This window comes from Triticum dicoccoides, chromosome 5A, assembly GCF_002162155.2.
Source record: "Triticum dicoccoides isolate Atlit2015 ecotype Zavitan chromosome 5A, WEW_v2.0, whole genome shotgun sequence".
Classification (NCBI taxonomy): domain Eukaryota; kingdom Viridiplantae; phylum Streptophyta; class Magnoliopsida; order Poales; family Poaceae; genus Triticum; species Triticum dicoccoides.
In genome coordinates this window covers 336,948,149-337,005,305 of record NC_041388.1, presented here as the reverse complement: position 1 = coordinate 337,005,305, position 57,157 = coordinate 336,948,149, and the positions used below count along the sequence as shown (strand labels likewise).

The 57,157-nt window shown below is 41.6% G+C and overlaps 3 protein-coding genes across 4 annotated transcripts; 1 reads left to right on the top strand and 2 right to left on the bottom strand.

The window, feature by feature from the left end:
• Positions 1–18,176: 18,176 nt before the first annotated feature.
• On the bottom strand, positions 18,177–20,611 carry LOC119301354 (endo-1,4-beta-xylanase 4-like). Its single transcript, XM_037578312.1, has 4 exons — positions 20,515–20,611; positions 20,357–20,403; positions 19,924–20,179; positions 18,177–19,825 (listed from the first exon to the last, which is right to left on the bottom strand). Exons 1-4 carry the CDS (start codon positions 20,570–20,572, stop codon positions 18,423–18,425), a joined length of 1,764 nt encoding a protein of 587 aa, XP_037434209.1. The 5' UTR covers positions 20,573–20,611; the 3' UTR covers positions 18,177–18,422.
• A 3,527-nt stretch (positions 20,612–24,138) lies between these two features.
• On the bottom strand, positions 24,139–27,205 carry LOC119301355 (ubiquitin-like). Of its 2 annotated transcripts, XM_037578313.1 has the most exons (5): positions 27,055–27,205; positions 26,076–26,298; positions 25,750–25,816; positions 24,715–24,794; positions 24,139–24,508 (listed from the first exon to the last, which is right to left on the bottom strand). In XM_037578313.1, exons 1-4 carry the CDS (start codon positions 27,155–27,157, stop codon positions 24,726–24,728), a joined length of 462 nt encoding a protein of 153 aa, XP_037434210.1. In that variant the 5' UTR covers positions 27,158–27,205; the 3' UTR covers positions 24,139–24,508; positions 24,715–24,725. The 2 variants fall into 2 exon arrangements, with proteins under 2 accessions (XP_037434210.1, XP_037434211.1); XM_037578314.1 differs by lacking the exon at positions 24,715–24,794.
• An 8,041-nt stretch (positions 27,206–35,246) lies between these two features.
• LOC119301353 lies at positions 35,247–36,360 on the top strand. The gene is made up of 2 exons (XM_037578310.1): positions 35,247–35,637; positions 36,050–36,360. The coding sequence occupies exons 1-2, from the start codon at positions 35,300–35,302 to the stop codon at positions 36,054–36,056; spliced, it is 345 nt and encodes a 114-aa protein (XP_037434207.1). The 5' UTR covers positions 35,247–35,299; the 3' UTR covers positions 36,057–36,360.
• The last annotated feature ends 20,797 nt before the right edge of the window (positions 36,361–57,157 follow it).

Below are 57,157 nucleotides of genomic sequence, written 5' to 3'. Positions count from 1 at the left end.
AGTAGGTCGGTGGAGCTATGAGGGGCCCATGAGGGTGGGGGTGCGCCCAGGGGGCAGGCGCGCCTCCCTGCCTCGTGGCTCCCTCGTTTCTTTCTTGACGTCCACTGCAAGTCTCCTGGATCACGTTTGTTCCAAAAATAACTCTCCCAAAGGTTTCATTCCGTTTGATATTCCTTTTCTGCGAAACACTGAAATAGGCAAAAAAAACAGCAATTTGCACTAGGCCTTGGGTTAGTAGGTTAGTCCCAAAAATAATATAGAAGTGTATAAATAATCCCATTAACATCCAAAACAGATAATATAATAGTATGGGACAATCAAAAATTATAGATACATTGGAGACGTATCAAGCATCCCCAAGCTTAATTCCTACTCGTCCTCGAGTAGGTAAATGATAAAAACAGAATTTTTGATGTGGAATGCTACTTAGCATAATTCTCAATGTGATTTTCTTTATTGTGGCATGAATGTTTAGATCCGAAAGATTCAAGACAAAAGTTTAATATTGACATAAAAAATTAATACTTCAAGCATACTAACTAAGCAATCATGTCTTCTCAAAATAATATGGCAAAAGAAAGTTCATCCCTACAAAATCATATAGTTTGGTCATGCTCCATTTTCATCACACAAGAATGCTCTCATCATGCACAACCCCGATGACAAGCCAAGCAATTGTTTCATAATTTAGTAATCTCAAGCTTTTTTCAACTTTCACGCAATACATGAGCCATGGATATAGCACTATGGGTGGAATAGAATATGATGATGGAGGTTATGTGGAGAAGACAAAAAAGAGAAAGTCTCACATCGACGAGGCTAATCAACGGGCTAGGGAGATGCCCATTAGTTGATGTCAATGCAAGGAGTAGGGGTTGCCATGCAACGGATGCACTAGAGCTATAAATGTATGAAAGCTCAACAAAAGAAACTAAGTGGGTGTGCATCCAACTTGCTTGCTCACGAAGACCTAGGGCGTTTGAGGAAGCCCATTGTTGGAATATACAAGCCAAGTTCTATAATGAAAATTCCCACTAGTATATGAAAGTGACAAAACAAGAGACTCTCTATCATAAAGATCATGGTGCTACTTTGAAGCACAAGTGTGGAAAAAGAGGATAGTAGCATTGTCCCCTTTTTTGGGCCTTTCTTTTTTTATTTGGCCTTTCTCTTTTTTTGGGACAATGCTCTATTAATGATGATCATCACACTTCTATTTATTTACAACTCAATGATTACAACTCGATACTAGAACAAAATATGACTCTATATGAATGCCTCCGGCAGTGTATCAGGAAGGGCAATGAATCAAGAGTGACATGTATGATAGATGATGAAGCGTGTCATAAATGAAACGGTGGAAAGTTGCATGGCAATATATTTCGAAATGGCTATGGAAATGCCATAATAGGTAGGTATGGTGGCTATTTTGAGGAAGGTATAAGGAGGCTTATGTGTGATAGAGTGTATCATATCACGGGGTTTGGATGCACCGATGAAGTTTGCACCAACTCTCAAGGTGAGAAAGGGCAATGCACGGTACCGAAGAGGCTAGCAATGATGGAAGGTGAGAGTGCGTATAATCCATGGACTCAACATTAGTCTTAAAGAATTCACATACTTATTGCAAAAATCTACAAGTCATCAAAAACCAAGCACTAGGTGCATGCTCCTAGAGGGATAGATTGGTAGGAAAAGACCATCGCTCATCCCCGACCGCCACTCATAAGGAAGACAATCAAAGAACACCTCATATTTCAAATTTGTTACACAACGGTTACCATCCGAGCATGCTACGAGACTTGCAATCTTCAACACAAGTATTTCTTAAATTCACAACTACTCAACTAGAACACTCTAATATCACCATATTTATATCTCAAAACAATTATCAAGTATCAAACTTCTCATAGTATTCAATGCACTTTCCATGATAGTTTTTATTATACCCATCTTGGATGCCTATCATATTAGGACTAGTTTCATAACCAAAGAAAATTACCATGATGTTCTAAAGGACTCTCAAAATAATATAAATGAATCATGAGAGATCAATAATTTCTATAAAATAAAACCACCACCGTGCTCTAAAATGATATAAGTGAAGCACCAGAGCAAAATTATCTAGCTCAAAAGATATAAGTGAAGCACATAGAGTATTCTAATAAATTCCAATTCATGTGTGTCTCTCCCAAAAGGTGTGTACAGCAAGTATTATTGTGGCAAACTAAAAAGAAAAGACTCAAATCATACAAGACGCTCCAAGCAAAACACATATCATGTGGTGAATAAAAATATAGCCTCAAGTAAAGTTACCGATAGAAGAAGATGAAAGAGGGGATGCCTTCCAAGGCATCCCCAAGATTAGGCTCTTTTTTGTCCTTTAATTTTACCTTTGGGTGCCTTGGGAATCCCCAATCTTAGGCTCTTGCCACTCCTTATTCCATAATCCATCAAATCTTTACCCAAAACTTGAAAACTTCACAACACAAAACTTAAACAGAAAATCTCATGAGCTCCATTAGTATAAGAAAAAAACCACCACTTAAGGTGTTGTAATGAACTCATTATTTATTTATATTGGTGTTAAACCTACTGTATTCCAATTTCTCTATGGTTCATACCCTCCGATACTAGGCATAGATTCATCAAAATAAGCAAACAACACACGAAAAACAGAATCTGGCAAAAACAGAACAGTCTGTAGTAATCTGTAGGTTTCGAATACTTCTGTAACCCCAAAAATTCTAAAATACATTTCTGGACATGAGTAATTTATCTATTAATCATCTTCAAAAAGAATCAACCTAATCGCACTCTCCAGTAAAAAAATGGAAGCAAATCTCGTGAGCGCTAAAGTTTCTGTTTTTTACAGCAAGATCGCAAAGACTTTCCCCAAGTCTTCCCAAAGGTTCTACTTGGCACAAACACTAATTAAAAGCATAAAACCACATATAAAAAGAGGCTAGATGAATTATTTATTGAAAAATAGCAAGGAAAAATATTGTGTTTTCTCCCAGCAAGCGCTTTTCTTTAAAGCCTTTTAGCTAGGCAAAAGATTTCAACGATGCTCACATTAAAGACAAGAACTGAAGCACAAAGAGAGCATCATAAAACACGTGACAAACACATCTAAGTTTAACATACTTCCTATGCACAGGCATCTTATAGGCAAACAAATTATCAAGGCAAGCAAAAACTAGCATATGCAAGGAAGTGGAAAGAAACAATAGCAATCTCAACATAACGAGAGGTAATTTAGTAACATGAAAATTTCTACAACCATATTTTCCTCTCTCATAATAATTACATGTAGGATCATAAGTAAATTCAACAATATAGCTATCACAAAACATATTCTTAACACGATCCACATGTATGCAAAGTTGACACTCTTCCAAAATAGTGGGATTAGCATTAACTAAATTCATGACCTCTCCAAACCCACTTTTATCAAAAACTTCATAAGATTGAAGATTCTCCAAATATGTGGGATCTAAAGTTGACACTCTTCCAAACCCACTTTTAATATTATTGAAAACATTATAATCAATCTCATATTCATCATGGGGATTAAATAAATTTTCAAGATAATAAGAAGAATCACCCCAATCATGATCATTGCAACAAATAGTAGTCATAGAAAAACTAGCATCCCCAAGCTTGAGGTTTTGCATATCATTAACACAATTGACATTAAGAGAATTTATAATAACATCATTGCAATCATGTTTTTCATCGAAGGAACTATCAAGTATGGGTGTAATAGCAACGATCTCATGTTTAACATAAGGAACTATAGGAAATTCATCTTCATAAATATTGGCATCATGGCCACAAGAATAGCAAGCATCATGTTCATCAAGGGATATTTCAATCAAATCATTGGAATCATAATCATCTATAGATTCATGCATATCATTATTTTCTTCCGAAGCAACGGTCATTCCTTCAATAAATTCTTTGGCATAGACATTATGAGCATAGTTTTCATAGCAATTTTAAGTATGTCAAAATTTTCAGATTCGTAGAGAGTAATATCATACTTTTCAATCAAAGAAGCAACTTTATAATCACCCTTAAAAGCAACAAATTCTTCAATTTGTTCGATATCGTAGTAACTATAAACACCCTTTGCATAAGAAGATAAGATTTCATTATCATTAAACTCACAAAGGTAGGGGAGGTGTTTTTTAGGGTTCTTAGAGCAACAAGTAAAATAAAAAAAATTCACAAAGATTCCAAGAATAACACATCAATCTGTTTATTTGATCCCATAAGAATCTCCCTTTTTCAGACAAACGATGACGCACAAAATGAGAATGCTCATCTAAAGATTTCCCATCAACTAGGCTAGTTGGGGTTTCAGCACGAGCGCATAGGGACCGAAGATTATCCAAGTAGAACACTTTAAGTGGATCCATATCAATAGATTTTTAGCAAGAAAAGATGCAAGCAAATAGAAGGCACGTGGAAACACAAACAAAAATACATACGGGAAGAGGGCGAAGAGAAGGCGAAGGCAAAGGTGGAATGGGGGAGAGGAAAACGAGAGGCAAATGGAAAATAATGTAATGCGAGGGATAAGAGTTTGTGATGGGTACTTGGTATGTCTTGACTTGTTGTCGATCTCCCCGGCAACGGCGCCAGAAATGGCTTGTTGACGGGAGATCAAATCTTGATTTGACTTGGTGCAACCTCCCCGGCAACGGCGCCAGAAATCCTTTTTGCTACCTCTTGAGCATTGGGTCGGTTTTCCTTTGAAGAGGGAAGGGTGATGCAGCAAAGTAGCGTAAGTATTTCCCTTAGTTTTTGAGAACCAAGGTATCAATCCGGTAGGAGACTACACGCAAGTCCCTCATACCTACACAAACAAATAAGAACCTTGCAACCAACGCGATAAAGGGGTTAACAATCCCTTCACGGCCACTTACGAGAGTGAGATCTGATAGAGATAATAATAATAAGATAAATATTTTTGGTATTTTATGATATAGATTGAAAGTAAAGATTGCGAAATAAAATAGATTGGAAACTTATATGATAAAAGAGAGACCCGGGGGCCATAGGTTTCACTAGTGGCTTCTCTCAAGATAGCATAAGTATTACGGTGGGTGAACAAATTGCTGTCAAGCAATTGATAGGAAAGTGCATAATTATGAGAATATCTAGGCATGATCATGTATATAGGCATCACGTCCGCGACAAGTAGACCGAAACAATTCTGCATCTACTACTATTACTCCACACATCAACGACTATCCAGCATGCATCTAGAGTATTAAGTTCATAAGAACAGAGTAACGCATTAGGCAAGATGACATGATGTAGAGGGATAAACTCAAGCAATATGATATAAACCCCATCTTTTTATCCTCGATGGCGACAATAAAATACGTGCCTTGCTGCCCCTGCTGTCACTGGGAAAGGACACCGCAAGATTGAACCCAAAGCTAAGCACTTCTCCCATTGCAAGAAAGATCAATCTAGTAGGCCAAACCAAACTGATAATTCAAAGAGACTTGCAAAGATAACCAATCATACATAAAAGATTTCAGAGAAGAATCAAATATTGTTCATAGATAAACTTGATCATAAACCCACAATTCATCGGATCTCGACAAACACACCGCAAAAAAGAGTTACATCAAATAGACCTCCAAGAAGATCGAGGAGAACATTGTATTAAGATCTAAAGAGAGAGAAGAAGCCATCTAGCTAATAACTATGGACCTGAAGGTCTGAGGTAAACTACTCACACGTCATCGGAGAGGCTATGGTGTTGATGTAGAAGCCCTCCATGATCGATTCCCTCTCCGGTGGAGCTCCGAAAAAGGCCCCAAGATGGGATCTCTTGGGTACAGAAGGTTGCGGCGGTGGAAATACGGTTTTGTGGTGCTCCTTTGTTTTCGGGGTATATGGATATATATATAGGAGGAAGAAGTAGGTCGGTGGAGCTACGAGGGGCCCATGAGGGTGGGGGCGCCCAGGGGGGTAGGCGCGCCGCCCTGCCTCGTGGCTCCCTCGTTTCTTTCTTGACGTCCACTCCAAGTCCCCTGGATCACGTTTGTTCCAAAAATAACTCTCCCGAAGGTTTCATTCCGTTTGGATTCCGTTTGATATTCTTTTTCTGTGAAACACTGAAATAGGCAAAAAAATAGCAATTTGCACTGGGCATTGGGTTAGTAGGTTAGTCCCAAAAATAATATAAAAGTGTATAAATAAGCCCATTAACATCCAAAACAGATAATATAATAGCATGGAACAATCAAAAATTATAGATACGTTGGAGACATATCAGTAGCCCCAAGGGCCGTATCATTACGATGTGATGAGTCGGGTCTTCAATAAGGCAAGTAAAAAATGATTTTGCATTAGCCCCCAAGTGTCATGGTGCATGCTTGCAGCGACATGGGACTTGCATATTTGTTGTAATCTCAATTTTGAACAATGTAGCCCCCAAGTGTCGCGTCGTAAGCGTGCAGCGACTCGGGACTACTCCTTCCATTATAGAATAAATCATATCCATTGATAAAATAATAGCCATTGCGCTGAAGTGACTTTGAAAACCTCAATCATAATACTGCTTATTGATAACCATAACAAAAAATCCAGCCATGTTGGCTATTCAAGATTTTAATAATATAATCCAATGATTTATAAGCGCATGATTCCAATGGCGCAATCCAAAATATACTGGCGACTTAACATCCAAAACCAGGGCAGGGAGTAATATTCCAGAACTTAGAGCATAGCGCTTCCAAGTATATAAGATCATCATACACTAACGACTTATTGTCCAAAGCCATGCCGGGTTAATAAACACTGGATAATTTCATGTATGAACCATAAGGCATCATAGCCCTCATCGGTTTTTAACCATGTATTAATATGTCACAGGAGAGGAACCTCAAAAAATGTTCAAATCAAATAACAAAAAATCAAGGCTTTCATAGGCGGCCAGGCCTAAAAAATCAAGTGCTTTCAAGGGCCGCACATCCACTGAGTTAAACCTTCATACAAACCTTATAAGCCGGACCTCACATAACCAATCGTCGTTTTAACTTTGACAAGTTCAGGGTCTGTATAAGATTGACTTGTCAAAAGTACGGTGGGTCGTTCGAAGATTACCTGGGTGGAGTGGCAGACTTAAAAAGGCAGGATAACCCGGGTTTTTAGGTGAAAAAACCTGGCTTCCAAGCCTGGCTTTCAAGCCTATTACAAGGGTCATAAAAACTCTTGTCCGTTGAACAAAGAGCCCCCAAGTAACATTTTATTTCAGGCATATAAGCCGGATCAACAAGAGTAATCATAGCTATGCTCGATGAGCAGGAAGCCCCCAAGTGATATATTTCTGAGCTGTGCTCGCCGGGTACCTATGTTTGAGTTGTGCTGTCCAATAAACTCTCTTTGGTCCCTAGTGTGAGGACTTACTCGTGAGGCCAACGCATCTATGTGGTAGCTTGAGAGGGGTTGATCGGGATGAGAGACGTGAAGCGTATTAACACACAAGACAAGGGTTTAGACAGCTTCGGGCCCCGGGAAACATCATCCGGTAATAGCCCTATATGTTGTTTGTGGCTAGGTCTCACTATACTCATGAGGGACTCGCCGCATAAGCTGGCTCCCCTTTGTTGTATCTAGCCTTGGCGATTATTTTATGTCCCTCTTGGGGTGCCCTGCCCCTCCTTATATAAGTTGAAAGGGCGGGTTACATGTAGAGTCCTAGTCGGATTAAGACTTAAACTATTCTGACTTATCATCACGGGCTTCTCTCCATGGGCTTCTTAACGTCTTGGGCTTCTTAACATCTCGGGCTTGTTAACCCCAGGCGACTCCGTCTGCCAGGTTATTGTCTGGCTTACCATTATCTGTCGGCTTACCATATGGCTTACCATCTGACTTACCATTATCTGCCGGCTTACCATCTGGCTTATAATCTGGATCTTAATCTGTTCGTCGGCTTACAATCTGGATTATAACTGTCCGTCGGCTTACCATCTGGCTTATAACTGTCCGCCGACTTACCATCTGGCTTACTAATATCTAGCTTATAATCTGTCTTGTCATCAATGAAATACCAAGTCCTGGCCGGGTCATATCTCCGGCCGGGTCATACCGCGGGGTATATCCCCGACAGCCATCATCATCTTGCACCTTTGATCTCCATCTCGAAAGTACCGTCATGATCTCTATCGTCACCAGCATGACACCATGATCTCCATCATCTTGATCTTTATCAATGTGTCGTCACATGGTCATCTCGCCAACTATTACTTTTGCAACTATTGCTATCGCATAGCTATAAAGTAAAGCAAGTATATGGCGCTTGCATCTTATGCAATAAAGAGACAACCATAAGGACCCTGCCAGTTGCCGATAACTTCAACAAAACATGATCATCTCATGCAACAATTTATATCTCATGATATCTTGACCATATCACATCACAACATACCCTGCAAAAACAAGTTAGACGTCCTCTACTTTGTTGTTGCAAGTTTTACGTGGCTGCTACGGGCTTCTAGCAAGAACCGTTCTTACCTACGCATCAAAACCACAACGATTTTTTTGTCAAGTGTGTTGTTTTAACCTTCAACAAGGACCGGGCGTAGTCAAACTCGATTCAACTAAAGTTGGAGAAACAGACACCCACTAGCCACCTGTGTGCGAAGCACGGCGGTAGAACCAGTCTCATGAACGTGGTCATGTAATGTCGATCTGGGCTGCTTCATCCAACAATACCACCGAATCAAAGTATGACATACTGGTAAGCAGTATGACTATTATCGCCCACAACTCTTTGTGTTCTGCAACTGCATATAACATCTACGCATAGACCTGACTCAGATGCCACTTTTGGGGAACGTAGTATTTCAAAAAAATTCCTACGATCACGCAAGATCTATCTAGGAGAAGCATCGCAACGAGCGGGGAGAGTGTGTACACGTACCCTCGTAGACCGAAAGCGGAAGCGTTTAGTAACGCGGTTGATGTACTCGAACGTCTTTGCGATCCAACCGATCCAAGTACCAAACGCACGGCACCTCCGCGATGTGCACACGTTCAACTCGGTGACGTTCCTCGAACTCTTGATCCAGTTGAGGCAGAGCGAGAGTTTTCTCAGCACGACGACATGGTTACGGTGATGATGAAGTTACTGAGGCAAGGCTTCGCCTAAGCACTACGACAATATGACCGAGGTGGAAAACTATGGAGGGGGGCACCACACATGGCTAAGAAAAATCTTGTGTGTCTATGGGGCCCCTCCCCGGTATATAAAGGAGGGGAGGAGGAGGAGGAGGGCCGGCCACGAGGGGCGCGCCCAAAGTGGGGATTCCTACTCCTGGTAGGAGTAGGTTTCCCCCTTTCCTAGTCCAAGTAAGAGAAGAAGGAAAGAGAGGAGAGGGAGAAGGAAAGAGGGGGGCGCTGCCCCCTCCCTAGTCCAATTCGTACCAGCCCATGGGTGGGTGCATGGTCTCCCCTTGTCGCCCTTCTCTTCTTTCCACTAAGGCCCATGAAGGCCCAATACTTCCCCCGGCGAATTTCCGTAACTCTCCAGTACTCCGATCCCTTGGCGAATTTACGGTCTGAATGATGAAGCTATTGTGGTGATCAAGGTGTTTGGACTAGAGTACTTGAGAGAAACAACTTCCAAAGACACCCCACGGCTCATGGAACTTTCAGAAGCAAGAGGTTGGCCAGATATGCTCTGATCTCTGGATTGCATGCACGGGCAATGGAAGAATTGCTTATATGCACTACAATGGCAATATCAGGGCCAATGCAAAGAAGCCCACCATCATTTTTGAAGCACTTGCATCACAAGACTTCTGGATTTGCCACTCTTTCTTTGGGATGTCCGGTCTCACAATGATATCAACATGCTGCAGTGGCATGGGCAGAGCTACATGGTACTTGGGTGTACAAATGTACACCCATCATTTTGCCAAAAAAACATTAAGTATTCACATGTACAAAATAATATGCATCATATAAATTAGAAAACATGAGTAAATCTATAAATTAGGGACTTTGAACACCCATTATATGAATGTTAGCTCCGCCACTGTGCAGCGGTCCCCATTGTTTGCGATGTTCTATGCGAAAGAAACTCCTCTATGCAACTATAACATGAATGGTCATGACTGCAACATGGGCTATTATCTTTGTGATGGTATTTATCCTTCACGGAAGGCCTTTGTCAAGATCATATCTGATCCAAGGGGTGAGAAAAAATCTCACTTTTCCCGGCAAGGAGTTAGAAAGGACCTTGAGACGGCATTTGGAGAGCTCCAAACCATTTTTGTAGTTGTGTTGAGGACCTGTAAAAATATCGGATCCAGAGACATTGTGTGTGCGTGGGAGGGGCCGGGGGGTGATGACAGCCTGTGTGTGATTATGCACAACATGATTGTGGAGGATGAGGGTGATGGAGTTTGTCACGGTATGGAATTTGAGCGCATGAGTGATCCTCTCCGACTTGCAGAACAGAATCTGACAACGTTTGAGGATTTTAGCCAAATGTATCAATAGATTCTCCATGTAGCAACTCATGAGCAACTTCAACAGATCTAGTTGAGCATTTGTGGGCACTTCGAGGGAAGAACTAACAAATGTATCCGCATAAGTTGAATTCAAGTTTAAACTATTTTATCAGAAAACTTCATGTTTAGATATTCCCTCCCTCCCAAAATAAGTAACTCAACTTTGTCCTAACTTTGATACAAACTTAGTACATAGTTGAGTCACTTATTTTAGGACGGAGTGATTAATGTTTATATTTGAATTGTTATTGCATTGGGATCTTTGCACAACATGATTATGGTGAATTTATCTTTAATCTATACCTATACCAATATAAAAAGACACAAAGGGACAAATCCAATAATCGGAACCATCAAACAATGTCAAGCCAACGACCTACATTTCTCCAATGGTGAGCCTTCAACATGTTTCTCATGCAATTAATACCATACCAAAAATCAACGTCTACGCTAATCACACAATAACTGCATAATTGATATCCTACCTATTATCAATGTACGATCAATTTCCTTCCTAATATCAACGTGCATTGCATGTACGTATTTACTAGTTATTTTAAGTGCTCTGGGTATAGGAAAAAAACAGAGACAAATATTTCATGCATAGGGTTGGATGACTGTCACCTATCTGCTGTCCACGAACATGTCCAGACATATCCACGGATATTTGGAGTGTCCATTTCATGGCATTAGAGATGCCCTCAAGAGGCTATTTATGCAAGAATTAAGCTTTCCTATTAACCTTTTTTGTCATCATACAACTATTTTTTTCCGCAAACATAGTTGCGGTAACATTCACGATGAAAATTGTGTGCCAAAATCACCAATTTATCAATAAATGCATTAAGTTTGCGCTATTACTGTCTCCGTTCTAGACAGGTGACACAAATGTGTAATAATTTTTTTCTTACATTGAAAACTTATTAAGGAAAACACTATTTAAACTGGTTAAGGTGAAAAATAGAAGCAGGATCCTGATAAGTGCCGCACGTGTGGGCTGAAGGATGTCAGATCACACGCCCTTCTAGCCACCCATTGTGACACGTCAGCCTTTTTATCTTTTTCACACATGCATATATACAAGCAGAGAAGAAAACCGATGATGTCAACGAGAATCTTTGAGTTTTTCAAACTTAAAAATGTTTTATCTCTTAAATGAAAAATCCGATTGAAAATCCATTTTCAACATTAAATCCGTCGCGGCGAGAACTTCAAAACTAGATCACATATCTATATATTTCGACGATATTTTTTTGGCGATCAAAAGTTCCCATGTCTATTGCACATAAATTGCCATGATGTTTACACTGAAGTTGACATGATATGTTGCAACTACATTTTCTTCAAGTTTAAAGTAAATTTTGACATGTTATGAAAAAAGAAATTAAACTTGCCATGGTGAATACTAAAATTTGACATGATCCAGGAAATAATTTTGACATGGTTCACAATTAAAAAGAAAATCCGTCATCGGTTACTTTAAAAACGCATGGTCAATGACCCAAATTTACCATGAACTAGAAACTAAAATTGCCATGATGAATTACTTAATTTTCCATGATACATGCACAAAAATTTGCCATGGTTCATACAAAAAATAATTTTCATGGTCAAATACTATAATCGCCATGGTCAAAATACTAAAATCACCATGATTTGTAAATTAAAATTGCCATCATGAATTACTAAAAATTGCCATGATCCATGAATTAAATTTGTTGTGGTTAATTAGTAAAAATTTCCATGGTCAATTAATAGAAAAATCGTGAAAAGTAGTTGAAATACAATGGTATTTTCAAATCTAGAAGAAAAAAATAGATGAAACATATCATGGCAACTTTAGTGTAAACACTATGGCAACTTCAGTGTAACATCATGGAAACTTTTGGCCCCAAAAAAGTCGTCGAAACATATCAATATGCAATCTAGTTTTGAAGATCTCGCCGAGACGGATTCAATGATGAAAACGGATTTTTAATTGAATTTTTTATTTAAGAGATAAACCATTTTTAAGTCTAAAAAACCAAAAAGATTTCGCTGATGTCATCTATTTGATGTGGCAAAATGAATGATAATAGGAGTGTTTGGACCATATTGTTTCATGCCACATGCGTGGCAATTATCATTTGGGTAGAAATAATGTTTTCACGAAGTCAACCAAGTGAAACACACCATTAGTTACGAAACTCATCAAAGATGTGTGGATTGGCCACACATCTCAAGTTTGGGTTGCAAAGCACGTATTCCATGTGTTGATTGGCCACACATCTAGTAAAATATGATGTAGTGATTACATAACTTTGTTTTATGAGCATCTTAATCGCTTTCTGACCCCACAGATGAAATGACGCTAATGTGGCGTGTTGACTAGGTAAAGGAGATCATTTTGGCACAGAACATTCTCATGTACAATAATCAGTGAGTATACCGCATTGCTGGAAACGAGTATTTTACAAAAAAGACCCTTACATAATCTATTTAAGATTCTTTTCACACACATTGTGATTCGAGTTAAAATTCCCCAATCCGATATAGGGCACATACAATGATGATATCTTAACGATGCCACATACAATAATTAGTGAGGTAAAAAACATTGCATTCTCTTGCCTAAGAAATGGCCTCTTAATAAGAAAGCTTTAAAAAATAAAGACACCAAAGGGCGTCTGATAAAAAACAAAACAAAAAACAAAAGTCAGTACAATGGACAGACAACTCGGCGCGGATGGACCAGAAAAACTAAATTACATTGAAAATGATACTAGACTTGTTCTTCCTTAGTTGTATGCCGCCCGCTAAAGATTGAAAATTTGACTTAACCAACACTAAAGGAAAGGGACACCTGCTGACGCACTTGTCATACCAGGCTTTCAAGACTGCAATAGCTACTCGCCCCCTGAGACGAGATCTATAAATCACCGAAGCATGCATCACCCCAGATAGTACATGCTTGCAATCGATCACCACCATTCAGAGGGTTGGAGAAACTGAACCATGCCACCGAACAACATGAAAGAAGGTGTCAAAGCCGCCGCACCAATAGACATCCAATAGCTCTCGCTGAAAGACACACCAACTGCCAAGATCGAAAGAGAACCAACAGATGTGGGGAGACAAACTCTCACAAGCATCTTCCTCAATGCCGAATTGGACATTGTCGATGTAGGAAGCTACCAAAGAGACATTAATTCAACACACCATCGCCGTGACCACCTCGTCGATATCACTAGAGAAACAAAAATCTAAGGAAAAGAAAATGAAACGGACGGGTCCCCACTCCCGTCTATGTGGTAGCCGGACAGGAAAGAGGGGGAGGACTGAGGCGCTAGCCTGTGGGGAAGTTGTGACATCACCGACTAGGGTTGCGAGTTATGAGCAGCAACCGGCGAGTTTGTCATGCTTTTCGTAGTCTCTACTACTATTAAACAAGCAAACATATTCTTTTCTAAGCACACCCGAAAACACGTACACAGAACTACCGAGAGAAAATATCACCACACGATCTGGCCCACCTAATTAGATCTAACCGTCAACATAAAACTTAACCCTCACCTGTGTATGTCTAGCAATTCACGAGGGCGGACGAAACTCTGCCATATCTATCGAACGCTTGTAGTCCGCGGCCAAAAAAATAGGCACAATTAACGTGTCCTCCCCTGCCGTGGACGTTGCCGCTGGCGATTGTGACGGCCACGAGAATCCCCTGTGTCGGCGTCCCTGGCGGCTGCACTCGTCGAGCCATCCTCGGGATCATCCGCGGGTCCTCTCCCTTGGGCTCTCCGAGACCTAGCACCCATTCCCTTATTTCACCTCCCGTCGAGGAAGACCGGTAAGAGTAGGCAGGGGGAGATGGGAATGGGAGGTCGGTCCTGTGGTACGCGGTGAGGGACGAGGCACCGCTGCGGCAGGAGAAGAAAGCGCGGGCGGGAGCTGACGCCCGCGGAGCGCCTGCTCGACCTCGTCGAGCTGAAGCGGCTGCGGCGGGCGGGATGGGGGACGGGTCGGTGCGGGCCAAGAAGTCCGGGGTGACGACAAGGTGATGAAGGGCGTGTGCAGGGTGTGATCCGGCTGCCAGGATCTCGCTACCGTCTGGGTCGTCGGGCCGCAATGTGGGGTGACGGAAGCCACGACAAACCCGCAGCAGCCGGTGGTGGCCGCCTCCGGTGGGCGGCACACGAGGCCTCCTAGCCGGCGTCGCAGTCGGCAAGCAAGCCTGAGAAGTGGCGTGGTGGAGCAGCCCCTGGGTTGCAGTCATCAATAATAAAGGTATGTTCTCTGCCCATATCTCTATTGTATGCGCATCCTCAAGAAGTACCCCAACTCTCACCTCGACACCGTGAAACTCAACAAGATGTTCGTGGCCATGCTCCGCAGCAAGTAGCTTCGGTGATTGACTCATATGTCATATCTCCCTCTATATCAGTTGACATGATTCTGCATCTAGTGTAGCATTATTTTCAAGATCTGATTTCTGAACACCTCTTGTTGTAATACAGGGCCTCCCTTAGCTGGTATAATGTGAGGTACAAGGCTGAGGAGATTTTCAAGGATTTGATGGCCAAGACTCCCAAGTTCAATGACCTGCTGCGGTTGCCCAATCACCGAGACAGGCCCCACCGCATTCTCCCCATAGGATCCTGGTATGTTCTTCGTACTTCAAATTCTCACTCATGTTCTGAATCCTTGACAATCTAAGTCATCACACCTTGCTCCATTTCAACAAGTATGTGATTGATCGTCAGTTCCAGTTAGAATTGATGTATCTATACTCTTTATAATTGATGTAATCAAATTGGTTGCTTCAAATTTTGTTCGGGTATGTGCTTTCACTGATTACCTTAATGCCAGTAATTCATGATTTTCGCTTCATATATGAAATGATTTGGCTGCTCTTGTTTAATATCCTTCAGTACACCTGTAAGTTCTATAGCAAATGGTTGTAAGCAGTCTCGGTTCGACTAACAATATTGATAGATACCAAATAGTGCTACCAATCATCAATGTCAACTATCCCAACTCTATATTAGTTCTAGCAAATAATCTGATAGAAAATAATCAATTTCAGAAAAAATCTGCAAAACTTGTAAGTTTACACAATTCTGTTGTTTTAATCTTTGCACTAAGAATTTCCATGCCTATATTTTTATAGGTATTCTTAGCAATTCGGATTGTACAGTGAAATTTAGGTGCTTTTGGAGAGCTTACTGTACAATAAAATTATCTACCTTGCAACATCATTTATACTTCATGTTTGGGGTTCTATTCATGAGCACTAGGCACTTCCCGACACTGCCACAATTATTCTAGAACCTCTTTAAATTTGCAATTGTCATCAGACCATGTCACGTGTCCAGTACAGGTTTTCCAGTCAACTATTCAGATTATTGACTTTGGACGATATTTTCAGTCCTACTGAGTTTGCAAAGGACGCGCCAGGCCAAGATTAATTACAATTTTTGTAAATTACATCGATTTATTCATGTACCTGCTCCTTAAATTATAGTGATTCAATCATAGAAATTTCAGGTCTTTCTTCGAGTGTCCGGAAAAATGATTCAACGCGCGTTTGCCAGAAACTGTAGAAACACGTGTTGAGCATGTCAGTCTATGCATGGGCAGGAGTGAACCTGTAGATTATGCTGGAGACAGTATCCAAAAAAAGTCTTCGAGATGGCGTTGCTGCTGCTGCTGCTCCAGTGCTCCTTCTATGGGCAAAGTGGAGGCTGCAGTTCGAGGACTTCAAGGAGGAAAGGAAGACATGATTGCTTCTTGGAGAGGTGAGTTGTTTCCTTGCAGGAAAAAAAATCTTTAGAGTTGTTTGACTGAACCTTTTCCACTGTCATTGTTATGTTGAAATAAAAAAACTTGCATGAATTGTTATTGGTCACTCAATGCCGGAGCCGTTGTTGGTTAATTAGAAATTGGATTGTACTCCAAGAGTCCATAAGATGTCATTTCCATATGTGGTAGCTAATTTCAGAACTTGACAACATTTTTCTAAATATAGGGCTGGGCAGTATGAGCCAACCACAGGGGAGGATATTTCAAGAGAATAAACTGATTGTAGTTGCCGAATTGGTATTAGTAAGTTGCTGTTCCAACTTCCTAGAGAACCACAGGGGTTCTTTTCTAAAAATGCTTCTAATGCGTAATTCATCTAAGGAGTGTTTTAGTGTTGTGATTCAGCCCTCCTGCAAGCGGTCATTTTGGAGCTTTCCATTGCCTCCGGCGAATGTCATCTCCCAGCTTGTGGCCTTGCCCCCAAGTTTTTTCTTACTGTAGTACGCCGCAAATGATTTTCTATTGGTTATTTTAACTGATCACAACACTCCAAATAGAAAGCGTGATAATAAGATTGCCCCTTTTGTGTTTTCTACAAAAAGTAGCCTCCATGCTTCTCAAATCTGGGTGTTGTTTTCTCCAGAGGCTTTCATTTACAGAGAAGCACATCAATGGAGAAAAAAGGTGTGGTGAAAGGCAATCTGTTTCAGGTACATACTCTGTACTGATTAAAACATACGAGCAAGGTTGCCAAAATGATATTCTATCTCAAAATGTTTTCTAAAACCTGACCTCATAAATTTTGTTGTCTTATTCATATTTGTTCTCCACCGCTTTTTGTCCATAGCTTTTGGTCTCATTCTCTTCATTATGTTGGGATTTTACAAGCATTGAGCAGTCACATGGCAAGTATAAGGGACATCCTCACTGCAACAGAGAGGTTGAAATAAGAAGTTGAGGTGATCAATCAAGGCAATAAATTGTATCATATTCTTCTGAATGAAGAGGTACCTATCCCCACTGTTTCAAAATCGAATATCGGAATGGTGCTTTGGTTTTTTTACTCTTATTTGTTGCAGCGCATCGCGACGATGACGAGCACTTGTGTTTTTTACATGCTGCACGTCTGTTTTTGTCGACCTTTGATTCATGTATATATGTAAATTCTATGGAAATGTATCATATGAAATGTGAATTCATAACTCTATGGTTGATGTAATCTTTATTATGTATATTCTCAGTAATGAAATACATATTAATATGAAATTCTTTTTTCATTCATTTCTTATTTTTCCTAACAGTTATAACATACTAGGATATATCACTCCCTGCGTTGCCAAACCATTTTTTTAGACACTAATTTGCCAAAACTGACACCCACATAACCATTGCTCATGTTTGAACTATGAAGTCATCACTTAAATATCCCACTAAGTTTTTTTGCATGGTTTGACGTGCATTGCACGTGCACAATTACTAGTACTCCCTCCTTCCATCTATATAGGGCCTAATGCGTTTCTTAAGACCGCCTTTGACTATTGAAAAGATTAATAGTACATGACATGCATAATGTGAAAATTATATCATTGAAAGCTCCTTTCACACATGAATTTAATGGTGTGCTTTGTGTAAGTTGCATGTCATATATTATTGCTCTAACATTTGGTCAAAGTTAGCCTTGAAAAATGCATTAGGCCTTATATAGATGAAAGGAGGGAGTAGCAACCAGTCACCGCTCTTAACAAGAAAGATTGACATTTATCTTTGTTGTACGGGATTCTTCCTTGTATTCACAATTTTTTAATTTTTACTTTTATTCTATCACCCCATAATTTCTTTAAGACCTCGTAACATTAAATGCCAGAGATATCAATACTACATTATATAACAAGTTCCCTTTCTATTCCATTCCTAACATGGGGAGGTTCCTTTATTTTACTATTTGTTTCCGTTATCTGATGGTAGTGAAAAAGAAAATATAACAAGTTTTATTGCATTCTCTAGTTGGCGTGGAACTACATAAAAGAAGAATTCCTATGATGGCCTTATTTTACCAACCATTCTACGTGGCTAAATAAGTCTCATAGTATATTCCTACAGCTTCACACTGATGATGTGCTCGGAGGCTGCTGACCCCGCATCCACCGTCATGGTGTGGGACACGGCCGTCGTCTGCGAAGGGTGGTCCACCGTTAACTTGTAATCGCCGTGGGCGAGGTCGAGCTCGAGCATTCCATTCGCGTCGGTGGCGGCGGACGTCTTGTGCGTCTTCCACTCGGCGATGAGCTTGTCGACGAGGTCGCCGACGGGTAGGTTCTTGAAGCTGTTGTCGGTGAGGCACATGACGTAGCATCCGTAGGGGTGCCACGCGGCCCACATGACGATGCCCTGCACGCCCGGGTGGCCGTAGGCTTCCCTTAGCACCTGCTCGAGGAACTTGACCTGGTTGGGGCCCTTGACGACGTCGACCTCGGTCATCCACATGGGCAGCTTGAGCTGCGCGAGCGTGTCGAGGGCGCCCCTGACGTAGGGGAGGTTGGGCGTGGTGAAGTGGCTCTCGAGCCCGACACCGAACTTGAAGCCGGCGTTGCCAGGGTAGCCCTGAATGAGCTTCATCTTGGCGACGTACTTGGTGGGCGTGCCGTTGGGGTCCATGGGCTGCTCCAGCGTGTTGAACTCGTTCATGAAGAGGACGGCGGTGTGGTCGATCTGGCCGACCTGCTGGTAGATCATGGGCGACGCGCTGGGGCCGAGCTTGGTCTCGAAGAAGTTGAAGTGCAGGTTCTCGTTCACCACGTCCCAGTGGATGAGCTTCCCGGCGTAGCGCGACACCACGTTCTTGAGCCGCTTCTGCATGGCCGCCTTGAGCTGGTTCAGGTTCATCGGCATCACCCACTTGAGCTGCGAGCTCTGGTCGTCCCAGAACACGTTGTGCCCGCGCACCTTGACGCCGTACTTCTGGGCCAGCGCCAGCATGGCGTCCGGGGTGCGGTAGTCCTCCTGGTTCTGGACCCACTCCGTGCCGTACCACTTCATCTCGTTCTCCATGGTGGCCACCGTGAAGCGCGAGAAGAACCACTTCTCGTACGCCGGGTTGCCCAGGATCTCCTTGGTCATCGCGTTGCCGAACGGGAACCCGGCGCGGAGTTGCTGGATGCTCACGTTGGCGTTCGCCATCGGCTGCCCGTCGGGGCCCCTGGCGACGATCTTCACCGTGCTCCGGCGGGCCTTGTTGGCGGACTGGCGAGCGTGGGCGTTCCATTCCTCGAAAGAGAAGGGCTGCAGGGAGACGCTGTCCACCCAGATGTCCACCGGAGCGTCACTCTCGAAGAAGACCTCGCCTTGCCCGTAGTGATAGGCGCGCGCGGTCATGCCGCCCTTGAGCATGGTCCAGCAGCCGGACTGGGCGTCGATGGCGCCGGCGGTGATGTTCTCGCCGTTGGGGGCCTTGACCACCGCACGCACGTGGGCCGTGCCGGCCGACACCCGCAGCCATGCTGCACACGCGGAACACCAAGATGAACTTGGTCACATGCACTGCATCATGCACACCTACGTACGTTACGTACATTCGGTATGGAATGTATATATATACCTGATAGCGAGTAGTGAGTGTCGCCCTTCATCTGGATTTTCTGGTAGACGCTGTGGGACGGCGAGGCGGCCACGGCGCCGGTGCCCAACGGGGAGCTGCTCGCGCCCTGCACCACGGCGAACTTGTTGCCGGAGGCCGACTTTCTGACGCCGGCCTTGATGTCCCGGCGCGTCGACCACCCCATCAGGCCGTTGTTGAACTCGCCGTTCTGGATGATGCCGCCTTTGTAGAGGGGCTTCATCGGATCACCCAGGCACTGAAACCACAACGACATGCTTGTAAACGAATTATGAAAACTGATGGTTGTTTCTTTGTCACACAACAATATCGATCTAACTATAGATTTCGTTTTTGGAGGCTGCATGCATGCATGCACAGATCAAGATCGAGACAAACAACACCAGAAAGACTCAACAGGAACGCCGTGACTTGCCTCGATACTAGCCGTATGATCATATTCCACAGACTGGACAATGCACCCTGCATCAACACAGACACACGTCAGCGAGGTGACCGTGCGTTTCATGCCCATATTCACGTTAATTAACGTACGGGCACATAAAATTAATCACCATCAAGGCATCAACTGACCTTGGAGCAGCGAGATCCATAGCAAAGAGAGCACCAGTTTCTCGACGAAATTCCTCATTGTCACTCCCTCTCAGTTACTCGTACTGACTGAGATGCGTTAGTGAATGGACAGATGGAGGTAAATATCCCACATATATAAGCACGCACTGCAGAGTAACCGGTGAATTTGTCAGTTTCACTTGACTCGGCACTACTCAGCGACAGATACGGTGTAACGAAGAGGCAGTTCAGAATGTGCGGATGCCATATCAAGTTCCCAAAGAGTGTTACAGACTGTGTCCTCGTTGCATGCGTCGCCCCAGCCACTCGTGTTGGAGCTCCTCCAGCAGAGCTGTCGTGTGTGGATAATCACCGTAAATAACCGCCGGTGTAATATTTTGACCCCCAAAATCAATCGAGCAGAGTCGTTACGAGCTCCATCGTCATGTTTTTGGAGATCACTCTAAACCGAGCCTGCACGCCTCCATATTTGAAGGGTGTTTTTGGAGCACACTTCATCCTGAAAAAGGTTTGGCCCGACCGACATTTCCCCACTCTTCTTTCATCGTGTGACGCCTCCTCCCTCCCTCGTCATAGCGTCGTCTTTAGCACCCGCAGTCCCCGCCGACAACACCATGGACTCTATCCCGACTCCCATGTCACATTCCTCTGGTTTGAAGCCGGTTCCCGCGACTTCCCTGCCTACACATCACCTCCCGCTCTCCGCTGGCCCAACATTAGTGCAGAAATGCCACCAGACTGACTTCATAAGTGATGCGTCAATTTCAATCCATGTCAATGCGATTTTTTTCGAAATAGTGATGGTGTGGGTATATTTGGTAGGTTACTGGTGGCGTGGCTGCATTTTCACACGACACAAGTGTGTGACACCAAGTGTCCGGCACAAGTTAATGGTGACGAGGCACAAGTCTGCACGCCACTGGTATTGTCACTAGTGCTGACGTGTGCCTTCTCCACATGCGTTGCAACGTGTCCCATCGAAGAACCGGGGTAAGAAGGCGGCTGCGACGGGCAGCATCCCTTCCGCTCACCCCTTCGTCTTGGTGGCGGGTGAAACTCAGATGTCTACCCAACTCCAATACATTCATAGATTTTCCTAGTTGGTAAAGAAAACCTCTTACCTGTCTTTTCTTTCGATAGGTTCATTTGAATGTAGTTTGGCAGTGAAATAATGGTGGATCTTTGTGTGTAGTGATGCTTTTGTGCATTTGGGAGCACGGTCAAGAACAAATCATTCTTAAATAGTATGGTGGATGATTTGGTTGTGGCCAATGATTTTGATCTTGTTGGTGAGTCGGTCCTGCAGTTTGAGCAATTGAATAAGGAGGACAAATATGACGAATTGGATCAATCTCATTTCTCCGGTTCTTCGAGGAAGAAAGGAATTCAGATCGTAAACTACACCAGGAGTGAGGATGCTGCTCCTTTGAGGGCATGGCAGGATATTACTCTCGATGCGATCCATCAGAAAGATCAAACGAGTGCATACTATTGGAGGCGCATCGAGTAGGGTTCCATCATAACCTTGGCTTAAATCCAACCAAACTCTTTAATTCAAGAGATGTGCAACCATTGGGATGGTTATTTGGAACAAGTGAGAACCCTCCTAGAGGTGTCACCACTGACCAATATAAGAACACTCCTGTTATTTTTAAGAAAAAAGTATACTTTTCATCCCTCAATTCTTCGTGAAGTCTAGATTTGGTCCCTTAACTCCAAAACCGGACAACTTGCACCCTTAACTACTGAAACCGGACAAGATTCATCCCTGGTCACGGTTTTGACCGGTTTTGGTGTTGTCACGCCCCGGTTTTGACCGTGCCGACTCAAATCCGCGTACATTTTCTAATTCCGCTTAATGTTTTCAAATTCGGGTACTTTTTCAAATACGTGAACTTTTAAAAAAATTGTGTACTTTTTCCAAATCCGCGTACTTTTTCAAGTACACATATTTTTTTAATCCACGTACTTTTTAAAAGTTCATGTGGTTTTTTCAAATTCATGTAATTTTTTAAAATTGACGTACTTATTCATATTCGCGTACATTTTTTTGGATTTGAAAATTTTATGCGAACTTGAAAACGTACGCGGATTTGAATTTCTTTCACGCAAAATAGAAAAAAATGTGTGGAGTTGAAAAATTATGTCAACTTGAAACAACTATCTGAATTTCAAACAAAGTTCATGGATTGGAAAAGGAACATGGATTAAAAAACTACACCAACTTTACAAAGTATGCGGATTTGAAACAAGTACGTGAATTTCAAAAACACTTCATAGATTTGAAAAAAAAACTTGGATTTGATAAAATTACACGAACTTGAAAAAATACACTGATTTGAAAAAAGTACACAAATTTCAAAAAGTTCATGGATATGAAAAAATTAGACGAATTTGAGTCAGCACCGGTCAAAACCGGGGTCAGTCAGCACTAAAACCGGTCAAAATCGAGAGCAGGGACGAACCTTGTCCGGTTTCGTTAGTTGGGGGTGCAAGTTGTTCGGTTTCGGAGTTGAGGGACCAAATCTAGACTTCACCCAAAGTTGAGGGACGAAAAGTATACTTTTCTCTATTTTTTATTATTGTAACCTTAAGCATTTTCAATATTGCTCCTCCACATTGTTGGAGAGTACTCGATGTCAATGAGAAGTGAAAAATGAGGAATGAGGAGGCTCCTTCAAAACATGAGAGGTCGTGAAACATTTCCTCTTTGGTATTGGGTGACAGCGAGGAAGATGATGGTGATGGAGAGGATAGGGTGGCTAGAAGTCCCACACCGGTGTCTAGCGTGGAGTGGCATGACGGAAAGGAAGTGGTCAAAGAAGATGCCCAAGAAACAAGGAGAGGTGCAGGTGTTAAAAAATAAGATTGATGAGTTGATCAATTAAAGGAATCAGTACATGGAGAGGAGGAAACAAGAAAAGTTGGAGATAGAGAAGAGTAAGCTTCAAAAGAAGAGGCCAAGGTTGAAAGCTATGCATGAAACTGTAAGCCCATGGAAGAAATGATGGCACGTAGGCTTCAACTTGAGGAGAATCATTTTGTTTTTGCAAGAGTAGAATCGGTTGATGCAAGAGAAGGTGTATGAGGAAAACCGGTTGATGATGTTTGATCCCACTACCATGAATCCAACATCAAGATCATTTTTGTAGGTAATACAAGTGGCGATCATGCGTTTTAGGACGACATGGAGCGCCCAACATACTTGAGGAGGAGCAGACGACATGTGATTTGTATATATCGGTTGAATGTATGCATGATGCTTTGTCTCTTTTTTCATGCAGCTTAGTTGCTTACGGAATAATACAAAACGTTCCACCCAAATCAAAATGTGTGAACAAAAAGATCGTTTCATCGAAACATGTGAACGAAAGAAGAAAATGAGATATGACGACTATGTGCTTGTGCGCCTTGGCCACAGTGCCGGCCGGCGATGGACACGCAGCAGCACAGTGAAGCAACAGAATTGCCTACACCGATATTTGGGTGGGCCAGTTCAACAACCTGAGCAACTCAACTGAAACCGGAACAGAGAAACAGAAGGGTCATATAATACAGGAACAAAACTTGGCACATAACAGAATGCTAACAATTGGCCGAAACTGAACCAAGGTGCCTGCCATGTAAACTGGAGAAGCATCCATTCATCTATTCCAACAGAACAGAACCCATGTCCATGTGATGATAACAGCAGGAATTCGTAACTAGCATCCCTTAAGCACGGCATCACCATCAAGAGTATTTAGGGGATCATCAACAGAACCCATGATGCAACAGGAATCCATAGTACTATTCAGCTAGAGTACGCATTTAGGGTGTTTAAACCCAGCAGCAGCAGGAACTTAAAAGGTAACAAGAAGCTAATATAAGGAGCTAATATAAGGAGACGGTAGGGTAAATTCAGCTGGTGCGTGTCACTTGGGTATCCCTTTCTCTTGCTGGCCAGTGCAGTGCTTCATGGGTCCCTGGGTTTCAGCTTCTTCTTGGTCCTCGTCTGAAAATATAGCGTGTTGAAACAGAGTTAAGTTGGCAGCTACAAGTGATTCAAATCTCTAGGAGTGGGTTATCAATCCATTGCACACACTGCTGCGGAATCGGGAGATCGACGATCGATTCAGCACAGTAGAATATGGAGAGCAGTACACAGCACAAATATAACTGAAGAAGACATGATAACATATACAGAGCTGTACTAGTTACCTCTGTCAGCGTCAGATTGATGCAAAACACAAGTGAGCTGACTTGGCACATTGACTTTTTGAAACAAACATCATTGAATTCTGTGTGTTAAGGATAAATACTTAGAGAAGGTGTTTGATGCTACAATAACTGAAGCCACATAGCACAGGACAGTATTATGGTGACCAAGGCCAAGAGATATTAACAATGATAGCGTCATATTGTCTAGAATGATACACACTGTAGTATAGTTAGCTCCATTATGTGTCTAAAATGGTACAGTAGTACTACCTTAGAATAACTGCACCATGAATAAATATGGATGATGAAAAACAGAATATGCTCGATGCTATATGGTGACTTAAGGCATGACAAAACGAAGAACATGCATGGACAGTATCCATCAGGTCAAATAAACAAGTGACTCCAACAAATAGGATTAAAGTTGGCATCTACTGTACAAGTAATTGAAATCTCTACGAACGGGGTATCACTCAATTGCACACACTGCTGCAGAATCGGGAGGTCGATGATTCAGCAGAGCAGAAAATGAAGAGCAGTTCACAGCACAAATATAACTTAAGGAGGCATAACATAAACAAAGCTGTAGTAGTAAGCGCCCTTAGCATCTAGAATTCTAGATTGATGCAAAACACTAGTGATCTGACTTGGCATATTTACTCTGAAACAGGCATCATGAGATTGCTTATATTGACATACACACAAGGTGTTTGATGCTACAATGAGTCAATGACTAGAGCCAAATAGCATGGACAGGACTATATTTATGGTGACTTAAGGCCAAAAACATGAACGACGATAGCATAGTAAGCTCCATATTACTTCTAAATTGATACATAAGTGCCTTCCAATAACTCTGAAACAAGCATCATAACAAAACACCGTGATGAAAAACACAATATGTTCGACACACTATGTATATATGCTGACTGAGGTATGACGAAACCAAGAACAAGCATGGACAGCATGTATAAAGGACACTAAGGCCAAGCATGAAAGGTGATAGCACAATAATCGATCGCAGTTAAGGCTCACCTCGTTGCAGTGGCCACATTTCTTCTTGCGGCAGTTGGCAGACCTGAGGGGAAGGCGTGCATAGCACCTGCAAAACAAAATTTCTGTGATGTTAGGGCATGTCTACATTGTCATTGCAGTGATTGCACACAAAATTGCTTCTCAACGATTATCTTCTTATGCAAAATATGACAAGGAAATGTTTAAGAGTGGTCATATGCCACTGCTAATTAGTTGGCAACTACAACAAACAAGCACATCAGAGATAGCTCATAGCAACCACACCTTCAAACAGCACATGCATGAACTTGACCAGACGAGGGGGAGGCATCGATTCAGGGGCTTACTTGCGGCAGATGAGCTTACGCTGCCTGTACTTGAGGGCGAGCTGAAGGAGGTTGGGCTCGATTGGTGGGTAGGTTCCCCCCTTACCGGTGCCGCCCCTGCCGCCGTGGAGGCGGAGCACGAGGTGAAGCGTGGACTCCTTCTGGATGTTGTAGTCCGCCAGCGTGTGGCCTTCTTCCAGCTGCTTCCCTGCGAAGATGAGGCGCTGCTGATCCGGCGGCACATCTGCAGTTAATTACAGCAGTCCATCAGGCGGGAGACCAGTAATTAGAGAACCGACCAACACTAATTTAAGATCAACAGCAGTTAGATTTGGTATCCAAATCGAGAGTTCAAATTTGAAATGCGTCGTCGCTAGCAGGTTGCTGAAGAAAGCAGACGGTCCCATCACTTATTAGGAAACTCATAAACGCAAGCCGATCTAACTCTACCCGCGGGACTCGTCTCGGGTCATGTCTATTGATGTGAAGCTAGCTTGAGTACTTAACGCGACGGATCGCCCAGATCGCGCGCTCTGCTCTGTTCCCAACCAATATGAACAGCGACAGGAAGCAAGCACTACTCGGCAATCTACCAATCGAACACGCAAAAACGCAGAGAAATGTTCCTAGCATCGCCTGGATTTGATGCGCGGAAGGGTAAACCGAAAACGAAGAGTAAAACAAGCGCCTCCACAGGCCGATCGGAACAAACAGACGCAAGGGAGAGGGCATCCCGACGGCGAGCAAGCGACTGGAGCAAACGCAGAGGAATGTTTCGAGCTAGCATCTCTCGGATTCGATCGGAAACAGGCATGTGTAAACAGAAAACGAGGATTGAAACAAGCGCCTCCAATTCCGAGGTCCGACCGACACTAGAACAGGAGCGCAACAGATGCAAGCAACAGGGCCGCCGGGCGGCGAGCAGAAGGGGCAAAGGGTCGTAGGCGAGCGCGCACACCAATGCGGCACAGAGATGAGAGGCGGGGAGATGTTTCGCTACCTTCCTTGTCGTGGATCCTGGCCTTGACGTCGGCGATGTCGTGGCCGCCCTCGACCTCGAGCGTGATCGTCTTCCCCGACGGCGTCTTGACGAAGATCTGCATCTTCGCGGGTCGCCGGAGTGCAGCGTGGGTGGCGGTGGCGGTGGTGTGTGGTGGTGTGGAGTTGGATGGACAGCGCCGCGGACTTGGCGCATCTTATATAGAGCGGAGCGGAGCGTGTGAGGGGGAGGGAGGGGGGCTTGGACTTGAGTTGACGCGTCCGCTACGAAACCCTCGGAGCCCGAAGCGTGGATGGATAGGCCCGAATGGAGTGCGAGTGTGGAATCGCTAAGCCCTGCAGGGCCCGGCCCGGCCCGGGGATTTTGGTCACTGACTGGTGGACCGTACCGGTGGTGCCGTGCCGAGAAAGTTCGATGGTTTCACTCTCTGGGAAAGGTTGTTTTCTTTAAAAAAAATTGACAAAGGATGGATTTTATTAGCTTAATATGAAACATCAAGAAGATACAAATACAAAGAGCATATACCTGGTCTCTGCATAGTTAAGATACACACAGTCAACATAAACGCACGCAGACAAAAATCACACCAACAACTAGTAAAGTCATACGAACGAAGCTATGCCAAGGCGGATAGAAAACAAAAAGAAAGTGAAAAAAGCAATGATAATCCACACTGAGCAGGTGTTGATCCAAAAGAAGATGGTGCAAGCGCACGTGATCTGAACGTGGACACAGCCACGCAAACTAAACGCGCACGCACTATGAAAGCGGCTTGCCAAAGACCATCCGCAGAACCAGAACCTCCGTCGATGTTCAAGTGACATCGGTCACAGCTCAAATGGCAAGAGATGGTACCGCCAAAATCTCATGGAGACGCTCCAGCGATCCCATGCTTCCGACGCAAGTGTTTGTCAATGGTAAATCTTAGCATCATCATGGGCCTCAGACAATACACCACGAGCCTACATTGCACCGCCTTGGCTGCAACAAGCCGTCAATATCATCGAACATGATTTGGCTATCTGTACCGCTATCACATCCCTCGACTACCACTGTGCATCATGTTCGCAAGGTCACACTGCAGCAACGGATCATCCCTGCTTGACGGCACAAAAGCAACCGGCAAACCACCAACAGCCACTAGTCTCGCTAGCTAGGCCCAACTCCAAGATGATACCCCCAACGGGGAACACGACCCCAAGTGCCGCCATCATCCGATCCGGGCGAACCCGGACCTAGGGTTTCCCCTCAAGTGTTCTGGGAGGGAAGTCGAAGATTACATGTCGACGCCTTCATCAAGGTAGCGACGCCCATAGGCGCCGTCGTCGTTCACTTTGACCGTAGTCAAAGTCTGGCTTTCGCCCGCAATCTCCATCTCCTCCAGAAAAATGAGCCTAGCTGCTCCACCACATCCACCTTCTTCACCACAGGACCACCATGGCCGGAGGACTGGATCCTTCTAAGCCGGAAAGTCCCGAGGCAGGCCGATGAGATATGAATCAGATCAGGGAACCGCACCGCCTGAAGAAGACGCCAGGCCAGATCGTCGGAGCGTCGTCCCCTTGTGCACGCCATCCAGCCACTGCCATGCATCTGGGCCTCCCAGCGTCGATGCCATGCCGCCGCCCGTCGATGAGCGCCGCAGCCCCACTACCCTCTCCCGCAGATCCGACCAAGGCATCCTGTGGCCAGCCGCCACACGGATCAGCCGAGGCATCCGATGGGTTGCCGCCAATGAGATCCAGGCCCAAGGAGAGAGGTCGACTCAGGGAAGCGCCCCGCCGCTGCCGTCCCCGGACCTGCCCGGGCTTCGCCTGCAGGGCCTCAGGCGGCGGCAAGACGAGAAGGAGGGAGAGGGAGTCCGGCGGCGACGCGATTGGATCTCCCCCAAGTCGCCAGAGAAGGAGGGGGTGTTTTCTTTATTACCTAGGTAAAAGATGGGCGGCTTTTTCATTACTTCCTCCGTACCTTCATATAAGTCATTTTTTAACACCGTGACAGTGTAATTAACAGCAGCAAGTTCGTTCAAATGATATTTCAGATCAGATCCGGGACATCATTAATCCCACACGGCATCAACAGAGTGCCTTGCCCTACTAGCGAGAACATCAGCCACCAGATTACATGATGTAGACTGATGAGTAAAAACAACGGAGTTTTATCATTCATGTCACTAGTTGTGTCTCACTACTCAATTTTACCAATAAAAATTACAACTACCAAAAATATCATCCTTCCGTGGGTTGCTTGCGCAAAAATGACATAAGATATCTAAAAACTAGCATCGTTTCATTAGATGTTTGCTCAAAAATGTCATTAGACATCGTTATTGCTAGATCAAAGCCGTTGACCATGTTATATGACAAAAATACCCATAGACCCACATGGTAGTTCTCTCTATCTTGTAAGATAAATGTGCCCCCCACAAGTCATGACTAAGGGCTTGTTCGGAGACTCGCTAGCTTCTTCAAAACTTCTCGTATCCAACTTCTAACTTGACATTTTTCTGCACATATTCTTGTGGGAGCGGCGGCCTTATGCTGGGCAATGTGGCTTACCAGTAATGTTGTGGTTTGTAACAATAAATGTGTCTCATCTCCTATGCAGGTTATTCATATTTGTACACGATGGCTCCGTACGTGGTCTATCCAGCAGAAGCCGGAGGACAGTGACCTTTTTATGATGGTGTCTATGTGGCTGGAGCGTACGGCCAGGGAGGTTTTCTACCCCATGGATGGCGGTGTGATTTACGGATAGGATCTACCGCTCCTTAGGCTAGACATGATTTATTGCTTGGCTTTGTATCGAATTATTTTATTTTTAGGGTGCTTTGGACGTTATTGCTGTGTGCATCTAGCTATGCAGAGGCCGGACTTTCTTTCAATACGATTGTATCACCTCAATATATCTATTTACTAAAAAGTCCTTTATCAAAAAAACTTTTAACTTGACAAAATTGAGTAGTGGGACATAACTAGTGACATCACCATCACGATATTTTACAGAAAAGTTTCTTATATTTAAGAAAACAACCCGCAGCACATCTTTGTTTTTCTGTCCGGCAGCCGCCGCACAGGGATAACTGTTGACTGGGCCGGCCCGCTGTCACGTGAAAACAGTCAAACAATTTCATTGGAAAAAACACCTGAGCAAGGGATCAAACCCTGGACCTCAACTCGTCAGCGCTCCTCAATCGCCAGATGAGCTGTTGAACTTCAACGTTTAATTACAGGTTATAAGAACCATATGACAGGACGAGATCTAAATAGTGAAAATTTCACCGAAAAAGAAATACGCTCGTGCAAGGGGATCGAACCCTTCACTGCAGATTTGTGAGTGCTCGACGTTCACCACAATACCTGATGACCTTAGTTGTGTACATGAATTGAACTAAAAAATTAGTACATACCATTGCTGCACTGCTGGGCCTACTCAGCATAAAGTCACCGCAATGATGGGCCTTCTTTTATTCACTAGTAAGCATGCACGTGCAACGCACGTCTAAATCAAAAGCAACCTATAAAATTCATGTGGGTATTATTCTTAATTCATATTGAAACTAATTAACTTCCATGTTACGGAAGCTCTTCTGGGTGAAATGAAGCTTACTGTATACTATTCTCTTCATTTAAAAATATAAGATGTTTGTATATTTCAATATAGACTATACAAACTAAAATGAGTGAACAAACACAATAAAACGTGTCTATATACATTCAATCCGTACAAAAGTTAGAATATCTTGTATTTGTGAATGGAGGGAGTGCTAATCGTGTACGTATGTTGTCTTGATCAACGCATTCTGAATTCATATTCCAAAAATTTGGTGAGGGGTGGCGGTGGGGGTAGAATATATGTAGTGTCTGATGATCCCCATGTCTCATGAGGTTTAATACAAACCCCATGACTTATCTATTGATGATGTCATGTAAAGTGCTAGTAGACAAGGAAATCCCAAACCAAGAAATCATAGTCAGATAGTAAAGTATGCAACATATCTAATTTCTTGTGCGAACTTGAAAGGACATATAATAGGTATAGTCATTGTCCAAGTGAACATGATAGAGATGCAAACTTTGATTAAAGATACTAAAAGAGGTGCATATAATTTGTTCTCTCCTGGGTTCAGCCTACATGTTATCTTCATAAGTTGAATTGCTGGACTCGAATACAAAGGGAGTCGGTGAGATAGAAGAGTTCGCCAGTGGTCAAGACCATTTTGCCCCCATCCCGAGTTTCTCGCATCACCTGTAGTGCGGCATTTGTGACCAAAAATGAAGGGAATTTAACATTTCTACATGACATACATGGTATTCAAAATTAGTTATGTGAAGATTAAACACAAATTAAACTTGTCATATCAACATCTCAACTGTAGAGGACTGTTGATGGGCATATCTTTCCCCGATTGACAGGTTTGAATTGTTGTCAGTGATAGGACCAAATGCACGGGCAAATTCATGTAAAAATGTAAGTAAAATGAGAGAAAAACAGACTCACCTGATTGAGCAACGCGCGACCAAGAATACAATTGCAAACATGGTGCTGGGATCGTGGGGGCAAGAGTACGTTACTCTATTCAGTATGAAAATACATTAGACATGCATACAATAAACAAGGCTCTGTCATAGTTCTTCACAAGTACATATTGCATACATAAGTTGAAGGGGTTTCTTAAAGAAAAGCAGCATGCTGTACTTCGTCACTCCTGAGTGGCAAGCACGTTGTTGAAGTAGGATAATCACAATCAACATCCTTGAACGAGCTATCACTGGCTTCAAGTACAACTTGTACAAAGTTTGTTAATTTGTCTAGCTTTTTGCCTGAATCATGGGTGCTCTCAATACACGCACCTCTGAAAAATAGAGAGCACCCATATAAGCTTAAATTGCTTGGCTGTGGTAGGATATTAAAAAACAGACTTGTTCCTTGTTGTTATAGAAATGCATGGCATGAGCTGCAGTTATTTTATATCTTCTATTTTGGATTGCCGGGGTTCATGTTCCCGTCCAACCCGCATTAGCAAAATATGTAGGCCTTATCGGTATAGTGGACAACTCTAGAGCTAATGGAAGTGCATAACCTCCATACATCTGCATCAGGCTTGCTTACCAACTACTCGGTAGAAGTTGAAACCGAGCTCAACATAATGAAAAAAAAGTTCAGGAAATACACCGTGCCCTTGTCGACAGTATGCAAGAATCATACCTGAACACTACATGCAGACATGTAGACCACAAAGCAGCTAGTCATTCCTATTGTATAGATTTCTAAGTCTTAGGATGTGGTAAAATTATAGGTAAGCAGGTTAGCCCTGTCATTTGGATCAAGATGGTTGTTATACATCTCTCACCTCCACCTCAGTCCATTAGTTATAAGCAAATCATGCAAGGCTTTATTTATAAGCAAGGCACATACCTGCTTCACACCAGCATGTCAACTGCTCACGTACATGCTAAAAATGAGCTCATAAGCTTTACTGCCATTGCACCTACTGAAGAGGCTAGGCTGTACTATCCCCGCAAACACCAGTACTGGGCATCAGGCAGTCGAATAGAACATGCATATAATTAATTTTCCTGCATGTAAAAAGCAAAAATCAGCCTAGGCAGCGTGGTGCCAGTATTGGTAGGGCGTCAGAATCATGCCTGAAGGATAGCCACATAGTGGAGGGCAGTAGCGTCGGCTGAGGGGTGTGGCGAATACGTCCGTGGGGCAGCAGCCGGGCGTCAAAGCCACGGATGGCTATGGCGACCTACGCTCCAGGAGTGGCCAGAGAGTAACACAGGTGGGTTACACATCCGCCTAGCCGTCGACTCTATCTTTCTCACCATCCCCTGCGAGTAACAGCAAGAGGCGGCGGCCTTGACAGGGACCTTCTTGTTTACTGGCTGCAGGGCTGCCCGCGCTGCTGGAGGAACAGCTACGCCGTTCTGAAAACCACCAGAGCAATTTAGAATCCATCATCAAGAAATTGCTTTAGAAGGCATGCAAGAAGAAACGGGATGGTATATGTGCCTTGGATGGATCGGTCTAGGCCTTCTTCAAGAGTTGAGCACCAAACCTCTTGATGATTGGACGATTGATCCCTGTCGGTAGCTGGATCTTGTTGTTGGAGCAAACAAGACGGGATCCAGTTCAACACGAAGAATGGACAAAGAGGGGAAGAAAGTAAAACAGGATGGGCCTTCGATCCTTGTGTTGATTTTCTTACCTGTCGAAGACCTGGGCGTGGACGACGCTGCCAATTTCCCCGAGGCCCGAGCACGTGCATGTTTCCTCCTGCACCGGGGCGGCCGACGTCGGTGGCGATGGCCTTGAGCTTCCCTGCGGGTAGTGCGACACCTGAACATCACCAAGAGAAACATGAGTAAAGATCAAGGAGTTGCTTGTTTGACGGACGAATCCGGCAAGAAACTCGCTCTCATCAGTCTGCCCTGGTTGGATACGTAGATAAAATCCGATCTTGGCAAATTATTAGAGTCGTATGAACAACATACTAAGAGAGAAACCCAATGGCGCAGGCGTGACCAAACCGAGAGCCACTACAGAGGTGTTCTTGACGCGGCACGGTGGGAAAGATAGAATCGACGGCTCGCCAGATGTGTAACCCACTTGTGTTGGCCGTCGGCTGTGGAGCGGCCATTGGTGCTTGTTGTTTCGGCTCCTGAACGGAACATGGCGGAGCGACGGCCTCCAATTCCTCTGATCTAGGCGGCATCGCGTGGGCGTGGGGAGCGAGAGGAGTGGAGGAGGTTGGTGATGACTCCGTGCGGCAGGCGTGCATGCCTCCTATTTGATTGGAAGAGATTTTTGGTAGGGAAGGAATTAACAGATGGAATAACGTGATTAGTGGGAAACGGCATGTGGAATATTCCTATGCGGGTGGAGTACGGTCAGTCATCCTAAATTGCTAATTACACACATGACTCGGGATTAAGTTAATCATAACCATTAGATTTTATTCAGTGGGTTTAATCTAGCGGTGCTAATCAATCTGGGTACAATTGTTGTGTGGCGTTAAGAAAGAAATTGTTCGATTGTTTAATAGTAGTATAGATAGCGAGGCACACGACAATATTATATGTTAAATTATCTCACCTCGCCTGTTTACACTGATTCTTACAAGTTTATATATGTTTGTAGTTGACCTTAAATATCAACAAGATGACTAAAAACAGATCATAGGCTGTCTTGGAGGTGTATTAAAGCAATGATGAATGATGGATTGGAGGATTGTGGAATGGAAGGATATTCACGTACCGATTCTGGAATGGAAGGATATTAACAAGAAAAAATCAATTGTGGGGTTGCAAAGATGCAAAGGAATTAAATCAGTGGTGATTGAGAAATAATGGTGAAACTAAAGTGAGAGAGATGAATCGGGCACTCAATAGGATATTAACAAAAAAATCAATTGTGGATTGCCAAAGATGCAAAGGAATTAAACCAGTGGTAATTGAGAAATAATGGTGAAATTAGAGATGAATCGGGCACTCAATCTGCAATCATGTTTGCCTCGAACTAAAGGCTGATTAATAATGAGAAAGAGAGCCCCGATTAAATAGGTGAAAAAAAATGCACGCGATGCACAAACGTTGTTGTCCTTTAGCAGTCCATCAAGAAATGTGGTCAAAAAATTTGAAGCTGCATATATACGTAGTATGTCTTCTATGACATACTCGGCAAGAGTTTGTCCCATCTTTTATTGTGTGCACAAAATGATGAACTTAAAGATGTGGGTCAAAGGAATTCCAGTATTCTTTCCGCTATATACTAGACTAGAGAGCTAAAACTGTAAATTCTAGCATCAAGTAGGATGATTATGCTATTCTCGTGTAACACCCACAATGCGGCTATATCTCCCACGTGTCGGGGCACAACTTAGAGGCATATCCGCATGGTAGGCTTGTCGCAAGAAGGGTAATCTTCACACGTCCTATTTAGGACAGTATAACCACACCTAAGGCGAGCTCTCTCAGGCCCTCAACGTTTCTGGCCGTCAGATTCGCGTTAGATTAGTTTCTGGCCGTCAGATCTTCCTCTAAGTGGCAGTTTATCGCGATATGGGCTGGCTGTCCTAAATAGACCGCTATTTTGGAAACTTTTTTGAAGGCCTGTGGTTAATTGGACTTCTACAGGCAGCCCATTTAGGTGATCCGACGCTGCGCTTTATCTCCGTAAGAAAAAACTGTTCGCTCAAACAGGTGGAAAGGGATCGGTGGGGGCTCGATCTCATACAGGGATGCCGGTGAGGCGGCGACGCAGGCGGTCTACGATGGGATCCAGTGTCCGCTGGTCTTCCCAGTGGATCGAGCCGAGGCGCTCAAGGCGATCCAGCGGCGCCCGGCCTTCTCAGTGGATCCAGCCGAGGCGCGCCAGGGAATCATCCTTGGGTTTGGAGTTGGTGACCGAGGAGGAGGCGGCACCGGCGATGGCGAGCAAGCCGTGCACGAGGCCACGGCGACTCCACAAAGTCTGCTCCGCTCTCCCCGACCCTCGACGGCGTGCTCTCCGACCTCCACTCCCTCCTTCTCTCCACGCTCGCCGCGTCGCTGCCCTCCCCGTCACCATGGCGACGATGTGAGTTTCCCCACTCTCTCAGGCCCCTTTTTCCTCTCCTCCCCATGTGCATCACCTTTATACCCCATGAGCAGAAATTGCCTCTCATCCCCATCCTGCGCGGAACAAGTTAGGTCTGGAAGGTGGAAGATATGAACTTATAGCCTGCCTTGTGAATGTTTGATTAGGAATGAGGTGATCTGATGAGATGATGTTGTTTTTCAAGCATAGGTCTGGAAGGGGGGGAGATATGAGATTATAGCCTGCCTTGGTGGCCACGTTGAGGGATCAATCCTGTTGTTTCCTTATTAGAAAATAAATTGGTGTATTTCTGATAAGAATTTTGTACATTATGATGCAAGTTTATCTACTCTTTACCTGGGACGGCTGCATGATTTTGTGACTGATTGCTACAGATGATAATTTCTTGTAGGTTCTAAAGACTCGAGGTCATTGACCCTCATCAAGGCATCTAAGATGGAGCGACCTGTTAATGTCGTGGACACATATTTTCTATTTGATCATGTATGCTCCTGTAGCCATGTTCTTAAGTTGTTTTATGTAGTCCTACATACAATTGAACTCAGAACACATGGTCATGCCTCTGCTAAAGTTACTTGGAACTTTTACATGCTAAGACCATATCCTCCTCATGTGTAATTTTCTTGAAATGACAAGCCCTTATGCCGGTGCATTTTGCAATGTGCCTTCTGATTAATGTGTCGAAGTTGGATCGGGTACCAATTATGTGTACATGCTTCAATCTTCAGTGCCAATTTATTTTGTCGGGCCCATATCGTTCTCACTTTCAAGCCTTGATTTATCATACCTTTAGCTTTGATAAGGTATTTTTACCAACGACAAGAGAGTACCTAACTGTTCATTGTGGGCATTTTCCTTATAAATTAGAAGAGAAAATGGTTACGTGGTGAGACAGATTTATGTGATCACGTGCTTACTCTGTTCTGCATGTGCTAGCTATGGACCTAGAAAATGAAGATACTGAAATTTTCCTCGCAAACGCAGATTCCTGGAAGAACTGATTTAGAGTGCCATATCTACAGTTGATGTCATCAATGATTCAGTAGCTCCTTTATAGAAGATCCTCTGTCTGTTATGCTCATCTCTTACGATGAAATTTTGGCTCAGATTTCCTGTCAGGTTTGCCCGGAAAAGCGTCGAAAGAAGACAGATAATATCTTCTAATATGCACATATCCCCAGAAAGCAATTTGCTAATATCGTATTTAATAATTAGAATATGTTTGCACAACTCCATAACGTTCTGACCAATAGTTAGAAGTGGTTATTACAATAATCATGTTTTTACAATTTAGCACATGCAGATAAAGGAAATAATTATTCCAGATAAACCGTTGGTCTTTCAAAGTTATAATATTTATTACTATATAAGCAGAATATGATTTTCTTATCTAGCTGCAGCAGTGAGATAAATCTTCGTATGCACTTGCATAGTTTAGGTTTTCGTTGTAATTATACGTACTATGTTGTGATTGTGGTCGTCAGTGTTATGACTTCTGTTCTTTGTGTCAATATACACTTTTCCCGGAATAAATATCAATTGTTTAGTTTTCATGTTTTTATTAATGAAGCAGCAACACATCTATATTTTTATCATCTCGGATGTTTGGAACTTTATTATCTTTGACTAATGGCATACCTTTGTTTTCAAACACTGGCTGGGCTCAAGAATCCTACTTGGCTTATTTAGAGAAGCATATGTAAGCTATATTTGATAAATGCTCTCAGCCTTAGGTTGCTAATATTGTAAAGGTGGGCATATAATCTGGTCACTTCTTGCTTGTGTCAAAAAGATTTACAGATGTATATACGTTTGGTTTAGTTAATGTTACTTTTTGTGCCTACCTCAACATAATTGCTAAAACATTAGCATAAAAATATCCTGATTACTAAAGGATATTTGTTTATGCAATTGAAGTTCCATGTTTTGTTTCTCTTATACTTATGGAAATCCCTATCATTCGACCGAAAAAATAGATTGGCGCAGCAACGCGCGCTATCGATGATCTAGTGTACTGAATAAGAAAGGGGTAAAGAGTTGGCTTACAATCGCCAATTCACACAAATACAAGTTAAAAATACATCATCCAAAATACAAACAAGGTCCGACTACGGAATCAAAATAAAAGAAGACAACCCCAAATGCTAGATCCTCGATCGTCCCAACTGAGCTCCACTACTGATTAACTGGAAACGAAACAAAACAACTATCAAGATCTTCATCGAGCTCCCACTTGAGCTCGGTTGCGTCACCTGCACTGGTATCATTGATACGTCTCCGTCGTATCTACTTTTCCAAACACTTTTGCCCTTATTTTGGACTCTAACCTGCATGATTTGAATGGAACTAACCCGGACTGACGCTGTTTTTAGCAGAATTACTATGGTGTTATTTATGTGCAGAAACAAACGTTCTCGGAATGACCTGAAACTTCACGGAGCAACTTTTTGGAAAATATAAAAAATACCTGTAAAAGATGAAGGCCGGGGGGCCCACCACCTGTCCACGAGGGTGGGGGGCACGCCCCCTACCTCGTGGGCCCCCTGGTGCCTCTGCGACTCCAACTCCAACTCTATATATTGTGTTTCGGGGAGAAAAAAATAAGGGAGAAGAATTCATTGCATTTTACGATACGGAGCCGCCGCCAAGCCCTAAAACCTCTCGGGAGGGCTGATCTGGAGTCCGTTCGGGGCTCCGAAGAGGGGAATCCGTCGCCATCGTCATCATCAACCATCCTCCATCACCAATTTCATGATGCTCACCGCCATGCGTGCGTAATTCCATCGTAGGCTTGCTGGACGGTGATGGGTTGGATGGGATCTATCATGTAATCGAGTTAGTTTTGTTAGGGTTTGATCCCTAGTATCCACTATGTTCTGAGATTGATGTTGCTATGACTTTGCTATGCTTAATGCTTGTCACTAGGGCCCGAGTGCCATGATTTCAGATCTGAACCTATTATGTTTTCATCAATATATGAGTGTTCTTGATCCTATCTTGCAAGTCTATAGTCACCTATTATGTGTTATGATCCGTTAACCCCGAAGTGATAATAATCAGGATACTTACTGGTGATGACCGTAGTTTGAGGAGTTCATGTATTCACTATGTGTTAATGTTTTGTTCCGGTTCTCTATTAAAAGGAGGCCTTAATATCCCTTAGTTTTCGTAAGGACCCCGCTGCCACGGGAGGGTAGGACAAAAGATGTCATGCAAGTTCTTTTCCATAAGCACGTATGACTATGTTCGGAATACATGCCTACATTATATCAATGAACTGGAGCTAGTTCTGTGTCATCCTAGGTTATGACTGTTACATGATGAACCGCATCCGGCATAATTCTCCATCACCGATCCATTGCCTACGAGCATTCCATATATTGTTCTTCGCTTATTTACTTTTACATTGCTATTGCTATTATTACTACAAAATACCAAAAACATTACTTTTACTACTGTTACCTTTTGCTACCATTACCACTACTATCATATTATTTTGCTACTAAATACTTTGCTGCAGATATTAAGTTTCCAGGTGTGGTTGAATTGACAACTCAGCTGCTAATACTTGAGAGTATTCTTTGGCTCCCCTTGTGTCGAATCAATAAATTTGGTTTGAATACTTTACCCTCGAAAACTGTTGCGATCCCCTATACTTGTGGGTTATCAAGACTATTTGCCGGCGCCGTTGCCGGGGAGCATAGCTCTATTCTTTGAGTCACTTGGGATTTATATCTGCTTATCGTTATAAAGAACTTGAAAGATCCAAGAACCAAGATTTATCCCTCAACTACGAGGGGAGGTAAGGAACTGCCATCTAGCTCTGCGCTTGATTCACCTTCTGTTTTGAGTAAGCTTGCGACACCTAAAACTGCTTCTGCTATTCGTTCTGATATGTTGCATGTTATTGATGATGCTACTTCTGCTATGCATGATACTTATGATGAAACTACTTCTATGCTTGATACTAGTGTGCCACTTGGTGAATTTCTTGATGAACAACTTGCTAGGGGCTAGAGACATTGAAAATATTGAATCTGATAATACTTATGAAAGTGATGATGAAGAATCACTTGTTATTCCTGAGGGTTATGTTTTTGATCAAGAAGCCTCTTTAGCTATTTTAGCTTGCAAAGATAGATACGAACATAAGAGGTTATTAGCTAAATGGAATAAGCAATCTCTAAATGCTAGAATGAAACCTGACCCTGCTTTTGCTACTTCACCTATTTGTGTTACCGATAAGGATTATGAATTCTCTGTTGATTCTGATATAATTACTTTGGTTGAATCTGATCCTTTTCATGGTTATGAATCTGAAACTGTTGTGGCACATCTTACTAAACTGAATGATATAGCCACCCTGTTCACTACTGATGAGATAACTCGTTACTTTTATATCCTTAAAATATTTCCGTTCTCATTAAAGGGTGATGCTAAGATATGGTTTAATTCTCTTGATCCTGGTTGTGTGCGTAGTCCCCAGGATATGATTTATTACTTCTCTGCTAAATATTTCCCTACTCACAAGAAACAAGCTGCTTTAAGGGATATATATAATTTTGTGCAAATTAAAGAAGAGAGTCTCCCACAAGCTTGGGGGAGGCTTCTCCAATTACTTAATGCTTTGCCTGATCATCCTCTTAAGAAAAATGAAATACTTGATATCTTTTATAATGGACTAACTGATGCCTCCAGAGATTACCTGGACAGTTGTGCTGGTTCTGTTTTTAGGGAAAGAACATCGGATGAAGCTGAAATTCTATTGAATAATATGTTGGCAAATGAAAATAATTGGACACCTCCGGAGCCAATTCCTGAGCCTATTCCTAAACCAACTCCGAAGAAGAGGGGTATTCTATTTCTCAGTCCTGAAGATATGCAAGAGGTAAAGAAATCTATGAAAGAAAAAGGTATTAAAGCTGAAGATGTTAAGAATTTACCTCCTATTGAAGAAATACATGGTCTTAATTTACCGTCTGTTGAAGAAACATATGATCTTAATCCTTTACCTATTGAAGAAACTCGTGGTCTTGATAACCCGACACAGGTAGTAAAGGTAAATTCTCTCTATAGATATGATAAAGCTGAAATCCCATTTACTAAGTTTGCTAGCCCATGCTTAGATGATTTTGATAGATTTATGGCTAAGCAAGAAGATTTTAATGCTTATTTTGGTAGACAATTGAAATACAATTCAAATATGCTTGAACACTTGGGTGATTATATGGCTAATGTTAAAGGTGAACTTAAACTTATTAGTAAACATGCTTCTATGGTTACCACTCAAGTAGAACAAGTACTTAAAGCTCAAAATGATTTGCTCAATGAATTGAATAGTAAGGATAATGATAATGTTGTTAGAGTTATGACTAGAGGTGGTAAAATGACTTAGGAACCTTTGTATCCTAAAAGCCATCCTAAGAGAATTGAGCAAGATTCTCAGAGAAATAATATAGATGCACCTAGTCCTTCTAAAAGGAAGAAAAAGAAAAATGATAGGACATTGCATGCTTCTAGTGAACCTGTTACTGAAACACCTGAGAATCCAAATGATATTTCTATTTCTGACGATGAAACTCAATCTGGTAATGAACCTGAAACTAGTAATAATGTTAATAATAATGTTCATGATGATGCTCAACCTAGTAATGATAATGATATAGAAATTGAACCTGCTGTTGATCTTGATGACCCACAATCAAAGAATCAACATTATGATAAGAAAGACTTTGTTGCAAGGAAACATGGTAAAGAAAGAGAACCATGGGTTCAGAAACCCATGCATTTTCCTCCTAAACCATCAAAGAAAAAGGATGATGAGGATTTTGAGCGCTTTGCTGAAATGATTAGACTTGTCTTTTTGCGTATGCTATTAACTGATATGCTCAAAATGAATCCTTATGCTAAGTATATGAAAGAAATTGTTATAAATAAGAGAAAGATACCGGAAGCTGAAATTTCCACCATGCTTGCTAATTATACTTTTAAGGGTGGAATACCAAAGAAACTTGGAGATCCAGGAGTACCCACTATACCATGCTCTATTAAAAGAAACTATGTTAAAACTGCTTTATGTGATCTTGGAGCAGTGTTAGTGTTATGCCTCTCTCTTTATATCGTAGACTTGATTTGAATAAGTTGACACCTACTGAAATATCTTTTCAAATGGCTGATAAATCAACTGCTATACCTGTCGGTATCTATGAGGATGTGTCTGTTGTAGTTGCAAACGTTACTATTTTAACGGACTTTGTTATTCTTGATATTCCCGAGGACGATAGTATGTCTATTATTCTTGGAAGACCCTTTTTGAATACTGCAGGGGCTGTTATTGATTGCACTAAAGGCAATGTCACTTTTCATGTTAATGATAATGAGCACACAGTACACTTTCCAAGGAAACAACCTCAAGTTCATAGTATCAACTCTATTGGAAAGATTCCATCGATTATATTTGGAGGTTTTGAATTTCCTCTTCCTACTGTCAAGAAGAAATATGATATTCTTATTATTGGGGATGTGCATATCCCTGTTGAGGTAACATAGTGTTATTCGAAATTTCTCCGGTTCCATGTTATTCGGAATGAGTTCGTTAACAAGACTTGATCAACCTTGTTAGTGGATTCCTTTTGATGATCATGAGATGGATGAAATTAGAGAACACAACCTTCTGTACCCCACTTTTACTTTCTGTTATTTATATTAAATAAAATAAAAATACTAATTTTCTATCTATTATCTGATTATCCGTGCAATATAAAAATACCCCAAAAATAAAAGTTCTCCGAATGCCCTGAAATTTAAATATGATTTTTTCTAGAATATTTGAGAATATTTGGTACTGAGAACACAGCAGGGGGGTCAACCACCTGCCCACAAGGGTGGAGGGCGCGCCCTACCCCCTGGGCGCGCCCCCCTGCCTCGTGGGCCCACGGTGGCCCTCCTCCACTTATTCCTGCACCCACACACTTCTTCTTCCTCCCACAAACACGAATATCCAGCTCAAGCACGAGTTCTAGCTCATCTTGCTGCCATTTTCGATCTCCTTGCTCAAAGCACCTCTCACAAAACTGCTTGGGGAGATTGTTCCTTGGTATGTGACTCCTCCATTGGTCCAGTTAGTTTTTGTTCTAGTGCTTTATTCATTGCAAATTTTTGCTGCTTAGGTGACCCTGTTCTTGAGCTTGCATGTCAAATTTATATGGTCAAAAATAGTTTTGATGCATGATATAGGCTCTAGGCACTTTTATGAGTAGTTGCTATCAATATTATTGAGTTTGGTTCACTTTTATTTTGAAGTTACTAAAAAAGTTCAGAATTTTTCAGAGGAAGAAGTATGCTTAAGAAAATGTTCTAGGGTGGTTCTTCAAGGAAGCAAGGACCCAGGCTTGCAATGCGTGATGCTGATGATGAGCCACCAAGAGACGCTATAGTGCGTCCTTGTGAATGGCCTTCTGAGAACTTTATGGATCGAGTGGGAATTAAGGAAGAATTTAACGCATATTTGCGTAACGCTGATCTTGTGAGCTTCGAGGAAGAGAAGTGCAGCCAGTATCACAATCTCACTAATTCTTTTGTGAGGAGGTTTGAATTTTCAACTTCACATAATTCTCCACTGTTTGATCTTTATGAAAATTCTTATACTATGGACTTAGAGGACTTTACCACTGCTTGCAAACTTCCACAATGGGGTAGTATAAGGGATCCTCGCAAATCTGAATTTAGAGATTTTCTTGCTAGTATAATTGTGGGAGAATCTAGAGATATAACACAAGCCACCATAGGGAGCATTCACTTTCCTGCTATACATTATTTTGCTCTCTTCATAGGTAGATGCATTAATGGTAAAGATGAGGCATGTCACATGTGTGTCCTCGATCTCAGTATTCTTAGGAGTGCTGTGTTAGGAGATAAATCTTATAATTTGGGAGACATTGTTGCACGTAGGTTGCATCTTAATAGATTTAATGGAGATATCTTTGGTGGAATTTATGCAACCCGCATAGCTAATTTTCTTGGTGTAGCCATACGCGAAGATGATATTGAATTACCTCCTGCTTATCTAGATTTTAATGCTATGGTTCACCACCAGTTTGTCGAGAGGAATGAATCACCTCTCCAGTATCGACTAATCTTTGACAGACACCGTGCTGTCCATATTACTCTCCCTGCTCCTGCTTTCTTTGATCAGCAGGCAAAAGGAAGATATACTATTACCATAGAGGAGGCAGATGAGTACGAGAGGAGAGCGGAGGCCGCTCGTCGCCACGCTGCAGCTCAGCAGGCGATAGCCGCTGCATCTCAGTACGACCCCAACTACTATTATGGATATCCGCCAGGCCAGCCGTGGCCATAGACCAACTTAGGCCAAAAGCCTAAACTTGGGGGCGTACGTATTTCCCACCGACATTACATTTATATTCACACACTCATTGCTAGATGTTGGTGCTCATACTTTTTCATTGTATCTGATGTCTACTACACAACCTTCTTCTTGTAGACGTTGTTGGGCCTCCAAATGCAGAGGTTTGTAGGATAGTAGCAAATTTCCCTTAAGTGGATGGCCTAAGGTTTATCAATCCGTAGGAGGCGTAGGATGAAGATGGTCTCTCTCAAGCAACCCTGCAACCAAATAATAAAGAGTCTCTTGTGTCCCCAACACACCCAATACAATGGTAAATTGTATAGGTGCACTAGTTCGGCGAAGAGATGGTGATACAAGTGGTATATGGATAGTAGATAATAGTTTTTGTAATCTGAAAATATAAAAATAGCAAGGTAACTAATGATAAAAGTGAGCGTAAACGGTATTGCAATGCATTGAAACAAGGCCTAGGGTTCATACTTTCGCTAGTGTAAGTTCCCTCAACAATACTAACATAATTGGATCATAAAACTATCCCTCAACATGCAACAAAGAGTCACTCCAAAGTCACTAATAGCGGAGAACGAACGAAGAGATTATGGTAGGGTACGAAACCACCTCAAAGTTATTCTTTCCAATCAATCCGTTGGGCTATTCCTATAAGTGTAACAAATAGCCCTAGAGTTCGTACTAGAATAACACCTTAAGACACAAATCAACCAAAACCCTAATGTCACCTAGATACTCCAATGTCACCTCAAGTATCTGTGGGTATGATTAGACGATATGCATCACACAATCTCAGATTCATCTATTCAACCAACACAAAGGACCTCGAAGAGTGCCCCAAAGTTCCTACCGGAGAATCACGACGAAAACGTGTGTGAACCCCTATGCATAGGTTCCCAATGTCACGAAACCCGCAAGTTGATCACCAAGACATACATCAAGTGTTCTCAAGTCTTTAAAGACTCAATCCGATAAGATAACTCCAAAGGGAAAACTCAATTCATTACAAGAGAGAAGAGGGGGAGGAGAAACATAGGATCCAACTATAATAGCAAAGCTCGCGATACATCAAGATCGTATCATCTCAAGAACACGAGAGAGAGAGAGAGATCAAACACATAGCTACTGGTACATACCCTCAGCCCCGAGGGAGAACTACTCCCTCCTTGTCATGGAGAGCGCCGGGATGATGAAGATGGCCACCGGTGAGGGTTTCCCCCTCCGACAGGGTGCCGGAACAGGGTCCCGATTGGTTTTTGGTGGCTACGGAGGCTTCTGGCGGCGGAACTCCCGATCTATGTTGCGTTCTAGAAGTTTTAGGGTATATGGAGTTATATAGGCAGAAGAAGCACGTCAGGGGTGCCACGGGGGCCCCACGAGGCAGGGGGCGCGCCCCCACCCTCGTGGACAGCTCCCGTATCTTCTGACGTGAAGTCCAAGTCCATCAGGTGTGTTTCCTTCCAAAAATAACTTCTCCAGTTGATTTCGTTCCATTTCGACTCCGTCTGATATTCCTTTTCTTCAAAACACTGAAATAGACATAAAACAACAAATCTGGGCTGGGCCTCCGGTTAATAGGTTAGTCCCAAAAATAATATAGAAGTGGATAATAAATCCCAATATTGCCCAAAACAGTAGATAATATAGCATGGAGCAATCAAAAATTATGGATACGTTGGAGACATATCAAGCATCCCCAAGCTTAATTCCTGCTTGTCCTCCAGTAGGTAAATGATAAAAAAAGATAATTTTTGATGTGGAATGCTAGTTGGCATAATTTCAATGTAATTCTTCTTAATTGTGGCATGAATATTCAGATCCATAAGATTCAAGACAAAAGTTCATATTGACATAAAAATAATAATACTTCAAGCATACTAACTAAGCAATTATGTCTTCTCAAAATAACATGGCCAAAGAAAGTTCATCCCTACAAAATCATATAGTTTAGTCATGTTTCATTTTCGTCACACAAGAATGCTCTCATCATGCACAACCCCGATGACAAGCCAAGCAATTGTTTCATACTTTAGTAATCTCAAACTCATAAACTTTCACGCAATATATGAGCGCGAGCCATGGATATAGCACTATGGGTGGAATAGAATAATGAGGGGGTTATGTGGAGAAGACAAAAAAATAAAGTCTCACATCAATGAGGCTAATCAATGGGCTATGGAGATGCCCATCGATTGATGTTAGTGCAAGGAGTAGGGATTGCCATGCAACGGATGCACTAGAGCTATAAATGTATGAAAGCTCAACAAAAGAAACTAGTGGGCGTGCATCCAACTTGCTTGCTCAGGAAGACCTAGGGCACTTGAGGAGGCCCATTTTGGAATATACAAGCCAAGTTCTATAATGAAAATTCCCACTAGTATATGAAAGTGATAACATATGAGACTCTCTATATGAAAAACATGGTGCTACTTTGAAGCACAAGTGTGGAAAAAGGATAGTAGCATTGCCCCTTTTTATTATTTGGCCCCTTTTTATTATTTGGCCTTTCTTTTTTTCTTTTTTTTATTTGGCCTTTCTTTCTTTTCTTTTTTTGGCCTCCCCTTTTTTTTGGGACAATGCTCTATTAATGATGATCATAACACTTCTATTTATTTACAACTTAATGATACAACTCGATACTAGAACAAAGTATGACTCTATATGAATGCCTCCAGCGGTGTACTTGCGATGAATCAAGAGCAACATGTATGAAAAATTATGAATGGTGGCTTTCCCACAAATACGATGTCAACTACATGATCATGCAAAGCAATATGACAATGATGATGCATGTCATAATAAACGGAACGGTGGAAAGTTGCATGGCAATATATCTCGGAATGGCTATGGAAATGCCATAATAGGTAGGTATGGTGGCTATTTTGAGGAAGATATAAGGAGGTTTATGTGTGACAGAGCGTATCATATCACGGGGTTTGGATGCACCGGCGAAGTTTGCGCCAACTCTCAGTGTGAGAAAGGGCAATGCACGGTACCGAAGAGGCTAGCAAGGATGGAAGGGTGAGAGTGCGTATAATCCATGGACTCAACATTAGTCATAAAGAACTCACATACTTATTGCAAAAATCTACAAGTCATCAAAAACCTCGATACTACGTGCATGCTCCTAGGGGGATAGATTAGTAGGAAAAGACCATCGCTCGTCCCGACCGCCACTCATAAGGAGGACAATCAAATAACACCTCATGTTTCAAATTTGTTACACAACGTTTACCATATGTGCATGCTACGGGACTTGCAAACTTCAACACAAGCATTTCTCAATTTCACAACTACTCAACTAGCACGACTTTGATATTATTACCTCTATATCTCAAAACAATCATCAAGCATCAAACTTCTCTTAGTATTCAAAACACTCATAAGATAATTTTATTATTAATCTTGTATACCTAGCATATTAGGATTTTAAGCAAATTACCATGCTATTTAAGACTCTCAAAATAATATAAGTGAAGCATGAGAGTTCATCTATTTCTTCAAAATAAAACTACCACCATGCTCTAAAAGGTATAAGTGAAGCACTAGAGCAAATGACAAACTACTCCGAAAGATATAAGTGAAGATCAACGAGTAGTCGAATAATTATGCAACTATGTGAAGACCCTCTAACATTTAATAATTTCAGATCTTGGTATTTTATTCAAACAGCAAGCAAAGCAAAATAAAATGACATTCTAATAATAGCAAACATCATGTGAAGAAGCAAAAACTTAGGATCAACCGATACTAACCGATAGTTGTTGAAGAAGAAAGGTGGGATGCCAACCAGGGCATCCCCAAGCTTAGATGCTTGAGACTTCTTGAAATATTATCTTGGGGTGCCTTGGGAATCCCCAAGCTTGAGCTTTTGTGTCTCCTTAATTCCTCTCATATCACGGTCTTCCTAAATCTCAAAAGCTTCATCCACACAAAACTCAACAAGGACTCGTGAGATAAGTTAGTATAAACCATTGCAAAAACCTTATCATACTCTACTGTAGCAAATCACTAAAATTATTATTCAAAATTTTATACTAAATGCCTCTGCATATTTAATAGTCCTATCCTCAAATAGAGTCATTAAAGAAGCAAACATATGCAAACAATGCAAACATAACTGCAATCTGCCTAAACAGGATAGTCTGTCAAGAATGCTGCAACATCCATACTTCCATAGCTCCAAAAATTATGAAAGAAAATTCCCACTGTAGTAAATTTATCAGAGCTTAATATGCAAAAGGTTTAAACATTTTATCACATTCTTACTTTTCTAGGGAATTATTGCAACAGCGGTAAACTTTCTGTTTTCAAACAGCAACATGTATACTTGTAACATAGGCATAGTAAAGGCTATCAATGCCACTTTTATTGAAATAAAAGATGCAAAACATTATTCTAAATAACAGCAAGAAAATCCTAACAAAATAAATTGACGCTCCAAGCAAAACACATATCATGTGGCGAATAAAAATATAGCTCCAAGTAAAGTTACCGATGAACGAAGACGAAGGAGGAGATGCCTTCTGGGGCATCCCCAAACTTAGGCTCTTGGATATCCTTTAATATTACCTTGGGGTGCCTTGGGAATCCCCAAGCTTAGGCTCTTGCCACTCCTTATTCCATAGTCCATCGAATCCTTACCCAAAACTTGAAAACTTCACAACACAAAACTTGACAGAAAACTCGTAAACTCCGTTAGTATAAGAAAGTAAATCACCACTTCAAGGTACTGTAATGAACTCATTATTTATTTATATTGGTGTTAATCCTACTTTATTCCAACTTCTCTATGGTTTATAAACTATTTTACTAGCCATAGATTCATCAAAATAAGTAAACAACACATGAAAAACAGAATCTGTCATAAACAGAAAAGTCTGTTGTAATCTGGATCAGACGTATACTTCTGGAACTCATAAAATTCTCAAATAAATTGCTGTACCTGAGGAATTTATCTATTAATCATCTGCAAAAATAATTAACTAAATAGCACTCTCCAAATAAAAATGGCAGCAATTCTTGTGAGCGCAAAAGTTTCTGTTTTTTATAGCATGATCAACAAGACTTTCCCCAAGTCTTCCCAAAGGTTCTACTTGGCACAAACACTAATTAAAAGCATAAAACCACATCTAAACAGAGGATAGATGAATTATTTATTACTAAACAGGCACAATAAGCAAGGAACAAAAATAAAATTGGGTTGACTCCCAACAAGCGCTATCGTTTAATGCCCCTAGCTAGGCATGATGATTTCAATGATGCTGACATGAAGGATAAGAATTGTAACATAAAGAGAGCATCATGAATAATATGACTAGCACATTTAAGTCTAACCCACTTCCTATGCATAGGGATTTTGTGAGCAAACAACTTATGGGAACAAGAATCAACTTGCATAGGAAGGTAAAACAAGCATAACTTCAAAATTTTAAGCACATAGAGAGGAAACTTGATATTATTGCAATTCCTACAAGCATATATTCCTCCCTCATAATAATTTTCAGTAGCATCATGAATGAATTCAACAATATAACCAGCACCTAAAGCATTCTTTTCATGATCTACAAGCATAGAAAATTTACTACTCTCCACATAAGCAAAATTCTTCTCATGAATAATAGTGGGGGCAAACTCAAGAAAATAATTATCAGGTGATTGAAAATTAAGATCAAGATGAAAGTTTCATGGTTATAATTATTCTTTAAAGCATACGTGTCATCACAATAATCATCATAGATAGGAGTCATGCTTTCATCATAATAAATTTGCTCATCAAAACTTGGGGGACAAAAAATATCATCTTCATCAAACATAGCTTCCCCAAGCTTGTGGCTTTGCATATCATTAGCATCATGGATATTCAAGGAATTCATACTAACAACATTGCAATCATGCTCATCATTCAAATATTTAGTGCCAAACATTTTATAGATTTCTTCTTCTAGCACTTGAGCACAATTATCCTTTCTATCATACTCACGAAATATATTAAAAAGGTGAAGCGTATAAGACAAACTCAATTCCATTTTTTATAGTTTTCTTTTATAAACTAAACTAGTGATAAAACAAGAAACTAAAAGACTCGATTGCAAGATCTAAAGATATACCTTCAAGCACTCACCTCCCCGGCAACGGCGCCAGAAAAGAGCTTGATGTCTACTACACAACCTTCTTCTTGTAGACATTGTTGGGACTCCAAGTGCAGAGGTTTGTAGGACAGTAGAAAATTTCCCTCAAGTGGATGATCTAAGGTTTATCAATCCGTAGGAGGTGTAGGATGAAGATGGTCTCTCTCAAGCAACCCTGCAACCAAATAACAAAGAGTCTCTTGTGTCCCCAACACACCCAATACAATGGTAAATTGTATAGGTGCACTAGTTCGGCGAAGAGATGGTGATACAAGTGGTATATGGATAGTAGATAATAGTTTTTGTAATCTGAAAATATAAAAACAGCACGGTAACTCATGATAAAAGTGAGCGTAAACGGTATTGCAATGCGTTGAAACAAGGCCTAGGGTTCATACTTTCGCTAGTGTAAGTTCCCTCAACAATACTAACATAATTGGATCATAAAACTATCCCTCAACATGCAACAAAGAGTCACTCCAAAGTCACTAATAGCAGAGAACGAACGAAGAGATTATGGTAGGGTACGAAACCACCTCAAAGTTATTCTTTCCAATCAATCCGTTGGGCTATTCCTATAAGTGTCACAAACAGCCCTAGAGTTCGTACTAGAATAACACCTTAAGACACAAATCAACCAAAACCCTAATGTCACCTAGATACTCCAATGTCACCTCAAGTATCCGTGGGTATGATTATACGATATGCATCACACAATCTCAGATTCATCTATTCAACCAACACAAAGGACCTCAAAGAGTGCCCCAAAGTTCCTACCGGAGAATCACAACGAAAACGTGTGCGAACCCCTATGCATAGGTTCCCAATGTCACGAAACCCGCAAGTTGAACACCAAGACATACATCAAGTGTTCTCAAGTCTTTAAAGACTCAATCCGATAAGATAACTCCAAAGGGAAAACTCAATTCATTACAAGAGAGAAGAGGGGGAGGAGAAACATAGGATCCAACTATAATAGCAAAGCTCGCGATACATCAAGATCGTATCATCTCAAGAACACGAGAGAGAGAGAGAGATCAAACACATAGCTACTGGTACATACCCTCAGCCCCGAGGGAGAACTACTCCCTCCTCGTCATGGAGATCGTCGGGATGATGAAGATGGCCACCAGTGAGGGTTCCCCCCTCCGGCAGGGTGCCGGAACAGGGTCCCGATTGGTTTTTGGTGGCTAGAGAGGCTTCTAGCAGCGGAACTCCCGATCTATGTTGCGTTCTGGAAGTTTTAGGGTATATGGAGTTATATAGGCAGAAGAAGCACGTCAGGGGAGCCACGGGGGCCCCACGAGGCAGGGGGCGCGCCACCCACCCTCGTGGGCAGCTCCCGTATCTTCTGACGTGAGGTCCAAGTCCATCATGTGTGTTTCCTTGCAAAAATAACTTCTCCAGTTGATTTCGTTCCGTTTCGACTCCGTCTGATATTCCTTTTCTTCAAAACACTGAAATAGACATAAAACAACAAATCTGGGCTGGGCCTCCGGTTAATAGGTTAGTCCCAAAAATAATGTAAAAGTGGATAATAAATCCCAATATTGCCTAAAACAGTAGATAATATAGCATGGGGCACTCAAAAATTATAGATACGTTGGAGACGTATCAAGCATCCCCAAGCTTAATTCCTGCTCGTCCTCGAGTAGGTAAATGATAAAAAAGATAATTTTTGATGTGGAATGCTAGTTGGCATAATTTCAATGTAATTCTTCTTACTTGTGGCATGAATATTCAGATCCATAAGATTCAAGACAAAAGTTCATATTGACATAAAAATAATAATACTTCAAGCATACTAACTAAGCAATTATGTCTTCTCAGAATAACATGGCCAAAGAAAGTTCGTCCCTACAAAATCATATAGTTTAGTCATGTTTCATTTTCGTCACACAAGAATGCTCTCATCATGCACAACCCCGATGACAAGCCAAGCAATTGTTTCATACTTTAGTAATCTCAAACTCATAAACTTTCACGCAATATATGAGCGCGAGCCATGGATATAGCACTATGGGTGGAATAGAATAATGAGGGGGTTATGTGGAGAAGACAAACAAAAATAAAGTCTCACATCAACGAGGCTAATCAATGGGCTATGGAGATGCCCATCGATTGATGTTAATGCAAGGAGTAGGGATTGCCATGCAACGGATGCACTAGACCTATAAATGTATGAAAGCTCAACAAAAGAAACTAGTGGGTGTGCATCCAACTTGCTTGCTCACGAAGACCTAGGGCACTTGAGGAGGCCCATTGTTGGAATATACAAGCCAAGTTCTATAATGAAAATTCCCACTAGTATATGAAAGTGATAACATATGAGACTCTCTATATGCAAAACATGGTGCTACTTTGAAGCACAAGTGTGGGAAAAGGATAGTAGCATTGCCCCTTTTTATTATTTGGCCCCTTTTTTATTTGACATTTCTTTTTTTCTCTTTTTTTATTTGGCCTTTCTTTCTTTTCTTTTTTTTGGCCTCCCCTTTTTTTGGGACAATGATCTATTAATGATGATCATCACACTTCTATTTATTTACAACTCAATGATACAACTCGATACTAGAACAAAGTATGACTCTATATGAATGCCTCCGGCGGTGTACCGGGATTGCGATGAATCAAGAGCGACATGTATGAAAAATTATGAACGGTGGATTTCCCACAAATACGATGTCAACTACATGATCATGCAAAGCAATATGACAATGATGATGCGTGTCATAATAAACAGAACGGTGGAAAGTTGTATGGCAATATATCTCGGAATGGCTATGGAAATTCCATAATAGGTAGGTATGGTGGCTGTTTTGAGGAAGATATAAGGAGGTTTATGTGTGACAGAGCGTATGATATCACGAGGTTTGGATGCACCGGCGAAGTTTGCGCCAACTCTCAATGTGAGAAAGGGCAATGCACGGTACCGAAGAGGCTAGCAAGGATGGAAGGGTGAGAGTGCGTATAATCCATGGACTCAACATTAGTCATAAAGAACTCACATACTTATTGCAAAAATCTACAAGTCATCAAAAACCTCGGTACTACGCGCATGCTCCTAGGGGGATAGATTGGTAGGAAAAGACCATCGCTCGTCCCCGACCGCCACTCATAAGGAGGACAATCAAATAACACCTCATGTTTCAAATTTGTTACACAACGTTTACCATATGTCCATGCTACGGGACTTGCAAACTTCAACACAAGCATTTCTCAATTTCACAACTACTCAACTAGCACGACTTTGATATTATTACCTCCATATCTCAAAACAATCATCAAGCATCAAACTTCTCTTAGTATTCAAAACACTCATAAGAGAATTTTATTATTAATCTTGTATACCTAGCATATTAGGATTTTAAGCAAATTACCATGCTATTTAAGACTCTCAAAATAATATAAGTGAATCATGAGAGTTCATCTATTTCTTCAAAATAAAACTACCACCATGCTCTAAAAGGTATAAGTGAAGCACTAGAGCAAATGACAAACTACTCCGAAAGATATAAGTGAAGATCAACGAGTAGTCGAATAATTATGCAACTATGTGAAGACTCTCTAACATTTAATAATTTCAGATCTTGGTATTTTATTCAAACAGAAAGCAAAGCAAAAGAAAATAACATTCTAAGAATAGCAAACATCATGTGAAGAAGCAAAAACTTAGGATCAACCGATACTAACCGATAGTTGTTGAAGAAGAAAGGTGGGATGCCAACCGGGGCATCCCCAAGCTTAGATGCTTGAGACTTCTTGAAATATTATCTTGGGGTGCCTTGGGAATCCCCAAGCTTGAGCTTTTGTGTCTCCTTAATTCCTCTCATATCACGGTTTCCCTAAATCTCAAAAGCTTCATCCACACAAAACTCAACAAGGACTCGTGAGATAAGCTAGTATAAACCATTGCAAAAACCTTATCATACTCTACTGTAGAAAATCACTAAAATTATTATTCAACATTGCATACTAAATGCCTCTACATATTTAATAGTCCTATCCTCAAATAGAGTCATTAAAGAAGCAAACATATGCAAACATAACAGCAATTTGCCTAAACAGGATAGTCTGTCAAGAATGCTGTAACATCCATACTTCCATAGCTCTAAAAATTACGAAGGAAAATTACCACTGTAGTAAATTTATCAGAGCTTAACATGCAAAAGGTTTCAACATTTTATCACATTTTTACTTTTCTAGGGAATTATTGCAACAGCGGTAAACTTTCTGTTTTCAAACAGCAACATGTATACTTGTAACATAGGCATAGTAAAGGCTATCAATGCCACTTTTATTGAAATAAAAGATGCAAAACATTATTCTAAATAAAAGCAAGGAAATCCTAACAAAATAAATTGACTCTCCAAGCAAAACACATATCATGTGGCGAATAAAAATATAGCTCCAAGTAAAGTTACCGATGAACGAAGACGAAGGAGGGGATGCCTTCCGGGGCATCCCCAAGCTTAGGCTCTTGGTTATCCTTGAATATTACCTTGGGGTGCCTTGGGCATCCCCAAGCTTAGGCTCTTGCCACTCCTTATTCCATAGTCCATCGAATCCTTACCCAAAACTTGAAAACTTCACAACACAAAACTTAACAGAAAACTCGTAAGCTCCGTTAGTATAAGAAAATAAATCACCACTTCAAGGTACTGTAATGAACTCATTATTTATTTATATTGGTGTTAAACCTACTGTATTCCAACTTATCTATGGTTTATAAACTATTTTACTAGCCATAGATTCATCAAAATAAGTAAACAACACATGAAAAACAGAATCTGTCAAAAACAGAAAAGTCTCTTGTAATCTGGATCAAACGTATACTTCTGGAACTCATAAAATTCTCAAATAAATTGCTGGACCTGAGGAATTTATCTATTAATCATCTGAAAAAATAACTAACTAAATATCACTCTCTAAATATAAATGGCAGCAATTCTCGTGAGCGCTAAAGTTTCTGTTTTTTACAGCATGATCAACAAGACTTTCCCCAAGTCTTCCCAAAGGTTCTACTTGGCACAAACACTAATTAAAAGCATAAAACCACATATAAACAGAGGATATATGAATTATTTATTACTAAACAGGAACAAGAAGCAAGGAACAAAAATAAAATTGGGTTGCCTCCCAACAAGCGCTATCGTTTAATGCCCCTAGCTAGGCATGATGATTTCAATGATGCTCGCATGAAGGATAAGAATTGTAACATAAAGAGAGCATCATGAAGAATATGACTAGAACATTTAAGTCTAACCCACTTCCTATGCATAGGGATTTTGTGAGCAAGCAACTTATGGGAACAAGAATCAACTTGCATGGGAAGGTAAAACAAGCATAACTTCAAAATTTTAAGCACATAGAGAGGAAACTTGATATTATTGCAATTCCTACAAGCATATATTCCTCCCTCATAATAATTTTCAGTAGCATCATGAATTAATTGAATAATATAACCAGCACCTAAAGCATTCTTTTCATGATCTACAAGCATAGAAAATTTACTACTCTCCACATAAGCAAAATTCTTCTCATGAATAATAGTGGGGGCCAACTCAACAAAATAATTATCATGTGATTGAAAATTAAGATCAAGATGACAAGTTTCATGGTTATAATTATTCTTTAAAGCATACGTGCCATCACAATAATCATCATAGATAGGAGGCATGCTTTCATCATAATAAATTTACTCATCAAAATTTGGCGGACAAAAAATATCATCTTCATCAAACATAGCTTCCCCAAGATTGTGGCTTTGCATATCATTAGCATCATGGATATTCAAGGAATTCATACTAAGAACATTGCAATCATGCTCATCATTCAAATATTTAGTGCCAAACATTTTATAGATTTCTTCTTCTAGCACTTGAGCACAATTATCCTTTCCATCATACTCACGAAATATATTAAAAAGGTGAAGCGTATGAGACAAACTCAATTCCATTTTTTATAGTTTTCTTTTATAAACTAAACTATTGATAAAACAAGAAACTAAAAGACTCGATTGCAAGATCTAAAGATATACCTTCAAGCACTCACCTCCCCGGCAACGGCGCCAGAAAAGAGCTTGATGTCTACTACACAACCTTCTTCTTGTAGACGTTGTTGGGCCTCCATGTGCAGAAGTTTGTAGGACAGTAGCAAATTTCCCTCAAGTGGATGACCTAAGGTTTATCAATCCGTAGGAGGCGTAGGATGAAGATGGTCTCTCTCAAGCAACCCTGCAACCAAATAACAAAGAGTCTCTTGTGTCCCCAACACACCCAATACAATGGTAAATTGTATAGGTGCACTAGTTCGGCGAAGAGATGGTGATACAAGTGGTATATGGATAGTAGATAATAGTTTTTGTAATCTGAAAATATAAAAACAGCAAGGTAACTAATGATAAAAGTGAGCGTAAACGGTATTGCAATGCGTTGAAACAAGGCCTAGGGTTCATACTTTCGCTAGTGTAAGTTCCCTCAACAATACTAACATAATTGGATCATAAAACTATCCCTCAACATGCAATAAAGAGTCACTCCAAAGTCACTAATAGCGGAGAACGAATGAAGAGATTATGGTAGGGTACGAAACCACCTCAAAGTTATTCTTTCCAATCAATCCGTTGGGCTATTCCTATAAGTGTCACAAACAGCCCTAGAGTTCATACTAGAATAACACCTTAAGACACAAATCAACCAAAACCCTAATGTCACCTAGATACTCCAATGTCACCTCAAGTATCCGTGGGTATGATTATATGATATGCATCACACAATCTCAGATTCATCTATTCAACCAACACAAAGGGCCTCGAAGAGTGCCCCAAAGTTCCTACCGGAGAATCACGATGAAAACGTGTGCCAACCCCTATGCATAGGTTCCCAATGTCACGAAACCCGCAAGTTGATCACCAAGACATACATCAAGTGTTCTCAAGTCTTTAAAGACTCAATCCAATAAGATAACTCCAAAGGGAAAAATCAATTCATTA

What these genes read in the sequence shown, in the direction of transcription:
- LOC119301354 (XM_037578312.1), bottom strand. Translation starts at nt 20,572, where the DNA reads ATGAGGAATTTCGTCGAGAAACTGGTGCTCTCTTTGCTATGGATCTCG. An exon ending in ATGGATCTCGCTGCTCCAAG is followed by an intron (nt 20,404 to 20,514) that starts GTCAGTTGATGC and finishes GTGTTGATGCAG; the next exon opens with GGTGCATTGTCCAGTCTGTG. An exon ending in CACTCACTACTCGCTATCAG is followed by an intron (nt 19,826 to 19,923) that starts GTATATATATAC and finishes CCGCGTGTGCAG; the next exon opens with CATGGCTGCGGGTGTCGGCC.
- LOC119301355 (XM_037578313.1), bottom strand. Translation starts at nt 27,157, where the DNA reads ATGCAGATCTTCGTCAAGACGCCGTCGGGGAAGACGATCACGCTCGAG. An exon ending in CAGGATCCACGACAAGGAAG is followed by an intron (nt 26,299 to 27,054) that starts GTAGCGAAACAT and finishes AATTAACTGCAG; the next exon opens with ATGTGCCGCCGGATCAGCAG. An exon ending in AATGTGGCCACTGCAACGAG is followed by an intron (nt 24,795 to 25,749) that starts GTGAGCCTTAAC and finishes CTTAACACACAG; the next exon opens with AATTCAATGATGTTTGTTTC.
- LOC119301353 (XM_037578310.1), top strand. Translation starts at nt 35,300, where the DNA reads ATGCCGGTGAGGCGGCGACGCAGGCGGTCTACGATGGGATCCAGTGTC.